Source organism: Impatiens glandulifera, chromosome 7, assembly GCF_907164915.1.
Source record: "Impatiens glandulifera chromosome 7, dImpGla2.1, whole genome shotgun sequence".
NCBI lineage: Eukaryota > Viridiplantae > Streptophyta > Magnoliopsida > Ericales > Balsaminaceae > Impatiens > Impatiens glandulifera.
In genome coordinates, this window is record NC_061868.1 from 49,634,808 (window position 1) to 49,703,655 (window position 68,848).

A 68,848-nucleotide genomic window follows, 5' to 3' on the forward strand; every position below is an offset into this window, starting at 1 on the left:
TATTTTTTTATTTAAATAGTTTGAACAGATAAATAACAGAAATAAAAAGTCAGTTAAAAAACATATTTTTTCAAAATTCAAATAGTAAAAACTAAAATATATATGAATTATATTAAAAATAAATATATCATAACACAAAAGTTATATTTAATTAAAATATCATACATATTTTATAAATATAAACATAAATAAATACTAATTATTTTTAAAAATAAATCAAAACAAGCAATTTTTTATTCCGAATAAAAAATTGAAGACATGTTTCATATATAGTCTTATAAATTAGCAGTAAGCATTGACTCAGTACCCATCTTAACAAACAAAGATGTTGTCATTCCGTTTATTACAAGATTTTTTTTTCAAAAATATTTTATTATAAAAAAAAGTTAAATAAAATATTTAAAATTTTTAATATAAATAAAATAAAAGTATTTTTTTTTATTAATAAATTAAATAATTTGATAATTATAATGAAATGATATGACAAAAAGTTTATTTTAAAAATACTCAAAATCAAAACTTCTATAAATCAAAATAATCTCTCAAAATTTTAGGAGAGATCAATTGATAAGTTCATCCCTACATCCGGTGATAAACTGTCGGTAAAGAAATGATCAGAATAATCTTCTAATTATGACAACAAAATAATAATAATATATATTTTTTTATTTTGCTTTAGTTTTTTTTTCATTTGAATAACTATAGAAGGTTATTGTATTTTTTATTTAATAAAAATTTATATTTTTAAAAATAAAAAATTTAAGAATTTTATAATAGAAGATTAGGAAAATTACTGGATTTTGTTTATAAATGTAAAGGTTTAGACAAATAAATATATTCAAATGTCTTATATTAATGTATAGCATGTCCCAAAGTAAACCCTGAATACAAAGTAAATAAATGCGTTGAAATTGGAAATTAGTGGACCATTTTATTTATATATTGACCTAAAATATATCATATTAAAAAACAAATAATATATACAGCTGACAGGATACTTAATTAATTAAAACTAACATCACTAAATATTAATTAAGCATTTATCATCTTTCCGCACAAGTAGATGAGACAAATAGTCAAACTTCTGTTACATTAAAAGAAACTATTCCATTACTATTAAAGTTGCTTTATTTCTTATATATCATCATTTGAACAAAAATATTAAATTTTATCTTCAATTTTTTTAAATGTAATTTAATTTAAAGTATTCATTTAATTCTTTTTCCTTTTTACCATAAATGTGGACTTATTTAATTAATTAAATTAATCTATACCATCAATAGGAAATTCTTACCATCAATAGGAAATTCTTCCAATTAAGGGGAGTGAGACAAAATGAACTTCTCTATAATCCTAGTTAAGAGCAACTTACATGCTTATAGCTCATAATAGAAAACTGTCATTTTTTTTTAAATAAAGATTTTTACTTGTGAAAGTTAGAGGTATTGTCTTACTTACTTATACTAGAGTTACTTAGTTACTTTTTTGTCACCGAAGAATCAAGCCGAGCTTTAAAATCTTATATTGAAAGCACTCATTTTTTTTTTTACTCAAACCTCATAATAAAATAAGAGACTCGTTCCAGCTTTCATTAAAGTAAGTCAAGGATCTCCGCTCGACCAAAAAAGTAGAAAATAAGACTTTTTCCAGTTAAACCCGGTTAATAGACTGAAACAGATAAAATCGATAATAAAATAAAGTACAAAACCAGATTTAACTAGAACCGTTTAACTAGTTAACCGACAAATTAAACACTATTAAATTAAGGGGTTGAAGTGAAATTAAAATTAAACATCTAATTTTTAAAATTATTTATTATGATAATTAATATAAGGATTTAGAATTGTAATTTCAATCAAATTAAAATGTATATAATTTTGAAAGTTTCATTGTGCATGCACATAAAATAAATTAGAGTGAAGTTAGATTTAAAATTGGTTAATATATATAATTAAAATATATTTTAAAGTATTATTTAATTTAAATTAATATTTTAATAAAATATTTTAAATTCTCCTAAATCCAATTATGACTTGTTCTCTTCGTAATTTAAAAAAAAAATTAAACCAAAATCAATTTTCCAATCAATCATTTCTCAACAATCATATTATTTTTTTTCATTAACTAAAATACTCTCTATTTTAAATTTTTATTTTTTATTTTATTTATATATATTAATACCTTTAGTCTTTTTTAAAAAAAAAAATAATCATTAACTTCTCAAAATCTCACCAATCATTATTTTTTCTCTTTTTAGGTTTTAAAAAAAATTCCAATCCAAACAAGGCTTATGAACATTTTCAAATTGAACCAATACATATTAAGTTGAGGTCTATAATTGATTTTTTTTAATCATTCAATTGAAATATTTTGAAAAGACATCTCACTTGGACATGGGGTTTTGTTTGTTTCCAACCTCTTATTTACTCACAAAATTTTATAATTCAATAATAGAATTTAATTTGAAGTTCTCAAATATACTAGAAAACTCATCAGCTTAAAGGGGATGAGTGGAGAAATGGAGATTTCTTTCTCTCTCACACAGTGAAAACACACACATGCTACAGTTGCTTGCACTTTTAGAAAACAGTAATGACGATTTGGCGGCAATGGAATTAGAAAACCCTAACATTTAGGTCCCATTAATGGCGATTTCTAACATTCAAAGTAATCTCATTAATGTCCCCATTACTGACACTGAAAGACGAATTTTATCTTTTTCCAGATGCTCTCATTTCTTTATGTATATACATACTCTACGACTTCAGTTTTTTTTTGTTGACTGTGATCTGTGAATGCTACATTTCGCATGGCTAAAGCTTGGACTTCTTCCACCAATGGCGTCTTAAGGATTTCTGCTCACTGTAATAATAAGCACCATTTGTGGTACTCTAAGAAACGGCCAATCTCATGGCAGTTCATATGCGGTCTTATGCTCTTTAGTTTGGGTCTGATTTCTCTCTTCACTGGACACGTTACATCTGATCTTGAATGGTACTCTCAGAAGCTCGTGAATCGGAGTTTTCATTACAAGCTGGTAATTTAAGCCTCCTCTCTGTTTCTCTGTCTCATTTGGACTGAATTGATGGTCCTGATCCTGCCATTGTATTGTAGGGTGGGGTTAATCGTGCCCAAATTGATATCTGGAAATCGAAAGATTCAAACTTGTACTACGGGTGTAGTGATAGAGGGCCAGGATATGCTTGTAAGTTATTCATTGTATAAACAAAACAAACTCATGTTCTTATGAATCTTCAATCTGAAATGTAATCATACAGGTGCTGTTTCTGAGAAATCTTCAAATGGGTATCTACTCATAGCCACCAGTGGAGGACTAAATCAACAAAGAACAGGAGTAAGTAGAGAATAATAAACGATAAATATTTCGAAGATTTGATGAAAATTGTTTGAAATAACTCATCTGGGTTAATAATTTTAGATCATTGATGCTGTTGTTGTTGCAAGGATTCTCAATGCAACTCTAGTTGTACCAGAATTGGATCATAATTCATTCTGGAAGGATGACAGGTAATTAAGTCTTATTGTTTTGGTTGTTTAGTTTAGACTCGTTTGATTTAATTTTGTCATATTACATACATGATTTTACAGTGACTTTGACAATATATTTGACGTCGGTTGGTTCATTTCTAACCTGGCGAAGGATGTAACCGTGGTGAAAAGAGTACCAGATAAGGTTATGAGATCGATGGAGAAACCTCCATACAGTATGAGAGTACCAAGGAAATCAGAACCTGAATATTATGTTGAACAAGTGCTGCCAATATTGCTGAAGAGACGTGTAAGTTATTATTACAATAAAGGAATGATAATTTTATCTGGAGTTAGTGTTGCTTATATAAAACAGTTTTTCAGGTTGTGCAGTTGACAAAGTTTGATTATAGGCTTGCTAGTTATAATAACCTTAATGAAGATCTACAGAAATTGCGTTGTCGGGTCAACTACCATGCTTTGAGATTTACACAACCATTACTAGACCTTGGTCATAAACTAGTCTCGCAAATGAGGAGCATGACTAAACTATTTATAGCTGTCCACTTGAGGTTTGTCCCTTTTTATGTTTTTTGTTGTGTCTTATAAGTCAGTCAAGGACATCAAAATGCAATCATTTTGTATGGTTTAAGATCTGATCAATGTTTTACAAGGCATTGATCTAACAAACTGCAAACAAGAAAATTACCTTTTCATCATCTTTGTCTCATCTTAATTTTCCTAGAAAATTGTTAATAGGTTTGAACCAGACATGCTAGCTTTCTCTGGTTGTTATTATGGTGGAGGTGACAAAGAAAGAAAGGAGCTCGGTGAAATAAGGAAAAGATGGGCAACACTGCCTGTGAGTGTTTTTTTATATGAACAAAGTTTAATTTGACATGTTTCTTCTTCAATTTTGCTTTATTCTGTTACTGTTACACACAGGATTTAAGTCCGGATGGAGAAAGGAAACGAGGAAAATGTCCACTAACTCCACACGAAGTTGGTCTGATGCTTCGTGCTCTCGGTTTTGAAAACAACACGTATCTGTACGTTGCATCTGGTGAAATATATGGAGGGGAAGAGACTCTACAGCCTCTTAGAGAGCTCTTTCCAAACTTTTACACAAAGGAGATGCTTGCAACAGAAGAGCTGAATCCTCTACTACCATTTTCTTCTCGTTTGGCTGCTATTGATTATGTTGTATGTGACGAGAGCGATGTTTTCATCGCTAACAACAACGGGAACATGGCGAAAATTCTTGCTGGCCGAAGGTAAACAGTCTGTTTATTTAATTTCTTTTATAGAAGTCCAACATTTGAAGTTTTTTTTTTTTGTTTTGTTGTAAAGGAGGTATATGGGTCACAAGAGGACAATCCGTCCTAATGCAAAGAAGCTTAGTTCTTTGTTCATGTCACGCAATAAGATGGATTGGAGTACATTTGCTAGAAAGGTGAAATCATGCCAAAGAGGATTTATGGGAGAGCCGGAGGAGATTAGGCCTGGACGTAGTGAGTTTCATGAGTTTCCATCTTCTTGCATTTGTAGAAAACCATTCAAAAAAGGCGTATTGGATTCATTTGACAAACAAGTTTCAAGTGGTTTGGAAGGGCCAAATAGTTCAAGCACATGGGAATTGCCGGTTTCTTTAGCACGAGAGATTATTTGAAGGCCGACTAACTAGGTCAGTCACACGGTTCACCATAAAGATGTATGTTTTACAGGATTCTCGGCCAGTTATAAATTACAAGTATAATTTATAAACATTTGGTGATGTCTGGTGTCAAGATTTGTATGTACCACAGTAACATTGTATATAACTCTTTTAAGTTATGTATTCAAAGAAACTGCCATGTATTCAAATGTTCCATTCCATGGATATAAGACAAAATATAGTCTTAATAAGGCACTGTAATTGATAGATAGATAGATAGAATCTAAAGAGGGTATAACCTAAAATATTGTATTCAATCTCTCTTTTACATATAAAAAAATTAGCTCACTACCAATTGCTGAAGAAGAACGTCTTCAGATCGGAATCACAACATTTTCTGATAACGATGGAAACCTCCCAGATCTCGGTTCGGAGTCGATCGAGCTGCTAAAATGGCAAGGTTTGAAGAGAAAATAAGGATTCAAATATTGAGACAAGTATATGATCAAGTTCTATATTTTAAATATTACTAATCATACTTATCTATTTTTTATTTTTTTAGAATAAGTTATTTTAAATTATATAAGATAGTTTAAAGATTAAATTGATATTTGTATATCAAACTTTGCTTATTATTGAGTATATCATCCATTTGTAATTTCTTTTGTTTGGCTTAGACCAATAATTATAAAACAGTTTAAGTTTTTTCTTATTTGTTCTTATCGAAATAAAACAGTTGGTTTTTTTGGTATTGGTTCTTAAAGAATTTGTTCAATTTCTAAGAGATGTTCATATGAGAATACCATATCAAATCTGCAATTTTGCGGAGTTGTCGTCGGGAGTAGTCTGCAATGAATCGTTGTTGAACTGGGTGACGTTCCACAGCGCTTTATCGAGCACCTCCACGGTGGGCTAGAGTGTTGCTAACTTGACACTAGAGTATTATTGACCCACATTGTTTATAGCATAATTTTTATGCATAATAATATTTGTTTTTAAATTGTCAACTTATGTATTCAAACGTTATAAAAGTGAAATAAAAAAATAAAACAAAAATAAAAAAAAGTAAGAATTCAGATCGAAAAATTAGCATCCAAGAACTACCAATTATACATTTTAATAATAAAGTTGATTTTGTATTTTAAGAGGTACAGACCTACAGTGTAAAGTATAAGTTATATATGGAAGGTATAATAAATATTATATTGTTTGGTTTCACTATAAGGATTTGTTTGTGTTTCTATTTGTATGTTTTTAATATTATATTTGTGTATGCTAAAACAATTCTCTTATGATTTTTTATTATAAAAAATAAATAAATTTGTTTTATAATTTTGTGTTGTGTGATGGTAATTTTGTTTATGTCATTTGAGTTGTTTAGGACTAACTTATGACAAAACTTCATCATTTGAAATTTGAACTAATTTATTTTTAGAAATCAGACACATCATGGTTGAATTAGAAACAGATAATTATGTCTTCAACCACCAATCCAGAATGAGAATATGGAAAAGACAAACATATCAACATGCTGATAAATAAAAATGTAGCCTTTTAACAATATTCCGACAAATTATTAATCCAATCACAGCATCTGTCCAACAACAGCTAGCAAATCTGTAGCAAGAACCCTAAAAAAAATGTCAGCATTATCATCATTTCTCGTCTATTTAACTTAAATTATGATCCACCCCACCCCACCCCACACTACAACTACAACTATTCATACAGTCATGGATTTTCATTTCTAACATTCTTTTTCTGTATTATATAAATACACAAGGGTGCAATTATAAGTTGTAGAACCAATCATCTAAGAAGTGACAGAATCAACCATGGCTGTTCCCTGTCAATATATATATGGAAGCAATTAGTAAGTCACTCAGATCCTGTCAAACAAATATTACCGCTACTAAAGTGCACGAAAAAAGAAAGAAAACTAGATGCGACTTAAATGTAGAATTAAACCTTTAGAGGTATGGCTCCTGTGACTTTTGTCATGAGAAACAGAAGGAAACTTGGAGATGACAAGTGAGCTCTGCAAGCCTTCCAACAGCTGGAAGAATATTAATAGAAGACAGATGAATCAGCATCAGTAATACTAATTGAAGATAAAAAAAAATTATTGTCTTTCTTTCTGTGAAGTGAAAATCATGTTATCGGTACTTTGGACAACCTTAGTATCTTTTGGATCAGTAGATGCTCAAGTAAAGGTTAATATATGATTTTAGATGGTTAATATGCCCCAAATGCCATTGAATTTCTCATGCATGAATAAATAAATAATCCACAACATAAAGAATGCATCAGATATTAGAGCTTCATTGATGTAGGATTTTTTTGAGAAAAAAAGAAAAGAAAACCTTGTTTAATGAAAAAGTGGATTATTTGAGTCAAAGGACTAAAATATCATTTGTATTTCATATATAGGTAATTTGGTATTTTGATTGATAAAGGGGTTAAATTCAAATAAAACCCTTAACCAAACAAGGCCGTAAAAATAACTGTCACTTACTCTTGATGTTGGTTGAATCTTACGGCTGGACCTACGCGGCTCTAAAACTTCAAGATCTGATTTCCCATACTCAACATTTTCGTCATCTTTTTGGTTAACCTCAACAATCCTGCCGATCCTTTCCCCACGAGATCCAATTTCCAAACGGTTCTGTTGGCCTGATCCATTTTCATCTGTGGCATTAGAATCACCGCCTACTGTGCGATCTATGTTATCTTCTTGCCTTGCCAAAACCTTATCCTTCTTGGGTAAGGGTCGGCTAGGAATATTAAGGGGCTTTCCAGGCTTTGAACCTTTTGCCTTGGATTCGGCTCCATGATTTTCCTTTCTATCAACTTTTATGTTACTTTTCCATCCACCAGTTCCTATACCCTGAGGACTTGTATAGTTTGCATATTTAGCTGAATCACTACTAGATTCATTGACAATCCTATGCTTTCTCTCAGCAACATAATGTTTGCTTACATCCATAAATTTTCTTTTCTTTCCAGGTTTAGGAACACCGAAAATAACCCTAGAACCTTCTGTTTGCAAACCTGTCCTGAGTTTATTTATTTTATTCTCTTCCTCTGTGTTCTTACCAACGTTAAGAACCTGTTCACTTGATGACAATGGCAAAAATTGTGTCTCCTCCACAAAATCAATATGCTTTAATCTCTTATCCTTCTCCTTTTTAGTATCGGTCACTGAATCTCCTCTTTTCAATCCCTTCTGCTGAGGTGTATCACCCTGAAAAGAAGGTTCGGTTCAAGACAGAATAACTCCTATAAACATAAATGTCAATACATAACTTGTTGAAAGAACGCTCTAATTTAAATGGGGGTCTGGGCAGTGTGTGTGTGGTGTCGCGCTAGCCTCCCAAGAGAATAAGCCCGGTCACAAAGAGAAAATAAAATATATATATATATATATATATTTGTTGAAAGAATTTGTGCATCTATCTATATATCAATACCTGGGATAACCGATTCCTTCCCCTGGTACTGGACCAATTGATCCACTCGCCATCGCACCAAACAAGAGTTGGACGAATGTTCCATGCAGTCACAACCATTGTTTTTACTTCACCTGCCAGGGAAATGAGAAAAAAATATACCCCATTTCAAAAGACTTCATTCAATATTTTGATGCTTTTATTATTGTCTTGATAAATGGAAAATACCTGGAAAACCGACTGTAAATGTACTTTCATCTTTTTTGTTCTTCTCAATTACATTTCCCTCCCGCCAACTAAATTCAAGAAAATAATACAGAACCCTTGTCAAAATGCATTTCATGAGCACAAGTACATAATATGATGCACATAGAGAAAATAAAAGATCATGGAAATACACTTCGAGAAGAGATCACATGTGCAATAATCCACAATAGACTAGCTCTTTTGGATTATTTAACGGTAAATCCCAGAACTAAAGGAATGAGTTTGGATGGAGGGATTTTAAGTTCAACTCTATCTTCAATGGAAATCATACGATCCCCCATTGCTCAAATTCAAGAATTAAAGGATTTTAAATTTTGAGTTCAACCTTGCTAAAGAAAATTGCTCAATTGCATTGCTAAACTACCTTGAATTATTTAGTATAGCCATGTTATCTAAAACATGAGGTTGAAGTGACATGCAAAGAATAGAAACCTTACCAATATTCTACCCATACATCAACTCTATCTCCGCTTGAATACGTATAATCCCCCATTGCTGCTCTACGTATCTTTCTAGCTCCTTCAAGTTGTGTAACGGTCATTGGGTGGGGAGTGCGTATTTTGGGTGCCATGCAACCTTCAGCTTCAATTGTTATCCATTCCCTCCCTAAACATGGACATATCCAATTAAAATTTAAATTACACAAATTGCTGACTCCAAAATAAATGATAGGTCAAACCATCTTCACATCATAACAAACAAATATATATTGAACTTGAAATCCATAAATTTAGAGAGTGAGGAGATTTGAGTAAGATACGAAGAAATTCATAGGACGTTGTAAATTCTTATGTATAGTATAATCCATGTGTACGTCCTTTGAATAAAAAGAGTACTCTATATTATGCTCTAAATGTTAAATATTCTAGGATATAGTGGGCAAATCTGAATTGACCATTATTAAGTATATAAACACGATATCTAAGGACTAATGCGTAAGCTGGTCATTAATTTGAAAATGTGATGTTCCTCGCTACAAATGTAACATGTATGCCTTCTTAGAGTAATAACACTAACATAATAGGCCACATCAAGTGCTTATACCCTTTGAAATTTATTTTTCACTTAGTTTATAGTACCTTTTTGGCACTTATATTTACAAAGTTTTTTTTTGGGGGAGGGGGGGACTAAAGGAGAACTAACATGACACCCCACAGTCATGGCCCCCCGCTTAAACTCAAAGCGCTTCCAGATGGTATATTTACAAAGTTATCTTGAGCTTAAATGAGATAAATAAGCAAGACAAGACTATTATGACCTAATATAAACAAGCGATTCTTATCCACCCATACCTGAATATAGATCACACCCATGTTATCCATCAAACAAATGGAAATAATGTGCCAAAGTAACTTCTATAGAGCAGAAATATTAGAACCACAAAAGCTGAACAGAGAAACTAAGTATTGGCTAGAAAAAGGAATGTCCAACTTAAAAATATTGATAAAGAAGGGACTGTAAGACATTAGTATATATTCTGAAACCAACACATGCATCATGTGGCAAGCAACCAAGAGCTTACCTTCCTCTGATTTGCGTTCCATGAAATGAACAAAAGCTTTTCCATCCTTCAAATTTAACACTCTGGCAGGGAACCAGGCTACTTGGCCATTAACACCTTTACAAACCTACAGTATCAAATAAAGAGGTCAAGATAGAAAAGCAATGCCAATAAAGAAGCAAAGAACCCTAAACATGTCAATGATCACTTATAAGCTGTTGCAACGAAAAGAATAATCACTTATTATTTTAAAATCACAGACCTCTACAAGGCAGCCCTCCTTGATCCTATTCTCAAGCTGATTAGAAGCTTCTTCTACAACAAAATCTTCAGAAGTGCAAGAAGCCAAGATTGGTCCATTCCCAGATTCAGGAGGAAGAGCCTCAGTCATATTAGAAGCTCTACAAGACTTGTTCGACGTTGCTTCCTTGACACTTATATCTATTGCTAAACTTCCATATGCAGTTACCATCTTGTTTTCCGTTGATTCCAAAGGAACTTCTCCAGAAATAAGCGGCAACTCACCATGATTAGATTCTTTCTCCTTAACACTTTGTCTGTTCACATAATGGGTACCAGAAGCACTGGGATAATCTTTGGGAGGAACTTCTCCTGATGGTTGGGGAACTCTCCAATGACCACCTGGACCAGCTTCCAACAATTGACTCAAAGGCAAAGGATCTTTAATAGCAATGATTTTTCCAGCTTGTGTTATTGCATCTGCTGCCAGCTCTGCAGCTTTTAATATGGTGTTCAAGTTTTCAGCATGTCTTGAGGCAGTTGAAGCCGATTCAATTCTTCTCTGAGCAGCTTCCTTTGCAGCAGCTATGATTGATAAACTGGAAGGGTTGGCGCCATTACCTCCCTTCAAAATGGAAGCAGCGTCCAACTTCACAAGGTTGTTAACAGCATCAGAAAGAGAAGCTGTAGTCATCTGGCCAGAGTTCCAAGTTCCTATAGAGGACAGTGCTTCATCAACCATTAGTTTTGCTTGCAATGCAGCGTTTGATGCAACCTGAGCAGCTGCAGCTGCTGCCCTTGCAACAGAAGCAGCTGCATTGATAGCAACTGCAGCAGAAACTAATTTGGCTTCAGCTTCTGAAACAATATTAGAATTCTTCTGCTTTGCCAACTGATTCCAAATACTTTGTCTTTGATTAACAGCAGCGGCGGCAAAAACAGAAGCATTTTCAGCTTGTTGTCTAGAGTCCTCCACTTTAGCGGAAGAGTCTTCTGATATTAAGGCTGACTGTTGTGGTCTCTTCCCCACACTTTTAGGGTTAGTGGAGGGTGCAGGAAATAAGGATGCAATGTTTGGAGTAGAAATAGCTAGAGATGTTGATAGTTGAGTAGGAGAAACAATAGAAGAAACAGTTCCTGTGTGAGTTTGAGTCTGTAAGGTTGTCTGACCAACATCCTCCCAAGCAAGAGCTTTCTTTCTCTTTCTAGACTTCACTTCTTCGGTCATCTGCTTGGATGCTACTATATCTTTCTTTAACTCAGGCACAGAAATGTTTGTTGAGATGCTGGAACTTCCTAAATGCGCTGTAGTAAGAGATCCATGTTTCAGACCAGAAATAACAGGTGCTGAATACTCCTTGGTAGGAGTTAACTTCGCAGCCTCGGTCATGGACCGACCAGACAAGCGAGCTTTTCCATCAGGGGCAGAAGACGGAGGAGTTGCAACCAAAGGGCCAGGAAATGGTCCCTGAGATAGCCAAGAAGTGCTAGGTCCAAAACCCCTTGAAGGGGGAGTTTGATAAGGATTCAAAGGTAGAGATGCTTGATGATAATCAGGACATACACTTCGTGGAACGCCACTTAAATGCAAACCTTCGAAAGAAGGAGTGGATACATTCCACAGGGGGGGTGACAGAGGGGGAATATAATTGCCAACTGGAGGGGTGTCCATGCTACTTTGTCTACCAACAGTTGAAGAAAGAACTATCTGAGGCACACTCTGTTTTATTTGTTGTTCAAAAGATCTAGCACCTGCTATTTTCAATTCAGAATTACAATTAAGTATTAGAACTACACAAAGAATTTTTTTTAGTGAAGATCAAACATTAGAAAAATGTGATTGCAAAGAGGTTCAAGATTTGCTGATAAAGATTTTTTTACCTTGGAGTCGTTCTAGATTAGCACGCCACACAGGATCCAATACCCTCCCACCACCATCTAAAAATAATGAGAAAACTAAGCCATAACAACAGGACTAAATTGATAATAGCAGTGTCAGAATAACTAACCAGGTACTCCAAATGCTGAGGCCATACATGCTTCATCAGGCACAGCCCCTTGTCTGCAACAAAAAATTACAAGCCACCAATATATAAAAGAAGTGAACTTTATTTCATTGATAAGACTGGGAAAACCAAGACAAGTCATGACATCAATTGGCATAAGTTACTCAAGAAAACATAAAAAATAAATCATGTAACATCACTAAAAGAAAACTCAAAGCTCCGAAGGTCCTAACTCAAACGAGTTGAAATCAACTTGAAGCTACACTCTATTTGCAGATGCTACACAGGCGTGATTTGGCTTGGTGTACAAGAAACATCGCTTGTCATAGATATATTTGCCTAAAGTTACTGCAAGTAACCACAAGTTACAATCCTAGGATGTAACCCATGGCACAAGAAAAGGGTGGTTGCATTTGTATTACGTGTAATGTTTGCCTAACTTTCCCTATGAAACAGTTCATATAATAGGTTGCCTAACTATACCTATAAATAAGAAAACTCTAGCAGTAAGTGATATACATCATAAGCTGCCTAACTGAAATGTTAACCGCTAACATACATTGTCAGCTAAACAAATGTGTGGGGTCTCCAACTTTCTGATTGATTAGACTGTGTAAACTATTCCACTTCCTTAGGTTGCTGCAGTTGGTATTAACCAACATGATACAAAAAAAAAGCACCAGATACCAGATCTGAATCTAACACATAGTAATCCTCCCAAGGACCAAGGAAGTTTTGGTGAAGCACACAGATTCTAATGCTAAAATATAAATGGCTCTCAAAAGACGTGCATTAAGGAAACAACACACTGTTACAGGTTTAACTCTCTGCAGTTCTTTAAGATTCAAACATAATCAATAGCATATAATGCTTCTGTAAGATGAAGATTACAGACAATGCTAACTAAAATTACAAGAGAAACTCACCTTAAGGATCCAAAAACAAAAATCTGTGCTCTCAGTTGCACTTGCTGCAAATCTGTAAAAGGTTGCTTAAACAAAGAAGATGGAGGCATTGATGTGTTCAAATCAGGCAACTTGGAAGAAGAAACAGGAGTAAGGCTTGCACCGCCATGTTCCACTTTCCCAAAAGATTTCAATCCTTCAAATTGCACCGGCGGACTACTACCAGAGATGATCAATGGAGAAATGCGTGACTTGCTCCCTTTCTCAGATTGTTTGGCAGATGGAATTTCATTATCAATACTTCCCTTCTTGGCACCATCTTTTCCTCTAGCCTTTCCAGACCCACGTCTTGTTTTAAGTTCTGTTGGGTCTTTGGGTGCACATAAAGTCTCTACAGCTCCCATAGAAGTGCCACAAGACACATCTGACACCAGTTTAGAAACCATTTGATTAACAACAGGTGTTGATGGCGATGCAGCAGACCCCTTTATCAAGAATATCAACAATCACTAATGATGAACCGCAGTACAAAGAGGAGAAATTTTGTCAAGATATAAGGATAAAAAATTAAAGAATAATAGGTTACCATGGATTTTTTGGAAGCCCTTCTAACTGTAGATGATGGTGTATTCTTGTTACTTTTTTCCTTTAAAAAACATTCTGATGGGCTTGTCATTCCAATAATGCTTGGATCAACTTTAGGAGCACCATTACCACTTGGTTTCTGGAAGACTGAAGCGACTTTGACTACCTCAGGAAGTAGAGTAATGTTAATTCTTGAGTCCCGAACTCCGCCTTCCTTACCTTGTTCATTTTGGTTAAGATCGGAACTACTTTTTTTGGGAAAAAGATCGGAACTACTTGTAACAGACAGCATTTCAGAATCATGTTTGCAAGAACTGTCTCCACCTAAAACCACACAGGAATTCATCAATATGAAGAAAATTACAAGAATGTTTTCTCATACCAGGAAAATCCAGCTTTCTTCTCCTGGATGGAATGCATGCAGCATTTATTAATCATTGGTGGAAAACCAGCTTTACACAGTGTTGACTAACATAGGCCTTGTTCGGTTGTTGTTTTTTTTTAAAATCAAGAGAGAAAAATTAAATGATGGGTGATGATTTTGAGAAGGTAATGATTATTTTTGATAAAAAAGACTTAAAGGGTATTGATATATATAAATAAAATAAAAAATAATAATTTAATATAGAGAGTATTTTAGTATTTTGGTTAATGAAATGAGTGATGTGATTGGTGAGAAGTGATTGATTGGAAAATTGATTTTGTAAAGATTAAAATTAAAACCTTTAGAGAACAAGGCCATATTTTGTAGTAGGCATTTGGCAAGCATGACTAATTCTGTTAAGGAAAAGTGGTGGGAGATCAACTTGTATTATTTACCAGAGGTTTAGTCAGTATCCACTCAATAATATTTGCACTTCAATGTGAAAACTTTTCTTCTTTTTCAAAGTTCTTTTACAATATAAATCCCTAGTACAAATGTAAGAAAAGAATGGACAAAAAGAGTTTACAATATAATATAAGAAAAAGGAGAGATAAGATTAATCATTTCCCATCTTAATTGGTAAAACACAATACTATCTGAATAGCACGGTAATAACTAAATTAAATAAGATAACATGTTCATAAAAGTCAGTTAAAATATAATATTTGAAACGAACAAGAGACATGATATGAAGTATCTAGGGAAGGGTCATGGATTGACCTCTTCAAAAGAAGAGGATGCTAAGCTTTCAACACAGTGAGCAAGTTCAGGAAAGAAACAATAACATTCAAACCATCCAAAACACAACACAAGATAAGATATATTATCAGATGAGGGGATGCAAAGTTGGAAAGTGAAAATAATATTGGACTCGAAAAAGAGATGAACCTGACTAACCTGTACAGACTGCTGATGCAACTTGATTATCTCCAGGGGAAACTGGTACTACAGCACCAGTCCCCTCTTTGACTTCTGGATCACATAAGATGAAGCCCACCTCGAACTTGTCAGAAGAATTTTGACTGCCTTCTTTGGCATCTATCAGCTGTTCATTTACATTAGCAGCATCGGAAGTGTATGCAACTGGAAATGATTCATCAACCATGTCCTGTTCCTTCAATTGTTTGCTATCAAAAACTGAATCACAGGCCTTCTCCATCGGCAAATGCTGGACAGTCATATCTTGTTTCAACTCCCCAGAAGAACCATAAGATGCTGTTTTTTCAAGTTCTGGAACAGTATATAACTTTCCCACACTTACAGGGGATTCCCTTGGCAATCCATTTGGTTCCTTCAACGTTTCAGCATCAATATTCTCCATTTCACCTATACTCACGGGTTCCACATGTAGCAAAGATGCTCGTTCTTCCAAGTCTACATGCACCGGATTGCTGGCTTGAAAAGCGATATTTGATACTGCAAAAGCAGAAAAGGGGTTACAGAAATAATTAAGCATACCTAATCATTATAATATTGATAAAACAAATCTCTCATTTCTAGCACCTGCTTTATTCATGGCATTGATCTCATGTTCTGAGTCAGTAAATGTACCATTGCCCAACTCCAAGGTTTTTTCATCAGGTGCAGACACAACCCTGTCCTCATCTCCATAAGATTCTATTTGATCAGCTTCCACATTAATAGGTTCACAAGGAGACCTTGCATTCTCCTTGTCATTACGGGAAGTATCATCATTATCCTCTCTAGATACAATACTTCCTTTGGTTAATTGCAAATTGTCAGCTAATGTGGAAGGGGATACAGATTCATTACCAGTCAGATATTCCTTATGGATTCCACAAACATTAATCAAGCCTTCTACACTCCCATGTATCTGCTTTTCAGCAAGCAATTCCGTAGATTTTCCTATGGAAATCGAATTCTCTACAGTTGACATCAAGGATGGCTTACTATCTAACTGCTCACCATTTCCCTGCAAATTTCGGTTCACATCCAATGATGGGCAGGATAGTTCCTCACTAACAAAATTAGTTCGATGCACTTTCTCAGAATCGGCCTCGGAAGGAGGATGAGGAAGATTAGCTAAAGCACAATTCACCGAGGCAAATGCGCTTTCTCTAATTGCATTGTCATTGTCACCCTCCTTATGCGGCAAAAGGACTTGATTTAATGCATCACCAGTGTCTTTTGATGGGTCACTCTTAAGATCGTGACTTTCTCCGTGGCTCAACGCCACAGCATTCTGAGAAGAACTTGTGCTATTTATTGGTGCACCATCAATTTCCATGCCAGCACTGGGGCGTTCTTCTGCTTCACTGTAAAGTAAGTCTTTAGCAGAAATTTGGAGTTCAGTGATGGTTGCAGTATCACATTTTGTTTTACCTGCAACATTCTTCTCAACTACATCCATATCGTGTCTTGCACTGACTGAGTTTTGATCAAGGCCACATGAATTCTTAAGCAAAGAAATTTCAGTTACTTGAACATGTGAAATACCTTCATTGCCATTTGTTCCAGATAAATTTCCAAGAACATTGTCTGATTCTAATGGAGCTTTTGAATTTGCATTACCCACCTCCCCACCAACTTGACTTGGATAACAGCCCACCATTTGCTCGTTTAGGCTATCAAGCACATCACAGGGCTCAGATTCCTCAATGATAGTCTCTACTGGGATCATTTCTTCCTGACCAACTGATTTTAATAACATCTCAACAGATTCAAATGATGCTGCCTCCGACCATGCATTGTTATGCCTCACAATGGAACAAGATTCAGCACCACTGGAGCCGAACTCTATTGCACCACTTCCCCTGGAAAAATCCTCAATCCAATTGTTTTCTTCCTGACTTGGTATGCCAAGAAAAACCTCGTTCTCCACCAAACTGTCAAACCTTAAAGGATCATGAAGGCTGTCACTGAAATCAAACTTAGGGAGAGCATATGGCCTTAAAACAGGAGAAAACTTGGAGTTCACTTCACCAGTTAAGTGACGATTCTGGTCTTCAATATCATTGTCATCATATTCCATTGGCATATACCTAACAAAGAGCAAAAATTGTCAAGGAACAAGGAAAAAAAGTAATTGATTACACACAATACTGAAGAGATCATACACTGCCTTTACACTTACTATTTCTACCATTCAAAATCCACTTCCAGACTGAAATGTTGAAAATTCAAAGTGTTTGAGATGTTTACAAATTGACACACACTTATAGCCTACAAAAATAAACATAACAATTCTCATTGGAGTGAGTTCCCTATTAATAAAAAAAATACATTTGTCCCATTATATTGGATCTTCAATTTTGAAAGTCCAAAATTATTTTATCTGGTCAATACATTCCCTGTTTAACATAAACCACACTATACATTCACTAATCAATAGAGCGCAGTAGTCTGGGTATTTATTTCCCCAATCTTCTGAATTCAGCATCCTGATAAAAATCGGATCCACAAAACAGTGCCTCCATGACATAAGTCACCAGAACCTATATATATTATATTCTATCTCTAGAACACATTATCAGCAAGGTATAAATAAGAAAATTAAATCCCAAAGGCCCAAATATCAACTAAGACAAATACTAGGACTTGAATATTGCAAGGAGAAAATGAAAATAGGCTGGAATTGCTTTACACACCTAATTATTTTGTATATTAATATGAACAAATTGGACCAAATGGAAGAAAAACAAATATCTCATACTCAAGCTACAGCCTTTTAACTTGAAGCATAGAGTGCTGAGTCTAGAACAATATTAGCTACACAATAATCACGAATCAGTGCTAAGAAGGTAAAAGCAAAACAAGTTGAACATTTATCAATCCATGACAGTTTAATCTCTCACGTAGAATTAAGAACTCAGTCGATGGAGAGAGATGAATAGTACCAGAAGAAGAAGTCTAGAGACGCTACCTCCCTCCATCCGGAGACGAATCCCTAACCGTTGATCAACCCTAGCTATCCAACTCAAGTGCACAGCTAACCCTAGTAGCCGTCCGCCTAGTGTTTGACGATAGTCTATGAAAATCCAAGCACTGGAATCCAAAATCTTTGACGAGTCACTTCGAGAAATAGATTCCAACTCAATCGAACGGGGGAAAGCGGTAGAAACAGAGCGGGACAATTTGCAGAGAGAAGAAGAAGAAGAGACCGCCTTCAGTCTTTTCTAGTTATTTTATCTTGTACTGTACTTTTCATTTTTGGACCATAGAATTTAATAGAAAAAAGTCAAAGAAAATTGACCATTTTGAATAAAAATCTTTTTACTTTAGAATCTCAAACATAATATTGTGAAAATTTTATATTTATTATATATTATATTTAATGAAGTCAAAAATCAACTATTTTATTAAAATTATTTTTACACTAAATAAAGTTTAAAATAAATTATAATTTAAATCATAATCTATATAAGTAATAATGATTAAAAAAGAATATGTTCTATCATAAAGAAATACAAACACACTTTCAAATTCTAATTTTCACTATTTTTAACAAGAGAAATGATTTTAATTTACAAATATAGAGTTAATTTGATTTGTTAAATTAATTGTTTTTTAAGAAATTAAAAATATATATATATTTAAATTATTTTTTTAGCAAAATTAATAAACATTTTATTCATAAAAAAAATTAAAAATATATTATATCCAAATAAATAAAAACTATAACTAGTTATTCACATTTTATTTGTATAAAAAAAAAATCCATGCATATAAAAAATTAGAGTCATAGAGCATAAAATAAAATTAAAAAAAAAAAACCTAAAACAATTCAAAATAAAACTGCAGATTTGAAAAAAAAAATCTTGTTTAAAAACTATTTTAGAATAAATAATATTTTAAAATATAAAAATTTAATAATATTTATCTGTTAAAACTCAATTTCATTCAAACACTTTCCAATCATAAAATTATATATTAGAATCATCTTTTATTATATTAAAATATTGTAATTAATATTGTATTGAATAAAAATAAGTTTTATAACATAGTTCTTTTTATTGTCTATTTTTAAGGTCAATATATTATAGATTTAATTATAGATTGTGATGTCACAATACAAATTATTAGTGAGTCTGGAAGTTAGAAATTTACTTCAAGTACATTATTACATATAATACATCTAACACTGATTCCCCTCCAAGAGACAGATTTCATGCACTACTGCAGGTCGAAAACTACGAAACCGATAGCTCGAAATTCCATGTCTTCTCAGTCAAACTTTTCGAGAAAATGTACCTGAACCTCCAACTGTAAGGCAGCCATTCAATCATATGTGAAGTTTTCTTGTTGTGTTTCTGATCAATGCACCTCATGATAGCATCCTGGAGCTTCTTGTCTACGTTTTCAGCTACCCAGTTGAGAAGATCATCTGAGCTGATAGATGACTCCTTCGCGAATCTGTCAATCAGCTTCGGTAAAAAGACTTTCTTCGACTTCTTCAGGAATATGTTGGCTTGAAGAAACTCCCTTTTTGCTGCTTCCAATTCGTCTTGGAGATTTGATGCCGTGTAGACTTTTAACTGCGAAAGGGATCAACATATTCTAACTGATTACTAAATAAACATGTCTAATTCAAGACTGAAGGCAATAAAGCTGAGATGTTTTTCAACAGCAAGATAACGAAAGAAATTCACCACTGGATCAGAAATAGTTCCAGTGCAAAGGGCGAAACAAACAATAGGAACAGGATTTGGAAGTCTGAACTTTGAGCTGAGGAGTTGCCTTTCTTCTCCATTCCTTTTCTTGAGGGCAGTTGACAGAATGACATCATACCACTGTTACCCGACCAAAGAAAACTAGAGATAATAAGAAAATAAATCACCATAGTTTTAAGTGGCATTGTATGTTCATATTCATTCAATAACCAAACAAGTGAAAATTGTAAGAAATGACACTAATAGCAGTAATAGAGGTGATACCCGTCCAATTCGAGGCGTGCGAAACCCAAAAATCGATTGCTCTATGGAATTTATACTAATAACATGCCCATTGATATTGTATGCAGCCTGCACTACACAAGAAAGTGATCAATTTACACGCAGAGAAAGCAGACTATATCATGGCAGCAATTGGTTAGAAGGAAATATTAAAGAGATTCAGTAATATAAGCTAAAACACTAGATGCAAATTGCACTTCTAGAATCACAACAATTCATCACCTAATAAAGCCTAAAAACTGACTGTAACTTCAAATAAATTCTTTTTTAGATCATCTTCAATTCACAACTAGTTAACTAGCTTTCTTTTTTATGACCAGAGTGTTCGGGCCTCTACTAATCCTCGAGGGGTCTAGCGCAGAAGCCCGCGTCAATCCAGGTGTTTTTAATTGGAATCAAACATAAGACCTAATGGTGGTAAGCCACTTAATTCAAGTCTGTTGTCAGTTGAGCTACCTCGGGTGGGGGTTACAAAGAAGAGTTGACTATCGTTATAAACTGCTCAAAACTCAATTAAATTGAAAGAAAATGACTATCCAAGTACATGGTAAACAACAAATAGTGCTGTACCTTGTGAAACAAGGCTAGTCTTCTCAAGGAATGGTGAGGTATCCCATATGCTAAATAAGCCTGCAAAACCAACAGTAGAATAATAAATATAGAATATATTCTGAAAGAAATATTTTTGAAAACACAAGTTACAAATTGTGTAAGATGTTTACATGCATGACTAGGGAATTATGTAAGTTGATCCAAAACGCAATCTTCGCATCTTCTTCCATTTCACTTGGGTTTAATCTTTCCAGTTGTTCCACAAGAAGCCTGATTCATGAAAACAAAAAATCTACTTCAGAGAATCTGTCTGGCATTAGAGAAAATTACCATAGATGTGTAGGTTTTGAGAAGGACATGCCTGTAATTGTTTATGGCATAAGATACACGATAAAAATGGCCTTTATCGGCTGATATCGAGGATATCTCAATGATAGACTTACAAGACCAATCCCTCTCTTCCCCAACTCCTCTTCGAGGAAGAACATTGGTTGATGATCTAGAGAGTAAAGGAGACCGATTTTGTTCCATCTCCATAGAAGCTTTACTACGAATCCAGCAGTATATGGCAGCCATGCATTTGACCATTTCCTCTGATAACTTACTTGGACATTGATTGAGATGATCCTTCAGTGTGCGCAGCCCAGAAACTTTTCCTATTGATGGTTTCGGATATTGTACCTGTTTTACATTGCTTATGGTATTAGACAAAAATAACTGAAGTTTCTGATAGTGAAAAAGAAGTTTAGAAAAAAACAAAAGAAACTATCCTACCTTACCATGGTCAGTGGGGCAGCCTTTCTCAAACTGTATGCTTGCTTTCCCACTTAATAAAGAAACATTTCGCTTCTTCGAATGAAGTGGTGTAGATTTACCACCCAGGTCATTTATTGATGATAGTGTTTGCAAAGGCTGAAGTGGGAGCTTTTTGGAAGAGCAAAAGGAACTTGAAATTACACTTTGGTGTTTCCTTGTTTCCACTTTTGGGTGTGCTGGTGAAATCATTCCTGAACTTTGTTCAGACTGAGGCTGACTAGAGCAGTGCTCGAAAATGCTTCTATATAGAGAAAGAACATGTTGTTCTCTGTTTGCAACTTCTTCTTCCAGTGATTCAATCTCAGTGATCAACTCTTTTGCCTGATAATTGGACACATAATAAGTTCATTGAAATCAACTTGCATGAGACAAATGATTAACAATAGAACCGGAAAGTCGTAGAATCATAAACAATTACAAGACACGCGACTGTACATGTAGTCATATACAGAATAGAAGCTGGAACAAATACTGACTAAAAGTATCTTCAAATTTTGCATCCTCAAACTTACCTGTGTAGCAAAATGCCTATGACCAGGAGATAAAGTGCTAGATGCACGACCCATTGCCCTCTCAAGCATCATCCGCATAGATTTTTCCTTCTGCAAACGCAGTTGTAGGCTGTCTATCTGCAAATTAGTCTCTTTCGTTAGACTTTCGAGTAAATTCAACTAAGGCTGTTCACAGGTCAAGTCAGTAAAAAATCCATAGTCAAGCTCGAATTCAGACATCTGATCATCTTGATAGGAAATTCACAAATATGTTCGTTTATATATTATTAATAGTAGATAAATGTTAATCAAGTGGCATTGAATTCAAGTTGGAACACAACAAAGGTGAATGATTCAAATCTGGCTTGAATTTGATACTGATGGATTCTACCTAAACAAAAGTAGTAATTAATTGAAACTTAAAGAATAAATCATTACATCTTTCTCCAAACTGGCACGATGACTTGAGTTCGTGTTGGTAGGAGAACTTTTGACAGATTGACCAATTTTATCATTTGCTTCACAATATTGTTTCGGTGGTGGTAGCACCTGCTAACCATAATTGTAGCAAGAACAATGCAAATTAGTAAACATCTACATCTTGTAACAATTATTTTTCAGAAATAAATAAAACCGAGACTATGCTAAAACTGGTATTCTGTACCTGTGTTTCATTGATGAGGTTCTGTAATGAATTTGAAACTGCAGCTCTTTGAATATCCAACTTCTTATCAGAAGCACTGGAAATATAGTACCACTTAAGATATGTACTCCATTTTGATGGAAAATAACCAAATTAATGAATAATCTCCAATGAACAAATCAAATTGCAAGAGATTTTGAGTAGAACAAAATAATTTTATGAGATGATGAAGTAATACTTTCTGTAATCTCAATAAATCAGCGTTGACTGTCAATGACCATAAGCATTTCAACTAAAATGAAATCTTCAGCTGAAGCAAACATGAAGAGGAAGGAAGTGACCAACTTCCATTCATATTCTTAACCAAAATGAACCAACCAAGAAGAAGAAAAAAAGACCATGAAACCAGCATTAGGAACAGTGCATAGGAGCTAAAAATGTTTGCAATTTGCACCTTTTGGAGCGGTAGTGTTTACTTTGGCCCAGAAAATCAGCCAAGGATTCACCATTTCTCTTCCTGTGAGCTTTATCTCCATCTTCATCTACAATGAAGGCATCCATTTTAAGAAGAATAATGTATTGAATGTTTGCTGTTGGTAGACTTATATATTATAAACACAAACCTTTGCATGGATATTTATACGTATATATATAACCAGAGAGGAAAAAAATGTGATAGTTCAACACTGAAGTTACGGTTATTTGACTAAGAAAGTGATTTTTAATACAGAAATTACAGTGATTTGGCAGAGAGGGTGGATTTAATCTTTAATGGTGGAAAGTGTATGACAATGGGATCGTACTCGATTGACATAAATGCTGAGATTAACAAGATAATATTTTGAATTTAAAATGAGTAAAGGTAGATAAAAGATAGAGGGTTTTTTACCTCAAAGAACAACTGGAGGTGGGGGACATGGATTGAATGCAGTCACTTTCGCGTCGTTGAGAGCATTCAATGAGATTATTAAATTCGCCTGTCAATCTCTCTCTCTCTCTCCCGAAGAAGTGTAAACGCAAATTACCAGTTTCAGAGGCTTCACAGTTGAATGGAGGGACCCTACAAACACAGCTCATAATTCAAAGTTTGCTTCTTTGATGGAGATAGATAGAGAGAGAGAAGGATACATTGGATTCGATACCAGAGGCAGAACGTAACCCTAAATTAAGAATTGGGCGAAAGATGAAATAGAGCTAGAACATGGCTACCCTGCGCTATGGGAGCTGTATTTTACATCTTTAGCTAAAGAACAATAGTATTAATTGTGTACTCATTTTTTACCAATAGAAATAAAATAAAATAAAATAATTGTGTACCCATCATTGATATAATATATATTGGTTGTTTTCACCATATTTTGTGTACATAAGTTTCACTATTGGAAGTTGCTTAAATATCTTACATCTTTTCTTTTTTCTTTTCTTTTTTTTTTTTTATTTATTTATTAATGTTTGTCAAATTTGACACAATACTATAAAGATAATTTATTTTTTAAAAACGTTTGGTTACATTTCCACTTCAAAGTATGATTAATCTTCACGGGTTAAGCACACATAGTCAGCGAACACACTTAACTCGAACCTAGAACTTCATTGAAGCTTTACCGGTAGGATTAAAAAAATAATAATAAAAAAAAAGGATTTTTTTTTTTATACTGACTAATTTTTTCTCTTATCAATTGATTTGGTCAAGAGTCTTGGGTTACTTCTACATTCAATACCTAGAGACTTTGCAATCAATGTAATGTTGTTTGTTGTACAAATTATAACAATTTATGTTTTTTTAAATAATTATAATAATTTAGGTTTGACTGAAATAGTTACATCATTATATCATTTTTTTTATCTTATAAATGTTTAGTAAATAGTATATTTGTAGCAATTAAATATGGTTTGAACATCATGAACATTTCACTTATATTATTAGTATTAATGGAAGTTCTGTTTACAATTATTTATTTATACAAAATTTGACTTGTAAAAATCAAATATGTTATAGTTAGATGTTTTGTAATTTGTTTAATGTGTATAGACATGATTTATTTTTAATTAGTAACTTTAAATATATTAGATGAATATCGCAATACATGTATAATTTTTTTTTTTGCATGAATTCACACAACAAATTAGAAACAAATATACATGTGTAATCATGAATTCAAAGAGGAGAACCAATTTCTTAACTAAAATAAAAATTTAGTAATTTATATTAAATAGCACCGATTATTCCCTAATAGTCATTTTTATTCATCATAGTTGATCCCAACATGTGTGTATGTTATGCTCTTAAAGTGGATTCATGATTTTGAGTTTATTAAATATCAAATAATTTTGTTTAAACATACCATTCATACATATATAAATATTTATTGCAATAACATAATTGGATATCAATCTTAATAATTAATAACATAATGATTATATAATTGAAAAAATTGTTTCAAGCTTGCAACAGACAAACTGCATGCGAAAGATTTATATTTCAGATAATAAAATAGTCTATTTATATATATATATATATATATATATATATATATATATATTTGTTAATTATAATAACAAATTATTACATTGTTTTAATATAACAAATTAAATAAAAAATAAAATCAAATTTTCTTTTCACCCAGTACACTGTAGACCTCAATATCCGGGATGCATGGTCCAAGTTTGATGATCTTACATGAATTGAACTTACAAAAAAAAACTTAAATATCCCATTTTCATATGTATAGTTTTTTTATGTTGCTTAAAAATTAGTATATCGAATTTACATGAATTTAACTTAGAAAAAAGCTTCCAGTAATTCCATTTCATATAATTTTTGTGGTGTTGCTAAAATTCATATTTAGTATACTTAGTTAGTAACATTGTGATGTTCAAAAAGTATAATTGAATTAAACACATATTAAATTTGTTAATATATATAATTAAGCTATGTTCTAAAATATTCAAATTTCATATCTGAAAAATAAATTCAAATAAATTTATGATCTTCCCTATATGTGTTTCGATTGGGGATTGGACACTTTTTTAAGTTTAATGAATTATTTGAATAAATTTAAAATTTTCAGAAAAAAATAATGTATAAATATTTAATACTAGTCCCAACCATAATAATAATAATTGAGAGAAGGCAAGTAGTTCACTTCTCAACCTCTTAAACTTGTAAAATACTCCAAAGACTTGAGAAACAAAATTATTGGATGATTTGTTTTTTTTCCTTAACTTGGATTCATAAGAATTACTTTTGCATATATATATATATATATATATATATATATATATATATATACATATATTTATTAATATTTTAAAAGTATTAATGACTCTTATAAATGTATATATAAATAAATTCATAAGATAATTTATTTATTTAATATTATATTTTACCATATTTGAAATAATACTTAAATATTTATTATTTATTTAATAATATTGTTATATAACAAAATAGGTTTATATTATTTAAAATTGTATATGAAATTGAATATGATTTTTTTTATTAAAAAATAATTAAAAAATTGGAAAATAAAATATTAAAAATAATGATATTAACTTTTAAAATTATGAGAATATACTATAAACTTATTTAATATTATAGAGATTAAAGTTTAAAAAAGTATTTATTTTAAACAATAGTTTAAGAAATAAGACAAAGTTTAAAGAAAAAATATTAATTATACCAATTTAATAAGTTCAAATCAGTTTTTTTTCATTATTTGATTAATTTGTACTTATTTAAATTGTATACTAACAGCGGAATCCGAGTCCATATACAAAAAAATAATATTATTGCAACTAATATTTACATTTTTCATTTTTTTTTACAAGTGGAATGATTTCAAAAACTTAACATTTACACGCAAACAAAAATAATATCTCATGAACCTGATATTTACATTATTGTAACTAATATTTTTTAAGTATGCATTAAAGTTATGTTATAGATTTATAATTACGATAATTGAACAGTGAACTCTAGAAATTAAATATTTTAAGTAAAATTTTAGTAAGAATACTTTAATTTAAAATTTAAAAGGAGTCTGTTATCTATTTTAGGAAAAAAACTCAGGATTAAAAAACACTTAAAATAAGAAGTTAATGTGACAGTCACTTTTAACACCATTAATTACTTAAAATTGATGTTTTCATGATTAACATAAAGTTGAAAATTACATTTAACATATTGAAAACAACAATTAATTGTTTTATTTATAGAACAGAAAACATATTAAATTTGTTGAAATTGAGTTCTAAAAAATAAATGATTGGACCATACACAAAACCTACCAATTAGGTGGGTGCAAGAAATTAATATTTTCAAAGTTCTATTCTTAATAAAAGAAATACTCTCTCATTTATGATGACATCTAGACAATCTTAGTCAGTTCAATTCAATTTTTTTTATATAAAAAAAAATTGATATAACCCTCTAATTTCTTAAATATTTTCAATTTATTTCACTATCTATTTTTTTTTTATTTAAAAAAAGAATAAAATTCACGTTATTTCACTCATTTTGTCCATAATTTTCCTTTTAGAAATAGTTGTCCATCTCACCAACTGAACTTCCCTCTAAGGGAGGATTGCTCCAGACACATTCAAATCATTTATGATACACGATTATAAGAACGAAGAACTTTTTTAAGCCCATCTTACACCAATTTCAAATTCACCAAAACTATAATGACTGAATCAGTCACATATGATGTTGTAGTTCATGTTAGCCACATTGAGATTTAACCCGACTAAAAAAATGAAAGAAAAATAATTTGTGGATTAAATTGTGAAACCAACCTCACAAGTCACAAACTTGAAATGGAACTTTGTGTAGAATTGTGTAGAAGGAAGAGAATGACACCACCATATAGCAAAGGTCACATGGGCAGTATATAATTATATACAAACAAAAGGGACAATTGGTTGTTTGGGAATAATACCAAAATCCCATTAAGTTTATCATGCCCTTGTGTCAGTGAATATGCTTTATTTATTTTTATTTAGAAAATTATTACCGTTTTCGTCTATATTTTAACTTATGTTTTTTTAGTACATTGAAAAAATTAAGAATATTCTTAAACTTGAACCCATTCAGATTGTTTTGGAAACATGATCTATATGGTGTTCAATTCATGAATAAATATCAGTCACATCAGAAAAAATATTTGTCATTCAAGTTGAGATCATTATCATTACAAAAAATAAATAAAAATCACAAGCATTACAAAAAAAATATTTGATATGTTTTTAGTGACATTATAACATATAACCAAATATATTATAACTTGTTTTCAAATCTACTTATAATTGTATCTGGATAAATATGGGATTCTAAAAGAAAATAAGGAAAAATTAGTTATAATTTTGTAATTATTTTACTTTTAGGGTCCATTTGGTACATAGTACTAATTATACGGGTATAAGTGTAAGGAGCTATAAGTTATATGAGGGTATTAAGACCTATATAATATATAGGTTATATGTGTTTGGTTGGATATATAAAAAAAATTATAAATTGTATATATTTTATAATTTTGTGTTTGGTTTGTTATATATAAAAAAAGTAATAATAAGATAAAAGTCTATTTTATTCTTATATTTATAAAAATTATTTTAATATTTATCTTATTTATTTTTTATTATTAATTATATTTAAATTAATAAAATAATATTTAACTTAGTAAAAATAATATATATTTATCATATAAATATTTAAAAAAATAATAATGGAATATGATTTTATATATATATATATATATAATTTTAATGAATCCATACAAATCAAATTTAATTATTATAAATATAAAATATGATCATAATTTAATTTATAATCAACCGTCGAGGATAAGCTCCTCCATTTTCACTTTAGGCATTTTTATTTTAGGTTAACGAATAAGAAATATGAATAAAGTTTGAAGAGGTAAAATAAAAAAATAAAAAATGAAATAGTTTAGTGAGAATTTTTTTTTATATATAAGGTTAAATAAGGAAAGAAATAATTAGTAAGGTTTATACCTATCAAAAACTAGTTACAATTTTATACTGGGTTTAAGGTATAGTACATATAATACTGTAGATACAAAATTATGTAACCAAACAACCATTTAAATTTACTATAAATATTATTATTCTATATCTACATTACTATACATATATCCGAAGGCTTAGTATGAATTTGAATTAATATTAATATTGGTAAGTGATAATTGTGTTTCTTTTATATTAATTAGTGAGTTATAATATTATTAAAAAGTTGAGATGACTGAGATCATCTAACACATCTTATTAATGGTTTCGAAATGAAATGAAATAAAGTGGATTTCAAATTTATTTTTTATACCTATTGAACATATTTATACAATAAAAAAAAATTGGCCTAATCCTATTATAACTATTTTCATTTCAAACAAATGAAAGAAGACCATTAATTTGTAAATCCCATTAATCATTAGGTCCATAGGATGCTCTCCACATAAATATGAGACTAATTAGTTAATGGGATGCTTAATTAGATGAGTGATGTTTATCTAAATCATTAGTTTCATAAAGTTGTTGTCTCCATGTATATTAATATTATCTAATTAATTGTCATTATGCTCATTATTAATTATTAATGATATCATCTCAATTCAAGGGCGGTGGGTCGGTACTATTTTAAACTTGTTTTTAACTTTAAAATTCATTATTGCCCATAACCTAAAATGAAAAAGAATTCATAATTACCCATAACTAATACAAATATGGTAAGTTTCCCCACAAACTTCATAAATTTTGACTAAATTAGCCATGAACTTCCTTGCACATTTGTCATGCCTCCTATATGTTAAAAAAAAATTGAAACTTCAAAATCGATTTAGCTCATTTTATTGAGAATCTCGACTTGGAATGAATTGTGGGTGGTTTTATTTGGTGTTTTTTAAAAATCATATAACTTGTATTAATATTGATGTAGTTTGATTGATTTAAATATTTTATTATGAATTTATGTGATATTTACAAAGAAAAACTAAAAGTAAAGACAATTTCATGCTTGATATTATAATATTTTTACTCCTAACACTTTAATTTAAGTTTAATACACACAATATTATTGTCTTATTTGTAGGTTGATTATTATTTTATTGTATATGACGAAAGGACGGTGCCCTGCCCCTTATGACCTGTTTGCCAAACCTATCATTTGCTTGGCTATATAAATTCAATTGCTGTCTAATCACAAGTCATAAGTCTTCCCATTTCACTTATCTTTCCCTCTCTAATTAACAACCAAACAGGCCCTAAAATGGTGAAGTTAGCTTTTGGTACTATTAGCGACTCTTTCAGTCAAACGTCGCTAAAATCCTACGTGTCCGAGTTTATAGCGACGCTTCTCTTTGTTTTTGCCGGCGTTGGCTCTGCCATTGCCTTTAGTAAGTGTAACATAAATGTACATAATGCTAAATTAATTAATACATTATTACAAGTTTATTTATTATATGTATTTATGTATGTTTTTGTAGATAAGCTGGAATCTAATGGAGCATTGAACCCGGCTGGATTAGTCGCAATAGCTATTGCCCATGCATTTGCCCTGTTTGTCGGGGTTTCCATAGCGGCTAATATCTCGGGTGGCCATTTGAATCCAGCTGTCACTCTCGGATTGGCTGTAGGTGGCAACATCACCATTCTAACCGGCTTGTTCTATTGGGTTGCCCAATGCCTTGGTTCTATAGTTGCTTGTCTCCTCCTCAAATTCGTCACTAATGGTTTGGTAAGTTGTATTTACACAAACTTTTTTTAATATATTGTATGACTAAAATGAATTTAACAGAGTATTCCGGCTCATGGGGTTGCGTCGGGGATGAGCGCGTTGGAAGGGGTAGTAATGGAGATCGTGATAACATTTGCGCTTGTTTACACTGTGTATGCGACGGCTGTCGATCCCAAGAAGGGTTCGATCGGAGTAGTTGCTCCAATTGCTATAGGGTTCATAGTTGGTGCTAACATATTGGCTGCTGGTCCATTTAGCGGCGGTTCGATGAACCCTGCGCGATCATTTGGGCCGGCTGTGGTTAGCGGGGATTTGTCACAGATTTGGATATATTGGGCCGGCCCACTTGTTGGTGGAGCACTTGCTGGTTTCATTTATGGTGATATCTTTATTGGATCACACAGTGCAATTCCAAAATCTGATGACTATGCATAAAAAGGGAATGGAACCCAATTGGCCTGTTCTTATTATTATTCTATGTTTGGGTTGTGAATTTGAAAGTTTGCTCTTAATTTGTGAATGTCAATAAAAAATATGGATCCTTGTCTTTCCTTTTCTTTCTTTTTTTAATTGATGTTTTCATCAAGAAATGTAAAGTTAAGTTGTATGTAAAAAAAAAAAAAAATACAGTTTTTCTGTTAAATGGTCCATCTATTATCGAAAATGATTTAAACACAATAAAAAAATCTAAAAAATTTATAATTTATTGTTCAAAAGAGCTATGAAGCTTAGTGTTTACAAACAAAGCAGAATAGGAAACATTTATATTTTCAGAAAAAAATGCAAGACATATATGTCCGACATTATGTACAGGTGCAGTACTTTGAAAATATAAGGTTGTAATGTGAAAGGAAAACACAATCCATTAGTTAAGTAATTAAGACATGGCCATTATTGTTAATAAACTAAAATTTGCCTCTCCTTTTGTCACATTTATTCCTTTTGCTCTTTCCAAGTTGGGATTTTAATACTAGTTGAAATCCCTAGTATAGGAAGTGGATGAATAATAATGTCTATCTGTCTGCTTGGAGAGAGACTCGTGGGATGTAGTACGTGAGTGAATTATGACATTAGTTAACCAAAATAAAATGTCTAGTTTAGTTATTACCGCATCTTTAATGTCTAAAAAGTTAAATATTATGAGTTCGATTTTTTGTAACGTTTGTTTTAGTTGAAGTGAGTTAATGAATCCTAACTTCCTAAATTAAAAAAAAAAACTCTATTTGTAACATTTTTACAATTCAATTAAATTAAAAGATACGTTTCAATTTTTACAGTGTAATGAAATAGTGAATTATGATGAAACCGCAACATGTCTTGAATATGTTAGTCTGGAATAACTTCAATTTTTACAGTGTAATGAAATAGTGAATTATGATGAAACCGCAACATGTCTTGAATATGTTAGTCTGGAACAACTTCGTCATTTCATTTGAGAATAAGCTGAAAAATTAAGATTTTTCCGTAATAGGACTTAAAAATGTGTGCCCATTTGTAACCGATTTTAAAAGAATTTAATTCGTTTAAGAGACAAAGGAGTATGGTCTCCGTCTTTCTAATAAGCTTCCGATTATTTGGTATAATATGGGCTTAGTTGTATTTCCAGCAATATCATCCTAATAAAGTGGGATGATATATTCAACGTGATTGGGCGGTCGATTAATTAATTAATTTAGAATAATAAGCGCGTAATAAGAGCATGTTTGCACGTATGTTGCGAAACCCATAGTCCGTGCAGCCAGGATTCTTGTTTCCTAATTAATTAATTAATTAACAAATTATTGGTTGGCCAACAGCAAGGTTTGACGCATCATCATCATCTTTGTCACCTCCTCCCCTCCTCCTCCTCCAGCATTCTCTCTAAAGAGAGGGTATTGCAGAAGAAGAAGAATATGAAAACACAAAAAAGGTACAAATAAAAAGAAGAACACATCCATAGGCTCCCTAGATTCATGCCGGCCCCAAGCACGAGAGATACTATCATGTCCGACATCCCCTCCTTCTCTAATCCCATCATGTCCCCCCTTCCTCCTTTTCTTCAACCCAAATATTTCTTCTTCTTTTCTCTCCATTTTCATCTCCTCTCTACCTAGTGTATAAAGATCACCAATTCATCATCATCATCATCATAAGGATCTTTGATTGGGTTTAAATTCATTTCATTCATTCTCTTCATAGATAGAAGAAAGAAAGAAAGAAAGAAAGACCAGTTTCATGGAGGGTGGTGGTTGGAAGATGAAGAATAATCCGTTAAACCGGCTAACCATGAATAATGTGAGAGAAGATTATGAAGAAGAAGAAGAGGTTGAATTAGATGATCATCATCGGATGATGATGACGATGGATGCAACAACCAAACATTTTCCCAACATCATCCCTCACCCACAGACACCAAAGGAACCAATGGAATTCCTCTCAAGATCTTGGAGTCTCTCAGCTTCTCAAATTTCCAAAGCCTTATCCCACCATAACCATAATAAGAAACAACAACAAGTTCTTGTCCCTGCTGCTGAAACCATTGTTACCCCTATTTTTGTAAGTTCCATCCTCTCCATCTCCTACTCTTTTTTTTTAATACTTAATTCTTCTAATCTATATACTATTGGCAGTATTCTAGCAGAGAAATGAATGTTAACACTGTTAAGAGAACGAGCTCACTAGGAAGATGGTTTCATCACAAGGCTCCTGGAAATGCAACCATGAAGAAGAAGGACAAGGCCCGTGTCGAGAATGCTCGTCTCCACACCGCCATCTCCATCGTCGGACTCGCCACCGCATTGGCAGCCGTGGCTGCCGAAGAGAACAAGGCGGAGGGATCCTCCACTAAAATGAGTGCGGCCATTGCATCGGCCACGGAGCTCTTGGCATCCCATTGTATCGAGATGGCAGAATCGGGAGGTGCCCATCACGATCGTGTGGCTTCCGCCGTCCGATCTGCTGTTGACGTTCGATTGCCTAGCGATCTAATGACTCACACAGCTGCTGCTGCAACAGGTAATATATTATTATTATCATTATCATTGGAGAAGAAGAATCACTCCACGTTCATACTTGGGGCAATGAATAATGAATTATCATATAATTTTTAGCTTTGAGAGGAGAGGCTGCTTTGAAGGCACGATTACCAAAGGAAGCAAAGAAGAACGCCACCATAAATCCTTATGACAAGACCATGGCTGATTCCGACAAGATTAACGGTAGTGAAATGGTAGAACAAAAAGATCCTTTCTTTAAAGGCGACTTACTCCATCACAACCAGAAAGGTAAGCTTTCTACTTGCCTCGTCATTTAACTATTTTCTAAGACAGCAGCTTAATCTGCTTGTCTCGGAATTCTCAGGATCGTTAAGGAGGAAACAAGTGTCCATGTACATCAATAAGAAATCTCAGGTACATCCAGCAATCCAAGTAATAACTAATAAGCAATACTAGAAAATACGCATTTAAGTGATAAGTTATGTTTCATTGGTTGGCAGGTCATGATTAAGATGAAAAACAAATATGCAGGAGGAACTTTTACTAAGAAGAACAAAAGTAAGCATATAATGAAAGACCGTTGAATTCATTCTTAACTAGAGCTAGCTAGCTAGAATTTAATCTCACTTGCATTGTTTTGGTTAACACAGGTGTTGTTTATGGAGTATGTGATGAGACCAATGCATGGCCTTTCAAACAAGAAATGGAAAACATGGAGACTTTCTTTGGAGTTAAGACATCACAAGGTCTTCTCGAGTTCAAATGCAAGAATAAGAATCAGAAGCAAAAATGGGTTGATGGGATTCAAACTCTTCTTCGTCGTGTTAGCATAGAGGGTGTTGATTGCTCTCTAAAGTTGTTGAATATTTGATAACTCAACTAATGAATGATAGCTTTAGATTACTAGTTATTTCCTCTACTGTAATTTTTTCAGGTGAAAAATTCTACTTCTACAAGAGAGAAGAACATGACCAACCTGTTTACCATACTGTAATGTGAAATATGTCTGTTGTTGAAGTATTGAAAGACAAATAATTTTATCTGCTAGATACAATCTGTCTTTCAAATGACCAAGAAATTTATTTATGAAAGGAATAAAACCCTCAAACAGAATCTGCATTTCTTTACTGTAATGAAACATCTTGTGTTATAATAGTTATTTCTCCTATCCCAAGTTTCAATGTAGTAAATTCTATGATTTAAGCATCATAGGAAGTTTTTAAACAATTAGAAATGTCTGCATATTGAAAATGTTCAAATAAATTGACCTCAGAATACAACAGTTCTGTTTTCTTCATAAGGCAGTACACGTAACTCACAGTATGATTTTATTGCTTTGGCAAGACACTGTTTCTCTAGGTTTTCCGATTTCAATATAAAGCTCTGTAGGTTGTCTCTGTGTGAAACTCTCTCAACCTGGAGGAAGAGAAGAAAAAAAACTATCCATTGTCATGCATTGAACCAATAGAAATGTCAAATGAGTATAAGAAAATGATAAAAAAAAACACCATTTGTTCAATAATAGGTCCTCCATCAAGCTCTTCAGTTACAAAATGACTTGTTGCTCCTATTAGCTTCACACCAGCTTCAAATGCCTGAATGAAAATATACTATTGTATTAAGAATATATGAAGCATGGAGGATAAAGCATTGAAAATAGTAATATTCATAATAAGAGGATAGCAAAAGGCGAACCTGTTTGGATGGATTCCCACCCTTGAAAGATGGCAAAAGGCCATGATGAATATTAATTACATCCTTTCCATAGCTTTTTAAAAAATCTGCTGATAAAACCTATAGAGAAAATTGGTGATGGTGTTAACCTTTTGCACAATGGAACTTCACACATTGACAGTGAATTTGTTCATGATGAGATTGTTTTGACTTGATCGGATTCTAACTTCTTTTTTGTATCTTGTCTTTCCTTTTTTTACATTTTTTTTCTGTAAAATGATCACACCTAGCATTCACAGACGTTTTTAATACAAAGTTGACCCCTTTAAATAAAAATAGGAACAAGGAGTCTCTAATGCTTGATAGTGTGATAAACATCATAACAAGGAGTATGAAACATTTTATGTGTACCTGCATGTATCTAGCAAGTACTAGAAAATCTGTATCTTTAACCAAATCCAGGATCTCTGCCTCTCTCTTATCAGCTTTAATTGTTTCCAAAGAATGATATGGGATAGCATGGCGTTCTAAAAATCGTGCCACGTGGGTATTTGGGCCTCTTTCATGGTTACTGCCGAGAAGACAAAACTCATCAACATGGTATGCAGACTAGTTTGAAGAGAGACAGATCTTTCAGTTGTTACCTTATCACACAAATTATTTCTACTGGTAGCTTCCCATCCTGCCATCCATGCAACAAATCCACCAGACAATGGTCCTAAGAAACATTTGTTATGGCTTCAATGAGGGCTCTTTCCTGTATTGGTTCGTATGGGGTTTGTCTTTCCCAAATTTTCAGCCAAACAATGGAAGAAATGTTGATTGACAGATTGGAACAGAAACCTGTTTGGAAGCAAGAACTGCAATCCTATATTTGGGATCAAGAGAAGGCACTCGAACAACTGATCTCATTGCATTAAACATCCTTGCCAGCTTTTGGAATTCCTCTTCCATTCTCACTCGAGGCCATTTGGCAGGATTGAAGACAAACTCACTGCATCCTTGAAATATAAAATAGTGTTATCGGTTGCACCTCATATCAACAGGAAAATAGAACTCCATTTTGTAAATGCAGGAAAATAGTTAAAAAGAAGGCAGATTGGTTGCGAATGTGTCAGTCAGAATTAAAACTAGTTTCACATTTGAACTTCCCTCGTCAACTCTTCTCTCCTTAAGAGGTTGCAGAGACTATCATCCACAATCCATGGACCATTCATAGGGCAGGTTCTAATTTTGTTTTGGACTTCCATAACATCGAATATTTACACTCTATCGTAAAATTCATGTTAAGATCATTTTCCAGCCTTTTGAAGACCTATTTTACTTTTGCCTCTCTTAAAATATATTTAGGCCTTTCATCCTAGTAATTAATCTCAGAATGGATGCTAATTTCTTTAGAATAACAACATACATAAGAAGTGAAACAACAGTTATACTGCAAAAGAAATCTGTTAAGAATCATAAAAAAGGAAAATGAAAAGGTGGACCTTCTGGAATAGAAGACTTGCTTCTTCTCGGGAACAAAGATATCAGCCCCGAGTATATTTCCTCCATTTGAGGCTATGCTTTCCGATAACTTAGAGACGATACCTAGCGCATCCTGTTAGAAACAGCATAAAAAGAGTAATTTGGAATCTGTAAACTCCATTGATGATCCAGTGACAATAGTTCTCAAATAGTAAGCAACTCGCTTGGAATATATGACGAAAACGAATAAATGGAGAGCGAGAGCGTGCTTACGGGACACTGGAAGACGTGAATTCCATGGATGAGAGATGGAGATGCAGAGGAGTCTAGGGATTCTCCGGCGAGATGCAATTCGAGGGACCTTCTATCGAATCCGCGTACTTTGGAAAGGCTCGTCTTCACTCTGCGGAAGAGGCTGATCATATTCTCTCTCGCCTTCACTCACAGATGCAAGGTTCTCATCCAATACCCAACCTCCCCCCAACCTTTCTTTTCTGTTGGAGCTTTGCGATGGCTCCACACTGACAGTCTGACAGAAGAAAATACAATAATATATTAATATTCAAATATTATATTGTTTTTGTAATATTTTTAAATTTACGCAATTGTAATTTTTATGAATCTTATATATGTCTATCAGTTTAAATTAAAAAAAAAAATAGTGAACGTGTAGTAATGGTGTAGTAATGCTGTAATGGTTCATTTTTGTTTTCTTCAACTCTGTAAGATTCGCTGAAAAATGGCCTAATCTAGTAGTATTGTTAAATTTTATATTAATACAGTCAATTATATAAGATTTGCTGAAAAATGGCCTAATATTTGGATTGTGAATCTTGAATCACTAGTTATATTATGTTTGGATGAGGTATAATTGAAAGACATAATTTCAATGATCATATTTGACTGATGTATATTATGCCTAACCTTGTTATTAAGACGTTTTTTAATAAAAAAAAATTATTTATTTAAAGTTAGTGTCTTTTTTTTAAATATTTGTACTCAATAATTTATTTATTTTTATAAATTTTTATTTTTTATTTTTTATAATATATGAATACTTTTTAAAATTAATATATATATTATTTTAAAAAAAATACAATAAACTCAAAATGACAATAAAACATATTTTATTAATTCATTAAAGCATAAATATTATTATTATTTTAATGAATGAAAAATAATATCAGCAAAATACAAATTTGACAAACAAAAATTATAAAAACAGACTATTTTTGTTATTATTATTTAATTATATATATTTTAAAAATAAAAACTGTCGAAAATTAGAGAAGACGAAACAATGCTTGCTTGCTGCTTGGCTCAAGTCACTCTTCTCCAATAATTTTTGTAGCCGCAACCAAAGACGTTTTCTCTCTCTATCTAGATCTAGATCTTTCGCAAGAAGAAACTAAAAGAGTCTTTGGAATATGGTGCAGTTCCATGAAATCATCGAGGTCCAGCCGCCGAGCCCGCTAAGATACCTAATCGGAGCGGCGATCATGATGATCGGAGTCGTATTACCCGTCGGTTACATGATGTTCCGAAATAAGCGCTCTCCTTCTTCTTCTTACCCCAAACAGACGTAGGTGTGCTTTTCTTTTTGCATTTTCCATCAATTATGTGGATACTGTTTGCCATTATAGTCTTCATGTTGTTGATGATATGGTCAATTGTTGATGCAGGACTAAAACTCTGATATAGAGAAAATTTTGAAGGCTTGAATGATAAGGATACAGAGCATTTAATACACTGCAAGGCGAAGGAGTTTCGATTGTAAATGCGTCTTTCAAGCCCTGTCATATATCTTGTTTGAAACTTTAGCTATGATGGAAATTCTTCTACTATTCTTCTTCAGTAGTTGTTTTTTATCTAGATGTTCTTGGTTGCATTTGCATAAGTGTTGTAATGACTGCCATGATCAATATACTGATATTTTGTTTGCAATTGAAGTTGTGTTCAAGACTTTCTTTATTTACATCTAGCTTTAATAGACAAATACCCAAATAAGATAATAGTCATGAATAATCATTGACATTGGCAGTTTGATATATAGAACACCATACATTTTTCTCAATAAAGTTTTGCATAATCAAGTAATGCCAAATGAGGGGAAAAAAACATTCAGTAGTTCAATTTTGCCACCTTCCCAGTGCTTCTCCTGCCCGTATTCTATTCCCCTTATTAACTGTGAATTTGAATGCAGATAAAGAATCTTTCTCATCCATGTCCAGTGATTTTGATATGGGAGCCTGGAACACGAGTACTACAGTTGAACCCATGTTGAATGCAGCTACCTGAAAGGATTATGGTTTACGCATAAACATCTGAAAACCGATAGACTTTAGACTAAATAAATCTGTTTGTCTAACCTCTTCTCCTTTTCTGAGCCTGATGCCAGCAGGCTCGTAAACTCGTTCCTCGGGAGGCTCCCTGTGCAATAACTTCTTTCGTGGCTGATTTGTTTGAAGGGTTGGTTCTATATAAAGCTGCCATTTGCAAATCCACAATTCAGTTATCACAGCTGGTTGACAGAAAGTGCAGTAAAAATCCACTTACTTCTCTTTTTCAAATGATATGTATCCACATAAAAACATTAAAAGTTAAACAGTAATAAAACCGAGCAGAAGGGTCTGACTTATATATAAGCAACATTCTACCTCAATAGAACCAATATTTGTTGCTCCAACTGCTGCCATTGCCATAAACCCCTCTTGCCACTTCCCTTCGAGCACAACCTGGACAATTGGGTAAATTTGTTTTAGAATAATGGCTAATACATTTGCTGCGTAGAGTGAATGAAATGATAACTGGGTCTAATATTGTTGTGACAATTCATTTTTGTAACTTGATTCTAAGCAATAAAATCATATTAAGAACAAAAGAGAATCAAACTTCATATTTTCAACTTTTAATCAAGACGAGCCAGAAAATTATTTTACCCTCTCATTCTCAGTGTAAAGGTTTCTGATAGTTCTTGTAGCACGTTCGTTCACTGGAAAAAGGTTACCTGCAGAAATGATAAGAAATGGATTTCACATAGGTTAGGATTACAAACTATCAACCACTGCAAAGAAGACAAACCGCTCTATCATAAACAGGAAAACAATAAGAGAAATTGCAGAAAACAGTAGGGTGCAAGATTTGAGAGCAAATAATGCCTCCAAAAGTTACTTCTTTAAATTTCTAGCTTATAGGCTTCTGAGGGTCATATAAATCTAAAGAAGAGTATTGCCTAGCCTTTGGAGGGCAACAAATACCTCTTCTCAATGAACTTGCACCAACCCTGTGTTTATTATAAAGCATATGAAGTTCAATAAGAAAATAACATAAAAACAATAAACTTTTTTTATTTCTATATTTTTTAAATGGTGGACTCGTATAAATGAAGTTAGAAAATTGCAAAGGCTTCCACTTTCAAAGGATACAAGTGCAAAGAGAGACAAACAGAACAAACAGAAACTTATTCACTATTTGGAGAACCACAGCTCCCTAAACATTACAAAGGTTTTGAAGGTACCTGGAAAATGTCTTCGGAGATGAATATTCCAGTCAACAGGAGAGTGTATCCGATGATAATCTCCAGGTCTCAAATAGATTACGCAGTAGAAAACACCTCTCGGTGGACTGCAGTTTAATTCATATAAATGTGTTAATAAGCACTTATTCATCTACAGAAGCATTGCCAAAATTTTGTAAATACAAGAACTTTCTAACTTATTCAGCTATATACATCCCAGAAATGCACCTTATATTAGACTAGCATGTAAATAGAATTTGAAGTTACCATTCTAATCTGGGGTCTTTGATTTTTGGAGAAGCAAAACCAATTCTCCACCATGACTTCCTATTCTCTTCTTTTTGAATGCTTCCCTGACTGGTAGTCTCTTCAGACATATCCTCAGCTATCATATTGAATGATGGGTTTGAACCAAGGAGTGAATGTACAGAATACGAAAATCCTTTGACTTGCTCAATCATGGAGCCAGCTTCTTTAAGCTCTCCGAATCGCAGAATAGTACCATCCACAGGGCTAACCTATTTCACAAGAAACATAGTACAGTATTTATAACACAATTCCCAACAAGTTCCAAGAGACATAAAGACATAAGAAAGAAGACAGCCACAATGCTGGTTACCAGTTACCAGACAACATGGATCACCATCCATAGGCCTGGAACCTTCTTTTAAAGATCGAACAAAGAAATCCCGCAAAGACTTATATTCATCCAAAGGTAGTGCTGCTTCATCTAAGTCTGAGGTGCAAAAGAGGTAGTTTCGTTTTACCATAAAAACTTGCCCTATTATCTTTGATCAACTGAAATAGTTCAATAAAAAGGAGAAATGATTCCTTACTCGAATGAAATGCCCTAGCCCAAGCTTTATATACATATGGACGGGACCAAATGGGAAGTTCCTGAAAATGATTTCTCATAAGTCATAAATTAGTACTACACTGTAATCAGAATATCGTGGCAGACAAAATTAGTCCAAGAGTGTAAGGAATGGACAGATTTAACTTTTCTAGGACAGAATGGAATACTTACTATTCCAGACAGGAAACCCCAGGCTCTGGAAATGGACCGGAGAGGTAGAAATCTGAAGAAAGTAGCCTAGCATTCATTCAACAAACCATTGAGTGGTGATTTACTATCATAGTATATAAAATACAACATCAATCTACTTGGATAATTACTTTCACATCAGGTCGAAACTCGATTTGAATCCCTTTCTCTCTTGCTTCTTCGAGCTGTTACCAATATAAATTTCATTTAATTATGTCACATAACAAATAGTCAAGACTGAAATTCAAGAAGTAATAAAAGAGAACCATTAGTTATACAAAGATTTTCTATGTCTTATAGCTGTAAAGTAGCAGTATGATCTTCCTTGAATTGGAAGACCTGTATAAGTGAAGATATATATATACCTTCTTGTCATCATAGAGTCGACGTGCATGAAGAGCACCAAGCATAATAATGGTGGCTACTGTAGCTCCCGGAACCAGAAAATAATTATCTGCAGCAAACCCATCTGAGCTTTAATATAATGCAGAAAAACAACAAACAAACAAACAAAATTAGCTACAAATGGCAGTGTCGAAGGATGACCTTTTGAACTGCTGCTGCCTCTACTTCCGCCATTACTGGAAGCTCGAGGTTGGAATACTTTGGCCTTATTGAGCAATGAACTGAAACAGAGTCGTTGCAGTTGGTGATGGTGATGGGTGAAATTAGTGCGCTTGAAGGCTAGGAGAGGAACAAGCCCCTGAGAAGCCCTAAACTTCATTTTTTTTTCACCTTCGAATCAACCAGGATGAAGAAATTAATGACAGTCCAGACCGGGTCTTTATTATTGTCACTTTAAGCATTATATATAAAATGTTTTATTTTTCATTTCTTTTAGGTTAAGGATTTAATTGATCAAATTTAAATTGAAAACTTGTTTGGCCACATTTATGTAACCAAGACTAAAATTAACATGAAAATTTTACGAAAGGACCTAAAACGGTAAATGAGCTGGCATAATTAAATGCACTAATAACCACTGCATATTTTTTTTATAAAATTTTCTCTATCACGAGACGTAATCACCGGTTGCGGGACGTAACCGAATGCCATGTGAAAAGTCCACAATCGCGAGACGCAACCCCGGTTGCGAGAAGCAATCGGCAATCGCGAGACGCAAAATTTTATTTTTTTTTGAAAAAAACTGCGTCTCGCGATTGCCGGTTGCTTCTCGCAACCGGGGTTGCGTCTCGCGATTGTGGACTTTTCACAATGGCATCCGGTTGCGTCTCGCAACCGGCGGTTACGTTTAGCGACAGATACAATTTCGTCAAAAAAATATAAAGCGGTCACCAACGCATTTAAAATTATGCGTTAGTCACCAACTCATTTACCCATATTATTACAAGGGTCATTTTGTCAAATTTCCTCACCACAATAACAACCAAATTGAAATTGAAAGGATTTTTAATTATTAAGGTTAAATTATTTTTATTAATTTTTAATATTAAATATTAAATTATGGTTATAAATCATTCAAATTTGTTTGATATGAAATATGTGAAAGTTTTTATTTGAAAATTTCTCCCCAATGTAGGGTTTTAGGGTTAGTTTATTAAAATCAGACCGGCGGTTCATTTAGTTATACGCGCGCTTTCACCAATAACCCTGGTAACTTACCCGTCACTATAAGAGTAGAAGCTCGCGCGCATTTCAAAATTCTCTCAATTTGCGATCCAGAGAAGTTCCATGGAAGACGACGCAGGAGAAAGATCAAGTTTCGTACTCGGTTTGATCGAGAATAGGGCTAAAGAGGTATATCTCTCCCCTATTGCCTCTCTCCTTTGCTTATGTTTCACCAGAGATATACACGCAGTTCGTGTGCACAGTGCATGTAGATGATGTTCTTGTCCGTTCAAGGCCTCGAGACGTAGTTTATTAAGCCATCATCCCTCAATTCTGATCGTTAGGAATAGGATTACTTAAGCGATTTCTATGACAAATGATCTGAATATGAACCACTTTGTTCTAAGACATTTGAACTCTACCAGCTACACTTTATTCTTCATCTCTACGTCTCTCCCTGTCCGAATATCTCTTATGAATTGTATCACATTGAAACCTGCTTGCTGATTGACTATTACATGATTCACATTTATAGGTTGGAGTGGCTGCTTTTGACCTAAGGTCAGCTTCACTTCATCTCTCTCAGTACATTGAAACCAGCAGTTCCTATCAGAACACGAAGACACTGCTTCATTTCTATGAACCAATGGTTATTATCGTTCCTCCTAACAAGTTGGCGGCTGATGGTATGGTTGGAGTATCAGAGCTTGTAGATAAATTTCGCCCTACTGTTAAGAAGGTATATGAATGGTGTTTCTTGTATGATTTAGACAGAGATTATTTTCTAGGTTAGAAGGAGAGGAGAATATAGAGGGGAATATGAATGAGAAACAAAGAGAAGGAGATGAGACCAAGAGAGAATGGGATGGGAGAATAGACTAATTAAATTGATCATTTGATAATCCTGATATTGTGCTCGTAACATGATAATTCATGTATAATCACTTTTATTTAGTCCTAATAAAACTATAATCCCAATCTAGTTTACATTGTTTGGGTAAAGACTATTTTACTTTAGTTCATACCTAAAGTCTTAATCATGATCATATATACTATATTCAACTAATTATACATACCTACTTTATATAAACATAATTATCATTTTCATCACATTTATATGGATTATTGAAATGGTTGCACCCTTTAAAAAAAGCATATTATCCAAATCTAATTTGTTATTATCTTCTGGCCACACGTCATAGTCCGTCTTACCTCTTTTATCCCCTTATATTTATCTTGTTTTTCTTAGAACGCCTTAAATAGAAGTGTAAATTATGGTTGTGGGGTGCCATGCTAACTTTCTACATTCAAAAAATATATATTTATCTTGTTTCAGATCTTTCCATGGTAAAGTTCATAATTGGATTTCTGCTAAAATTTGTAGGTCATAATGGCCCGTGGTTGCTTTGACGACACTAAGGTAGTTATGAGATTCTTATGCATTACCATTGTCGTTTTACCTCTACACTATTTTACAAAACTAATGACTTACTACTTGCATTGTCAACTATTATGGGGATCTTCTTTGTCAAAGGGAGCATTGCTGGTGAAAAATTTAGCAGCTAAGGAGCCTTCTGCACTTAATTTGGATACTTACTGCAAGCAATACTATCTTTGCTTGGCTGCAGCTTCTGCAACTATCAAGTGGTACTTTAGAAATCCACTTCTATTTAACAAAAACTAACACGACTCTTTCCTGTTTTTCTTCACCTCAAGAGGAAGTATAGCTGTGACTGCATGGAGTGTTATTTGTCTCACTATTAGATTCGTCTTCTTTTATCTAGTTGGTTATATCTTCATTCTAGCTTTATGATGCATGTTGAACTCTTGTGGTACATGGTATGAGAGATGTTGTATCCATAAATGGATCATACGTTTATTTTATTGTCTCCTTGCTGGCCCTCATTAGATTATTGCTTAACTGATAGGGCTGGTCAGTAGGACACTTAAGTCTGCAGATTTGTCATCATAGGAGGCAGTTAAATCATTCTGGTTTAATATGGTTGACATGCCACTTGCAGTAGAAACATCGTTAGTGCAAAATTCAACTAAATAATCTTTCCAAACTTTTCGAGTATTATGAAACTATTGAGTTCATTGGTACTCAAGTGCTAATTCTATAATAAGCTATCACATCTCTCTCTAACTTTCCTACAATTGTATCACTTGATATGTATAGCATCCTTATAGGAGCTACTGTTGGTGTCCTTTATTCTTATGCAGTATTAAGTTTTCCATCTTGTCCTAGGATTGACATTTTATGAAAATAATTATTGTTCTCAATCCTGTCTCCTTTTTGCCACTTGTCCACTTTATTCATTTAGACATTCTTCCAAAGAAAATCTTTTGAAGTCCCTCACTTTTATTGTGTTTGGTCTTTATGTCTCGGAAAGTCCTCCAACTTCATGGAGCTTTATCTCCTGGATTTGTAATTGTACTGTTTTTGATATGATATTAAATTATTTTATCAGGTTTACATCTTCTATGATATTAGAGCTTTTAACGATGGTGCTAAGGCAAAATCGTTTCTTAAATCTAGGGAAATAATCACTGAATCAGGAATTCCTCAATGAATATCTCAAAGAAAATATAATAATTAAAACAATTTCTTACCTGCTATCCTATCATTGTTTTCCGGCATTTTCATCACATTTATTTCGATGAATTCTGCTTCAAAATTTTATATAGTTTTATAACACCAAAGGAGCCTTTTTTTTAATGTTGAAAGCTAACCCCTCACAGCCATGACCTTCACTTCAACTTTAACACCAAAGGAGCCCTTGATTTAATCCTACATGGAATTTCAGTAAATACTGTGCAAGTTTCTTCTTTCCTCAAATGTAGCTCTCCTCACTTACATATTGAATTTAACTTTTCACAGGATAGAAGCTGAGAAAGGGGTGATCATTACGAGTCACTCACTTTTGGTATGCAGTGATGGATATGTAACCCTTTATAAGAATATAAGAATAAATTTCTTGAGCAATAAATGAAACACTTATAACTTTAGGGTGCTCATCTATCATATTTTTAAATTTGATAAGGGACAATCTGCCAAGAACCTCAACATATACTGTGGATAAGCCAATTCATGTGAACACTGCCATTGTTTGACAATAAATTAAACCTCCAAAAGATCTGCATTTTCTTCTGCTATATTGGCAATCTGTTTTCTTATGAAAAACCCAAGACGTTTCCACACAAGAATGTCATTTGCTTCGAGCTTAACTGTATGTGTGCAAATCTGTCCATGGCAGGTGTCATTCAATGGCTCATTTGACCACATGAACATTGATGCTACAAGGTCCAATTTCTAATCTAGCTTGCACAAGTTTTCCTTTCAAGACAATGGAAAAGTATTCCACAATTTTGTTTTTATATAAATAACAGTAAATATTTACACTTACCAGTGTGCATAACTTAGAAATCATCGATCCACTGCATGTTAGTCTGTGGGGAACAACTGAAAAAAAGAGAAGTCTCTTCCACATGTTGAAGACAACAAGAACTATTGGCGGGTACGTACAGTATCAGTTTCTTACACTATGAATATGCAGGCTGATCGCTCAAAAATGGAAGTGGAATTATCAATAACTGAAGAAAACATTTGGTATTTTCTATCAAATTAACAACTATAGCTCATCGTCCTTGGAAACCAAAACCATTCTTATTTATTTTCTCACTTTTCCAGCTTGATCTCACTTTTCTATTAGAATAAATAGCTTTCCGTTTGTGTACACTCAATGTCCTTTAAATATCTTAATTTCTCGTGTAAACTTTATCTAACTATCTAAATACTATTTTCTCTCTCTCAAATTTCTACAAGAGGAGTTGTGTAAATCTCAATCTGGTGACCAGATAAGAAGAAGCGAAAGCAAGCTCAACAGGGAGAAAATTAATAAGTGTGACTTATCCCCCGGAGATGATAAGCATATATTATGCCCATTTTAAGTCTAACTTGGCACCTTTGTAGCTTAGGATTATTGAAGCAGGAAATCAGATTTTGGAACTCATGTAGCTAAGAAAAAGTTGTAATACATCCAGCAGAAATGTCACAAATATGACAAGATAGCCATTTCTAAATCATGGATCTCATTTGTTCTTATATTTCCTGGAGGAAATGATAAGAGGGCATGTTTCATTTTAGTTTGTTTAGAACATGTTTCACAATGTTATATTGGGCTGCAGATCATGATATGATGCTGTAAACCGAAGTTCTAACTTTGTGCAGGACTAGACTTCTTAGAGCCAATCTTCTGCAGCCGCTAAAAGATATTGAAACTATAAATGCTCGTTTTGATAGCTTGGTCAGTTTTGAAATACTTGTATTTATTGTATGCAACATCAAAATAAGCCTAAATATATATTTCTTTTAATTGTTCTTTGATCTGGGATACTGTTCTTACAATAAGTTATTTTTGCACATTCTTATCAAACTCCAATACTCATCAAGTTAGAAAAGACATTTTTTGGTGTAGACTGTAGAGTCATGGTGCAACTCATGTGGTATTCTAAATCATTTTGATTATTGCACAGGATGAAATAATGAGCAATGAACAATTATTTTTTGGTCTCACCGAAGTTCTCCGAAAGTTTCCCAAAGAAACTGGTGTGTGAATGGAAAACACTGTTAGCAGTGTAATTTTTCAGTCTTGAGAGAATAAATTCTTGAAGTTATTAACTTTTTAATCCTTGTATCTTTGTCCAGATAGGGTACTTTGCCATTTCTGCTTCAAGCCTAAAAGAGTTACCAATGAAGCTTTTGTCAGTGATAACACTAGAAAGAGTCAGATCTTAATTTCAAGTATCATTCTTCTAAAAACTGCCTTGGATGCATTGCCACTTCTTTCAAAGGTATATCATATAAAATGGTGATTTTTCATTGTTTATGAAATCACGTAGTTCCCTATGTGATTCAAATGCTTTCATCTGTCTCAGGTGCTCAAGGAAGCAAAGAGTTATCTCCTTGGAAATGTTTACAAATCTGTATGTGAGAATGAGAAGTATGCTACCATAAGGAAAAAGTATGACTTCATTATGTATTTTACTATTTTTTGTAGGCTTGCTTCTGCTTTTAACATGGTTTCAAAGCGAATGCTATTTTACAGTGCAGTATAAAATGCCTCATCAATCTGTTTTTGTTTAGCTATGAGCTTTGTCAAAACTAAGTAGAAAGTCAGTCACATACAATAAACTGATTATATTATCAAGATTATATTTGCTAACTGATAAATCTTATTTAAGAATTGGAGAGGTGATTGATGAAGATGTGCTTCATGCACGGGTACCATTTGTTGCCCGGACGCAACAATGCTTTGCAGTCAAAGCTGGAATAGATGGACTTCTGGATATTGCACGTAGATCTTTTTGTGACACAAGTGAAGGTATTGTCAATATATTTTTTTGCAGGCTTGTGATTCAACTAGCATACCAACCAGTGTTTGATTGACAGCCATACACAAGCTTGCAAACAAGTATCGCGAGGACTTCATGTTGCCAAATTTGAAAATCCCTTTTAACAATAGGCAAGGGTTCTATTTTAGCATTCCTCGAAAGGATATACAAGGAAAGCTTCCAAGCAAGTTCATCCAGGTTGTCAAGCAACTTCATTCGTTTTGAAGTTTCAAAGATGTAAAGAAACCTGAATAGAATGGTAAACATGTATGGTTCAGGTTGTGAAACATGGAAATAACATGCATTGCACTACTCTGGAGCTTTCTTCTGTGAGTACTGATATCTTTACTTCTCCATCCCAAATGTCATGTCATATAAATTCTTCCCATGGTAACTTACTCCGTATCCAGTTAAATGTCAGGAACAAGTCTTCTGCAGCTGAATGCTACGTCCGTACAGAACTTTGCTTAGAAGGTTTGGCTAAATCCTGCACAGTATTTTTATTAGCCTGTTTTTCTCTTGTCCCTGGTATCATTTTCCTCCAACCCTTTATGCACGTACAACAACTTAGATGGCATAATCTAAATAATTTCTCTGCTGGAACTTCTAAAACAGAGATAGTCTATTTATGTCGGCTTGCTTGTTTTGTGACTTCCACTAAAATTGTTTTGGAGTTAATGGGAATCTTCATAAACTGGGCTCCGAGTTTAAATTCTTGATAAGTCTTTTTCTTAAATAAAATGAGAAAACTGAATGTTCATACAGAGCATATCAGTGACCAACACTTGGGGCTTCGTAATCAATATACAAAAGTTGACAATCGTCTATGGCTAATTTCTTCAAGAGTGAAATTGAGAGACAAGCCCCAACAACATCTTTCCTGACAAAACCTTTTAGAGTAAAACTTAGTTTGTCTCACCACTCATATTCCACCCCTGTCTCAGTTAACCTAACTTTTGAATATGATAAACGTTAGTAGTTATTTGCAAGAGTTCTGGTAGTTGTACAGTATTTTTTTGGTTAAGCAGCTTTCACAAACATGCAAACTTCTGAGCTACATAAACAGAAGCTAAAAACATAATGGAGATACTTTTGCTACTTGTTTGAAGAACCTCTGTATCTACCCATCTATTTATACAAGTTAAGACTATTTGGAATTTTATTTCCTAACTGAAGAAAAAACCACATATTCTTCTGTGCTTGTAAATTTTGTGTGTTCACTTGTTATGACAAATGTATTTGAATCAAGACATCCCACCGAATTTGTATTTGATGCCTAGTTTCTGCATTATTATGCTTTCTATGTGAATCTTGTTAAACTCCTTATCTTGCTTGGTTCTCTCGTATATTTCAGAACTCGTTGATGCCGTAAGAGAGGATGTCTCAGCGCTTACTCTTCTTGCAGAGGTCTTATGCCTTCTAGATATGCTAGTTAACTCATTTGCACAAACAATATCCACTAAGCCAGTTGATCAATATGTTAGACCTCAATTCACAGGTAGCTGGATGTAACTATAATTTGAATTGAATTCTATCAAAAAGTTGGTTATTCTATGCTGACTTGTGCCATATTGGCAGATGATGGTCCACTAGCAATTGATGCTGGGAGACATCCTATCCTAGAGAGCATACATAATGACTTTGTTGTATGTGATCATTTTCTTTTCTTATGGCTGGTTTTGCATTCATGTTGTTGAATTAAAGAATAGAAATGACTTAGATGTTGACAATTTGTTGTAGACTATGTGTTCATGGAATGAATATTATATTCTTCTTGCAGCCCAACAGTATATTTCTTTCTGAAGCATCAAACATGGTAATTGTCATGGGCCCAAACATGTAAGAATTTTTTTCCCTTGATTTGTGCTGCCTTTTTCTTTTCCAAATAAGTTAATTTAGCAGCATGTTTAGTTTAGAGAAAACTAACTTTGTTCTATGAGGAGAATTCATTAATTAGTTGACTTCTGCATTGTTGCCTGTTCCCATTCACAGAATTGCCCATATCAATTCTTTTACAAATCCACTTGAGCCTACTTGAAGTTTTAGTTGCTATTTATGGGCATTGTGTCTGCAATTTTAGGCACATTTGTGGATGAGTGGTTATATTACTTGTTTTGATCCTACTCATTAGAATCTATGACGATGCCTAGGTGGAAATGACAAATAAAATTGTCACTTGGTTCATGTAAAACATATTTGTTTGGGTTAGGATAAACTCATATTCCCACCAAGCTCAGGTTCCTGGCATCCTGTACTGCATGCCTGGGTAATGTCTCCCCTTTAACTTATGATGTCACTGGTTGAAGTGAACGATACACAACACTTACTTCAAAAATGTGTATTTAGAATGTTGAATTTCTAGTCATCCTACATGTTTGCTAGAATGTTTTTTTCCTTATTATTTATTCATTTCCTACACCAAGAAAATGTAATTCGAAAGATACATTTCTGGAAAGAACATTTATATATTTTTCAAAACAATTATTTTGCCTTCTAATGTTCCTTAATGATTCCTAATACCTAGTTCGACAACTAGTTTTTCAGTTCTCTCTTCTTATTAAGTAAGATTTTGAATCATTTCTTACAGGAGCGGAAAGAGTACTTATCTTCAGCAAGTTTGTCTAATAGTTATCCTTGCTCAGATAGGCTGCTATGTTCCTGCCCGTTTTGCAACTATTAGAGTAACTGACCGAATATTCACGAGGATGGGAGCAGCTGACAATATTGAGTCGAACTCTAGTACGGTATGCCTTCTCAAACATTTGTAATACTCCAACAGAGTGAGATGGTGATAAAACATTTTTTTCCCTTCTAACAAGAACTTAACGTAATTCTCCTGATGCTTCTGTTTTTATGGTAATGTTTTCTACTTTACTCCTTCATAATCTCAGATCTTCTGCAGTTCTCTCTCATTTGCTTGGATGAATTTTGAACAACTTCCTTGTACCTAAATCAGAATCCCTTTTATCACCTCTTGTATCTTTTGTTTCTCCTGAGAAATGCTGAGAACTCTGACATGGGCTTATATGTATTACTCTGTTATCAGATGCAGCATTTATTTGTTGGTATTTTCTCTTTGGTAATTATTAAAACTGAAAAAAATTATCCTTCTCTCCAGTTTATGATGGAGATGAAGGAGATGGCTTTCATAATGCAGAATGTCTCCCCAAGGTAATAATAATTTACTTGTTACAGAATAGTGAGTTTAGCAAACAAATCCCGTTTGATTCTCTATTTATCTTAGGAGTCTGATAGTTATAGACGAGTTGGGAAGAGCTACATCATCCTCTGATGGATTTTCAATAGCATGGAGCTGCTGTGAGCATCTTCTACAACTTAAAGCGTAAGTAATTGATCTGTTTTCTTTTGCTGGGAAATTTTGAAGGCTACTTGTTTTCTTCATCGAATGGAGGCATACTTCTTTGGTAGATTGAGTAGAGTTAATTATTTGGTTTACTATCAGTTTTGGTTATACTGTGTGTGCTTTTTAATCTGTGAGCATGCTGATTTTTTTTTTTGGGAAAACAGTTTAGCGTCATTTCATTAAGAGCATGCTAATATACAAACTGTTTTCAGTCTCTTGCTGATTACAACCAGAAACCAGGATTCGTCTTATGGATGTTCTTTTTCCTTTTCTTATACGTTGCAAAAGACCATTCTCATGTTCATGTTGGTGGAAACCTTGACTGATAGAGAACTTTCTACCCAGACCATTAAAATCAACCTTATGTAGTCTTGATATTTTGTTAACAAATGAATAGTTAAAGCTTGCAGATAAATGGTTCTAGTGTTGCCCTCTTATTCTGTTTTATATGGATCTTCTTATAATTAAAGATTGTTCTATCAAATACAAGGGTTAAATTCCTATAAAATCAAAGAAGTTCCATCCTGCGCTTCTGTGCTATGCCCCCCCTACAGAATCTGTACTTATTCTGTAACATTAGGAATTATTCTTTCAATTGTAAATAAGACAATTTGGATTAGATATTTTTTAGGAATTCCTATAATTGTGGAATTAATAGGCTGAAATCTCTGTACACATTCTTTATCTATTTTTATAGGTACACCCTTTTTGCAACCCATGTGGAAAACCTATCAGAACTGGCCACCATCTATCCTAATGTTAAGATCCTTCATTTTCATGTTGACATAAAAAGTAGTCGCTTGGATTTCAAGGTTATTTTTATTTCAAACCCCTTTTCTAGTATAGTATTTCCTTATTTTTATTTCAATTAGACACTCTTTTTCCTCTAAACCAGTTTGAACTCAAGGATGGACCACGACACATACCACATTATGGCCTCCTACTAGCAGGGGTGGCTGGGTTACCTGGGTCGGTGATTGAAACAGCCAAAACAATCACATCACGCGTTACGGAAAAGGTAAAATTTTCAGTAAACTAAGCTTATTCTTTTCCAGAATTGCAAATTAGTTTCTGGAAGATCCCTAAGGAGACATTTCTGTGATTCTGTTGGTCATTTTCTGCTTCTCAAATAGATAATCAAACGTCAATCAGCTAGATAAAAAAAATTCAAAAATATAATAGAGACCATCAATCATCCTAAATAAGGAAAAAAATCGATGTCTTTTAATCAGAAATTTGTATGAGCGAAAAGTCAATGGAGTTACATGATGTATGCTTGCAACTAGGCATATATCCCATTTCTTGCATCAATTTAAAGGTGCATTTATGAAAATCCATGCATCATTTTAGCATTATTTACTTTATCTTCCAAGTAACTGTGCATATATATATATATATGAATGTTATTTAATATGTTTTGCTTGGGTGATTTGGTCTCCCCTCTTTTTCGGATTCTTGTTTTATCTCCTTTGATTCAAAGGAAACAAAGAGAATTGAGGTGAACAGTTATCAATATCAAGATATCCAGATGGCTTACAAGGTTGCTCAACGGTTGATGTGCTTGAAATACTCCAGCCAGGATGAGGCCTCGATCCGAGAAGCCTTGCAAAATCTTAAAGAGTCTTACATAAACGGAAACCTTTAGCTAGGATATATTCCCATTAACGGTATATTCTTATCTGTTCCTCAGTATCTTTTACTGTGTTGAATTTGGACGATGACAGGCAAAGGAATTATGTGGATAATTAAATGCATGGTGTTAGATCATCCGCATTTAGGAAATCCTATCACATGCCAAGTCCTGCGTAAATATACATACATCGACATTTTAAGAAACGTAGGACCATATTTCTTGTCACTAAAATCATTTAAGAAATAATTATTAGCTTAATTGCATGAGACAACACGTAAGTGTTTTGCGTTACACTGGACCCAATGAACAAACAGGTTTATTTCTATAGATCTCTTGCTTATTACTATAAAGAATTGTTTACTTCATAAATGTACTTCATATTTTCTTCTTCTAGTTAAATTTGACAGTTCTATATCATTATATCTCTAGTTAAATTCTTCCTAGATTGCTAGAATAGGCTTCCAGAACAAATATATCATATGAGGATTAGGAAATGTCAAAATCATGCATATCTGGTCCACCCATATAGTGCATGCTAATAGGTGCAATCAAACTGTTCTTGTGGATGGTCCTGTGATATTCTGGTAGGCTTGATAAGTCTTCTGTTTCTCTTTCCCCCTTTTCTTTTGAGGATGGGGGGTCCTCTAGTTGCTAGTTATAACATGTTCATTCATAATTAAAGTTGTTGTGAACATGCACTATAAATAATACACTAATGAAAATGAATTATTCATTCATATAATTACTGTAGATTATTGATCCTAATCGAGGTTTTACTGTACTTTTTATATTGTTGAGATTTATCTTCAATGGAGTCGTTTTAATTCAATATATATTGTGGTTATCATTTCGTTGTGTTTTTATTGGCAACACAACAGAAATGAGGGTTTCTACTTTCTATATTTTCTTTACCTTTTCTTGTCTTATTGTATCATTTGAGATCATGTGCTTTCTTTGTTTCATGTGAACGCTTGTTTGCGTATTCAATAGGTTTAATGAATTCTCTTTTCATAAAAGAGTTGGTGTATATTCATATAGCATATTTTGAAGCTTGAATTTTCTTTAAATCCTCACTTGAATACTGATCCAAATTAAAGTGTTGGGGTTATATATATACTTTATTTTTTTGAAAAGTGATATATTAGCATGCATATTTATTCTTATTCTATATTTTTTAGGGACAAGCTGTTCTTCCTTTTGTTTCTTGTGGCTTAGATAAGATTCTAGCTTGTCATCCAAGTTTTTGGCTTGTGGTGCATTTAGGGCACCACCATCTCCTCCTTTTGTACTTTTGCACTTTACAACCTTTAAATTATACTTTTTTTTAATGGTTTTACAACCCTATAATGAAAACAAAAACTATACAGTATGGTTTCAGAAAAATCCTATATTCAATCATTCATTTGCCTATCTTGATCCAACCACTCCTTTCATTTCTCCTAGTCTGTGGATTATGAGAGGCAACACAAGTGCCTTCTAGCCTCATAATCATAGTGGTTAAGTTCCCTTTTTATTTTTGGTTTTATCCATCTTTTCTTGATTGCATTTGCATTATAAATCAACCAAACTGTGTTTTGTTATTTTGCAATAGGGGTGATGAAATCCAGCTAAAAAAAACGTATTTTTTGATCAATTATTATTTGCTTTTCTTTTTCTTTTTTACATTTTATAGGTAATTAAGCTGCAAATAATTAAATCCTTGCTATTTGAAAATAAGGGGATAATTTTATTTATTTTTATATTACTAATTTGAAGAAAGGAAGAATAAAATGACATGACAACAACAATATTTAAGCCTCGGGATTTTTATTCGAATCCCATCTTATATATATATGCTTTTAGGACTTGACCCACATGATTCAACCTTTGCTTTTAAAAGGTCAAATTAGTGGGATTGTAAATATTATGCAAATCAATCATAGTAAATATAAATTAGTCATAGTGGATTGTACGTAAATGCAACATAGTTTCACTTAAAATTCCATAACTTATTTTCATTTAAATGTTTTGATTGCATAACAATTTAGTTCTAATTCAAATAAATATATATGAGAAACCAACTAAAACCCAAAATAGGACCACTACACTTCATTTTCGCGACATAGTGGTAGGTGATTTTGATTATTCACTAATAGTCAATTTCTTGTTCTTGATATGCAATTTTCGTCATGATGATGTTTGAATAAAAACAAACTTTTTTTTTTACCAAAGTAGAAAATAACAATTTTAGAAATAAACCTTCCCCCCGATAAAGTATAAATTATTATTAAATTTACTGTAAATATGTATAATATTTCCTAGCTGCGGTGGTCATCTACATTAATATTTCTACATGCATGATACAAAAATTAAAAATTATGCATCAAAAGCATACAAATTTTGTTCTTAATGATAAGGATGAAAAGCAGATATAATATATTTATTTATGTCTGACGTCCAACTGGAATGAAAGACAAAGAAAGATGACTTCACTTATTGCAATTAAATTCCCTCTCCTTATTACACTATTTATTCTCTTCTTTTCTCTTTTCAGCTTTCCTTTCTTTATTAGACATGACAGATTTTCACAACCTATTCATGGTATTCAAATAAATAACTATAATAGAAATAACGTGTAATTGATGGCATAAATAATATTAGTAATAATTTAATAATAAGGTGGGATGTAGTAGTCAAAAAATAATGTGACGTTGACTGTCTAGTATTAGTATGTTTTCTTATTATATTACACTGACCTTGTTTTTCTTATTATATTATACTTAATAGGCCTTGTTGGTGTAGTTTATTATTTCAAAAATGTTATTTTGAAGAATTTTTATTTGGACATGTCCTATTGATTGCTTTTTTATTATATTCTTTTTATTTTCACTTCACAAATTATATATATTAATAATTTATAATACACTTCTAAATAAAATTATTAATTTTTTTTAAATGATCTATATATAAAAATGATAAGAATCGTCTAAATACAACGACAAAATATGACATAAAAATAAAAAAAATACAAATATGTTACTCAACATATTATCGAACTTATAATTTTTTAAGAAAAACTATAACTCCTCGACTTACTATACTGGCTATTCAGAACGAATAAAAAGTGCCGTAATAACGTAGTTTTGGAACATGAAAGCTTCCCGTCTTTGTATATTTTGACTTGATTTAATTTTTGTTTAAGATTTAGGGCTTGGTTTCCTTACTTATACATCCTCTCAAACTGTAGACTAGTCAGTTAACAACTGAGTCAACCGGTCGTTATACCCCTTTATGTGAGAGAAAAGGGGTTGTTGAGCTTCGGCCAACATTCTTTTTAATTTCTAATAGCATTATGAATAATACGTATCAGATAATTAAAATTTTAAAATTCGACGATTTCATTAAAATTATTAATCTATTAGGTTAAGGACAAATACAAAAAAAAATCTTGTTTTAAGATAATGTCTTATATTTTTGCTTATTAATATTAAACTTTTAAGTTAACTCATCAATGTATCACATTGGTAAGAGTCGGCTTAGGAGACAAAAAAAAGTTACGAGATGAATTTCAAAAAAAGCTTTGAGTTGAATCGGGAACATGACTGTGTGGTGTCTCAAATAAACTAAATTAAACTTTAAGTTGATGTATGATTCATAATTTTTACCCACTTAAAAGTTGAGTTATCTTCTAACCTTAAAAATAAATTGGACACTCTTTCATCATTAGTATTAACTAAATCATGAATGATTTCATTCATTATTTGTTTATAACTAAATGTATCGAGGGATTAATTATTTTTGAGGTTAATTATATTATATATATAGGTAATAATGGGTTGGAGTCTTGATTAATTACCATTTTATAAAATTATAAATATTTAGTTAAATTTTTGTTATTTAACGTTTTGATTTGATTTTAATAATAGAAGAAAAATAGAAAACAATGAGCACATTTGAAAATTCACAATACCATTAATTAATTAATAATACCACAACAAAGGATCTTCCATACACGTTTCATCTTCTCCGGCTAGCCGTGGCAATACATAAAACAATTTATGATAATCACTCCGATCAACATAGAGATCCGGCAACCCCAAAAAGGGATCATCAACAACCGTATCCGCCGCCGGCGAACTCGACGACGACGACGCCGGCGTTCTTCCCTCTTCTTCCTGATCATCCTCCGGCCAAACAGAAATCGGCTCATCATTTCCATGGGCGGAGGCGGTCATCGCCGCTGCTTTTGCCGCCGCAGCTTGAATATCTTTCGGCGATTTGGAAGCCGGGCAGGGAAGCTGGTGAGCCAAATCAGGGAAATTGAGATGAGCCGATGGTCCCTTGATGGCTATTGCGGCTGCATCATGAGCTCGAGCCGCCATCTCTGCTGTCGGAAAAGTCCCCAGCCATATTCTTGATTTCTTCTTTGGTTCCCTGATCTCCGATACCCATTTTCCCCAACTACGCCGGCGCACTCCCCTGTAAACTAAGTTCTCTCCCGTTGCTGACGTCATCATTCCGGTGGATACGCGATCATCGCTGCGTTCTTCTAATAAGGATGATTGGCGTTTCATTTCATTTGGCGATCTTATAGTAATAATAATAATAGATAGATAGATAGATATCGCGTATTTGTAAGCTCTTTATATAATAAGGGAATAAAGTGAATGGTAACTAAAGAAAGGAATTAAAGAATATTTTAAAAATATTGCTTTTTTAATTGGAATTATATAAATTATTAATTTATAAATATTGTTTAAAGTAATTAAAAGACAAAAGGAACTCTATATATGGACTAATGTTTTTTGAAAAGGCCCAACATATTTGAAGGAACCCAATGTTGGGCTTTTTGTGTGGAGAAAAATAGAAATGAAAACAAATTTTAAATATATATTTTTTAAACCCGATAAAGAGGAATCAATTTATTTAAATGCTAATCCAAATAATTTATATAGCACAACAAATTAATAAAATAAAATGAGAAACTATTTTATTTTTAACAAAACAAAATAGGAAAGACGCACAAAAAAAAGGAGCGGAAATGACCCAATACATAAAATTGTGGCGGGAAAATGTCCATAAAGTCCATCTCTCTCACTTATATATACAAAAACCAAAACCAAACCCTAACCCTCTTTCTCTCCACTCTCCCAATTCTTTCTCAATATCGGAGCGCTTTCTCCAATGGGGAAATCAATTTCACCAGTTACTTCTTATTGCCTATCATTCAGCTCTTTTTGAAGATCTAGGGTTTCTTCTCTTTTTTCGCGTATTGGACTTTGTTTCTAGTTAGAACTACGTGTTCTTAGCTCGATTCGTCAATCGTGTTGAGAATGGATGATGCGACAGGGGAGACAACGATTTCTATACAGGAGTACCTCGAGGAAGTTGAGGAACAAGAACTGGTAACCTCTTTATCCTATTACATTTATCGACTATTTGATTGAAATCTGAACCTAGCGTTATAATTCTCTTGGTTATTGACTTGTTATCAGAGTATAGATCTATATGTGGCTTGCCTCTAATCAAATGATATTCCAGTGCTATTTGAAACCTCGATAATATATCTGGTTTTGTAAATAATCATACTGCGTCAGTATTTGCCCAGGGATCTTATTAGAGGATGGAACCTTACTGATTTGCATTGTTTGATTCCTGAACTTAATTTTTATTTTTTAGTCATTGTGCAGTATTATTTTTGTAAAATTATTAATGTCAGAAATTTGAAAAGAAATGTTAGTTTGTTGATGCTTTATGTAATACATCTTACTGGTGTCAATGGATCTAATACTAGATGCCTGAGCTCTTTTGCACTGGTCATGCACTAAGAAGAGTTAATTGTGCTTTATTTTGTTTTATTCTACGGTGTAATCTCGTAGGAGTCTTGTAGATCCTACTGCAATGAAATTTCATTGATTACCATAACCTTAAATCATGAATGGTAAAGAGAAAATATCAATAATGATAGATCATCTCAGGTACTGCAAGCTATTATATGCCTTCAAGTTCAAAGTGGTGGTTTTGGACTAATGATTGTCATAATATTTTTTTATCATTTCCTTCCACTTTTATTCCCCTCATGATCTTTCAATATTTCAAACACACAGGAAGCAGATTTGGTATTGGGTGGTGATGAGGGCAAGGAGTGTACTTACACTAAAGGCTATATGAAAAGGCAAGCAATATTTTCTTGCTTGACTTGCATCCCTGATGGAAATGGTGGGGTTTGTACAGCTTGCAGTTTGTCTTGCCATGATGGCCATGAGGTAGTCTTTTATATAACAGTAACTATTTCATGTGAAGTGATGCAAAATATACGTTACTTGATTTATCTGCTAGTATCTTATTTTAATTTCATGGTCCGAGCCTCCGGAGTGTCTTGACTTTGCAAGGTCTTCTTCATAGATGTACATTTAGTGTGTGCAATTTCACAAATGGAGTAAAATGAAACATTGGAGGATTGATATTAAAGATACATAGACTATAATCCCTAATTAATGTTTGAAGTATTTTTTTACCTCACCTATGTGACACTCTCTTACTTGCTAAGATTATTTAAATTACATTTGCTCTTCCTACTGACTTTTGGGGAATTTAGTTTGTGATATTCTATTTAAAGTATAGCTTGATACTGTTGGTAGATTCTACTGTTTTTATTTATTGTTATCCATGTCAAAATTCAATATTATAGCTTGTTGTGAAACTATATCCCAAAGACATCAATTCATTATTTTTTTAATAAAGTTACTAGTGTAAATTTCATACTTAAGAAGGGTATTTATGATTTGCCTTGACTGAAAAAATGTTAAAGCATGAAAAGGTAAAACATCTTTTAACAAAACCTAACATAGATACATTTAAGCCTGGACTTGTATTACATCATACATCCTGGGAACCTGGATGCCTCAACTAAACATCTAGAAACTTCGGATCAATAGTTTAATGCTCTTCTACTATGGCAAGTTTCTACATAGTGCTTCACACATTACATTGCTGATTGAGGAACTATGTTTTTTATTGGATATTCTTTCTAGCAGGAATGACAGTGTTTTGCATGTTTATCCTATGTTGTGAACTGTATTTGATAATCATTTTCCATATTGTTCTTTTCCCTGTAAATGTAATCTCCTTCTTTTCCAACAGATTGTTGAATTGTGGACCAAGAGAAACTTTAGGTGTGATTGTGGGAATTCAAAGTTTGGAGAGTTCTTCTGCAAGCTTCTCCCAAGCAAAGATATAGAAAATACGGAGAATAGATATAACCATAACTTCAAGGGATTATATTGTACATGCAGTCGCCCATATCCTGATCCTGATGTGGAGGAACAAGTGGACATGATCCAATGCTGTATATGTGAAGACTGGTTCCATGGAGAGCACATAGGCCTAGATTCTGCCAATGAGGTTATTACATTTCTGTACATTCCTTAGCTTTTCAAATCCAAGATTTATTTGGATCTCTTGTAAAATCATTAATTGATTTTATTATAATTAACGGAAAGAAGTCTTGGACTAATTAAGCTGCTGAGGTCTTAGATTTGATTCTCACTAAAAGAATCTTGATTGAATTGGGGTCATGTCGACATAAAAATCCTTTATAAAAAAAGGACTGAAAGAAGTCACCTACATTTTTCCAGTGCAGTCTAATAGGCTCATCTTAGAAGTAGAAATCAAATGTGATATAAAAGTAACTGCCTTGATTTTTTTTTCTTGCAGATTCCTACAGATGAGGAAGGGGAACCTCTATATGAAGATTTCATTTGCCAGGAATGCTCTGTAAATTGTTCTGTTGTAACTCGTTACCCTAAAATCATGTTAACAGCAGTAAGGCAAGATACCACATTAGACACGACGAAAACAACAGATGATATGGTTGAAGAAAAACCTTCTGGCTCTAATCTAGATTGTGCCATGACTAGTCCTGATCATGAGACTTTGTCTGTTATAGAGGATATAACTGGAGAAACTTCTCTAAAGATTCCAGAATCATCAAGTTCATGTGTTCTTATGAGTGTTGATGATGATCTGGTTACAGCACCTCCTCTGGAGAAGGCACAGCCTCTGTTCCTTGCAAAAGGATGGAGGTCTGTGCTTTGCAGATGCGAAAAATGCACTAATTCTTATAAGGAGAAGGGAATTGGTTTCTTGCTTGACAGGGAAGATTCAATCTTTGAGTACGAGAAATTAGCAAAGGAGAAGAGGGATGAAAAGTTACAACAGCAAGAAGGTGTTGAGTTGAACTTTCTTGATAGACTTGGTCATGTAGAGAAAATGGAGATTCTTAGTGGCATTGCTGATATGAAGAATGAACTGCATTCTTTTATGGTGGGTAATTAATTTGATTTTATATTTTGTTTACTTAGCTTATAATATCCCCAAATACTTAATTCTGTCTTTTATGTGCATTTGACAGGAGTCATTTGATCCATCAAAGACCATAACATCTGAAGATGTTCATCAAGTTTTTGAGAACCTTGCGAAGAAGCGCAGACGCATGTAATTTGGTAACATCTTTATTTGTATTGTGTTGACCATCATCGTCTTTTATTAATGAGCTACTCTTGGTTATATCTGTCCCTTGAGCATTCTATTAGTATTACTACTACCTTGGGATTCTATTAGTATTGCTATGTTTGTGGACTATTTAGACTTTTACAGTTTATATATTATTATTATTATCAAATTGACTTGGAGCTTCTTTGATTTGTATTTTATTTGGCAAAACAAATAGTTGGAAGTCAAGTTGCTCTTTAGTAGTTTGGTTTGAACTCGGTTTGACCGAATTTGAGTAGCTCAATTTTGTTTATTGAGCTCGAGTTTGAGTATATAAATTTTGATACTCGGAAAAAGTAGTTATTTTGGTTAATTTTTTTTTTATGGAAGATATACGTGTTAGTTTGTTTGGATTATATCCAATAAAAGCACTTACATAACTGTTGATATATTTATATATATATTTTTCAAAAGTATTGGTTATGGTTTGAAAACCTCTTTTGATGAATAAGCTTATTCAGAACATTTTAATTTCATCAAAATAAAGTATGGATGATTTGTTATTTTGATAAATCGTGAATAATTTGTTATATTAGTCAATTGAGTTTAAAGGAATAATGGAAAATTTGAGTTTATTAAAATTCATACCTCGCCAACAATTATTCCATTATTCTTATAAACTAGTTGACTCTATAATCTCAAGTCAATCTAATTGTTTTAGTTGGAAAGGTAGATGTCTTTTTTAATGTTAGGGTTTATGAGTTTTTTTATTTATTAAAATTCACTTATTAAGTTTATTCTTTTTAAAAAAAATATATATATATTGAATTTATTAATTAAGATGTTAAAATAATTTAATTTTATTGTTAATTTAACTAACTGGAAATTCAAATTAATTATTTTTTCATCAAATAATATATATATATATATATTTTTAATTTAATAAAAATCTCAATTAATATTCTTCTTATATATGTTTATAGCTAGTCTTTTGGACTTATATGTAGAATTCTTCTTCATTAATCTTTAGTCTAATAACTTGAATAATCAAACTCTTTGTCAAAGCTCTAAAAAAAAAGTGCAAGACACTAATTAACTTTTGATTTATAACACTATCATTTTAATTAATGTTTTATAATTTTTAATTTTGAGTCCATAAATTATTTTTAAAAATACTTATATATCTTTTTATTGTACATTATTAAATAATTAATTTATCTTGTTTTTTAATTATCTAGTCTCAATTTATTAATTAAAATATTAAAATATTTTTATTTTATTTTATTTTTACAAAATTTTAGTTTTAATAAAAAATTATTATATTAATTTAACTATTAAAAAATCAAATAAATTTATTTTCTTAAATTTAATAAAAATCTCAAATAACTCAAAATTGAGCTGTAGGTACTTTTATTAATGTATATTATAATTAGAGTATAAATAATGATATTAGGATAACTTTTTAAAATAAATAAATATATATATATATATATATTATAACTAGTCTATTGAATTTATTTGTTGAATAGTCACATTTTTACTATTAAAATAAATAAATAACTTGACCATTTCTTTGAGATAATTACCTACAATTATATTACTAGATGTTGTTTTATTTTATATAAAATATGAGAAATGATTGAGAGAAACAATTTAATTAGTCAAAAAAATAATAAAATTTATTTATTTTCTCTCTTCTCACATTCTATTTTTTTTTCAACCAGTGAGGTAATGAGACATCGTTCCCTCACCCTATCACTTTTCATAAAATACCCATATTCAAGAATATTTTTCATAACAAAATTGTTTGATTCGAGATTCAGAAATGAATTCCTAGTTTTTGTGACAGGTCCATGTTAGAGCTATAAAGAAAACTAGGACACGTCTATATGGAATTGAATGCCCTCTCTCTACCAATAATAAATGACTGACTCTCAACTGTAACGATTTCGACCTCTAGAAGCACCTTTCATGTTGGATTTTTATCGAAAATACATTTCCAAAAATTATTAAATATATTTATTTTTTATAGTAATTCAAAAAATATAATATTTAAATAAACTATTTTTTCATTAATTATTTTGTTTTCTATAAAGACTCAGTCAAGCTTATTTGTAGCTATCACCCTTTACTCCAATCTCTCTCAATGTCCCTTTCATATATTAAATTTTATTTTTTTTACTGATTTTTTTAATTTGTAGTAATAACTAATAATAGAAAATGGTAACAAATTAATTATATTCCTACATGATCAGCTATAATGTTTATTTGTTGGTTGAAAGGTTAAATTGGTTCTTTATTAGAGTTAATTGAGATTTTAAGACTTTTTTTAAATCCAATAAATATGTTGCTCTTTATTGTTAAAGTTATAAAAAATAAAATTTTGTCTTAATAGTTTCAAACGTCAATTTATTATTTACGTAGTATTTATAAATAAATAAATATATAAAAATATATACAACTAATTTTATTCAAATTGAATTTATTATTATAAAATTTAAGATAATAGGTATTAAAAAAAAATAATTAAAATTAATTAAAAAAATCACCTAATTGAACCAAATAAGATAAAATTTTATTATGTTCAATTTTAACTGTATTGAGCTTGTAATTGTGTTTAAAATAAGCAATAGAAAATCTCAATTGACCCTCAACAATTAGGCATAATTTGAAGGTTTGACCATTTTGTTTATATTTCAAACATTTTATTATTCTTATTAAATTATATTATTTGAAAATATTAATTTAAAAACATAAAAAATTAATAGCAAAAACCTAATATTCCCAATATCATATATATGTAATGTAATTTATATTACATACTAAACAATTATTACTAAACATAAACACACAACTAAGGTAAAAACACTCATAATTCAAATTTTCAAAAAAAAACAAACAAACAAACATAAGATTTTCATGAAGTTTTCAAATCTCTTCTTCAGCTATAGTCTTAAGCCGACAATCGCCAGAAATGGAATTAAACGCCGCGTTTACTCTGCTAGCCGGGATCAAGCTGAGTTCATCAGTCAGATCTTTCATCTCCAGCCGCCTTCCATCTTTGCATTTGGAAAGAAGCCGAGCCGCTTCTTCTTTTGTCATCAAAACTTTCAGTTTGAATCTCCGGCCGGTATCTTCATCTTCTCCGGCGAATCTGTTTGATCCTCCTCTCTTCTGAATCAATGGTTTTGATTCAGGCGTTGAAGACCCTCTTTTCTGATATTTCTTCTTGTCCAATTGATCTCTGTATATTATTACTTCACGTGATGAGTTTTCATTTCTCTGTTTTTTGTTTGTAATCATATGGGTGCTGATCATCCATAGTTCACTGAGATAGGATTGAACTGAGCTCATTCTTCCACTGTAATTTATGATTATAGGAAGAGAGAATTTTGAAGAAGAACCAGTCCAAGTGGTGAATGATGAATTGATGGGAGCTTAATTCCCTGTATTTATAGAGCCTTATTAAAGAAGTGAAATATGGGCACAACTTCTTGGAATTTGTTATGGAATTTTTATAAAATTTAGAATGATATATCTTATTTTTTATCTATTATATCTTTCTGAAAATTTTAGTATATATATTTTTTTTAAATTGATTTACGTTATATCTTAATTTTTGTACGGAATTAAAAAAATAATTTAATATGATTACTAAAATTTTATATAAAATTAAAAATATTTATATAAAATATTATTTTAAAATTAATATTATTATAAATTATCAAATATTAAAAATTAAAAATTAAATTTAGTTAAAAAATTTGAAGTTTATAAAAATAAATATAAGTATAATTTTTATGTTAGACTAAAGTGGAAGCAAATTATTTTGTATTTGAGATGAACTAAATAACATATTAGACTAAGTTAGGTATATTTAAAAAAAAAAAATATTTGTAGTGAAATAAAATCAGTTTTATATCTGGTAAAATATAATACCTATAGATGATATATATTAAATTATATTATAATATAATTATATTTGAATTTGAATTTGAAAAATAATATTTTTGTAATTATTTAATAATAAATTTATTTATTTCCTTATAAGTATTATATATATATATATATATATTTAATTTATAAATATAATTTCAGTGTTTTGGTATATCTCATCTATCAAAATTTTAAAAATTTAGTATCTTTATCTTATCAATAATTTCAGTATAGTATTATATCATACTTTTTTTTAGGTAAACCAAAAAACTCAATATTTTTGATATATTGTTGTTTTGTTGTAAGATATTTTCGATATACCTAAAATATTGGTAATTTTTCCATCTTATATATATAATAAATTAAAAGAAAAAGTTTTTTTTATAATCTTCTACCAAAAAAAATAAAACTAAAAAAATAAATAAAATAATAAATCAATAAAAATTTGGTTCCTCGGGTCCAGTTAAAAATATATTAAAAAAAATGAATTAAATTACATATTAAATAGCCATGAATACTTCAGTGAAATAAATGAGAAAACTATATATGGGACCATCCTATCATGTATTGTTGAGTGTGAGAGCTTGTTATTTTAAGAATATTTATTAAAATAAATTTGAATTTATTTTAAAATGTTAATGGAAGTGATTTTTATTTTGATAAAATGATTTAAATATAAATATTTTAATTAATAATAAAATATAAACTAAACAAAGTCCAAGAGAGTAGCTTGTTTAATACATGGTTTAAAACCAACATTTTATGTTTTTTTAGAAATCTCTTATCACATGCCACTATTATTATAAATGTATAATTATCAAATTATTAAATTTATCAATTAAATATAAAGTATAAAATGACATTTTAATAATTTATTTTAAACAATTTTATATTTTTTATAATACTTTTTTTTATATTGAGTAAATTAAAACATTTTTAGTGAAAATTGTTAACTTTTAAACCCACGTCATAGTGATACGGTTTTAATATGTCATAACTAAACAAATCCAAGATCAAATCGAATTCTTATGAAATCTTTCCAATATTATGCAATTCATATATATATATATGTAAAAAATAAAAATTTATGATAAAGTGATTTACTTTAGATAACAAGAATATCTAATTATGTTTTAAAGTGATAATATTTCTTTTTTATAAATTTACACGACTGAGACTATTTTTTTCTTATGAAATATTATAACTAAATGTGAAAGTTGCATCCTTTATAAAATATGTATAGAGGAAGAACACTCATAATTTAATGTTAAGAATATTTTATGGGTTTGAATTCTTACATTCAGAATTATTTTAAAAGAAAATAAAATATTTCAATTAAAAGTGGTCATTACGGTAAGATCACTACTTTAATCATATACCTTTTTCTAGAAATATATTTAATTATAAAAACAAATTGTAACATCATCTTGACTTGTGTTTTCAAAAGAAATTTATCATCTTGCTTTCTTTTTCTCTTCTAGGAAAATTATCAAGAGAATAGATTGCACGTTTAAATAATCAAATACTTGTTTGATTTAAGATTATTTTAAAATTATTTGAATTTTTTGAAACAATACCAAAAAATGTTTACTAGGATAAAATGACTAAAATTTCATAATAGTTTGTACTAGTAATTGAACTTATTTATAGATATATATTATTATATTTAAATATTTGTGATATAATATTTTACAAATTTAACCTTTGACTATCATATTTAGATTGACGCCATGGAAGAGACCAAGTCAATGAAAAATCCAAAATTCTACAACTTATTTCCTACTTTGTTAATTGCGTATGTATTGGTCTTTTCGTTTTTTTCTATGATGCTTCTAAAACTAATGTTTATCCTATTAAATAAACAATATCACTTTTAGATTAAAAATAAAAATAAGAGTTATGTAATTATGAATTCTAGATTGTTTGTGAGAGCTTGTAGACTTGTAGTTGAGTTTGATTGCCAAAATTGGTGGTATATCAATTTTTTTTTTTTTTTTATAAATGAAATTATATTCTGGTGAACATCCAAAAATAAATAGTGAAAATTATAAAATAGTAATAATAATTTGCTACAAAATTTTACATAAATTATCCAAAATAATAGTACCAACTCAAAATCGATGAAAAAAAAACCATCAAATAACGTCCATACAAAAAACATCACTTCAAATAACAAACATTATCCAATATTAATTTGGTTAGATCGAATCCTTTTTGTTTTGATCCTTCACGTCTTTTTAAACGCGTGCAACTTTTTAACAACTCTTGGGGAGTTCAATGTGTGACTTTATATTTGAAACGAATAAAAGGTTTAAAAGGGTACACAATTCGATCCGACTTAAAATGGTATATCACTCTCTTACTTGTGAGGGGTGTAGAAGATATGTTGTGGGACAATCTCTACCGACATAATGATTTACCTGCAAAAATCGTTCAAATGGAATGCAATTTGTGTGACCCAACGTGGCCGTAGAAAAAATGTTCACTTACCTTAACAAGTTTTATTTTAAGGATTTATTAGGGGTATCAAAGAAAAATGCTCATATAGGTTTGTTCTTTTCCCCTATTATGCAGGCTGCTTATAATAACAATGATATGATTGCCACATACACAAAATTACCAAAACTCATTTTTTTTATTTCCCAGTTAGAGGTCAAAGAATGTTCCAGTTTCAGATAGAAATAATTTTGTTAATGGGAGGAATCCGAATTTTTACACTATCTACCAATCACAGTTAATATTTAGAATGAAATTATTTTGTTTTTTTCCTAGTAGACAGGGTTAAGATTGAACTTTTTTTTTCTTTTTTACGATGAACAATCAAAACTTCTGATACATCTATTTTTTTTATATATTAACTTCAAATTGAAACTTTTCATCTTTATACAACTCAAGTTGTATTATTTATGTTAACATATATAAAAACACCAGAGAGTAAATTGTTTGATTTATGTTATTCGAAGTTAATATTGTATGATATTAAGCTTTCAATTAGAAAGGACACATTGTTTTTAAAAAAACTTTCATATTTTATTCGGTAAAACCAACTCAAGTTATTTTTTTTTATTATTGACAATAATATAAATGTGCAAATTAATTTTAATTTATTTTCTTATAT

General features: G+C 32.0%; 11 protein-coding genes across 16 annotated transcripts; 6 read left to right on the plus strand and 5 right to left on the minus strand.

Annotated features, from left to right (window-relative positions):
• The first annotated feature begins 2,515 nt into the window (after positions 1–2,515).
• LOC124945857 (O-fucosyltransferase 29) lies at positions 2,516–5,352 on the plus strand. Its single transcript, XM_047486371.1, has 9 exons — positions 2,516–3,037; positions 3,115–3,205; positions 3,279–3,355; positions 3,440–3,528; positions 3,610–3,799; positions 3,874–4,061; positions 4,249–4,351; positions 4,435–4,763; positions 4,840–5,352. Exons 1-9 carry the CDS (start codon positions 2,810–2,812, stop codon positions 5,156–5,158), a joined length of 1,614 nt encoding a protein of 537 aa, XP_047342327.1. The 5' UTR covers positions 2,516–2,809; the 3' UTR covers positions 5,159–5,352.
• A 1,327-nt stretch (positions 5,353–6,679) lies between these two features.
• On the minus strand, positions 6,680–18,649 carry LOC124910436. 4 transcript variants are annotated; one of them, XM_047451078.1, is made up of 15 exons: positions 18,404–18,649; positions 16,024–17,522; positions 15,418–15,936; positions 14,098–14,420; positions 13,533–13,996; positions 12,610–12,662; positions 12,482–12,538; positions 10,623–12,355; positions 10,382–10,487; positions 9,297–9,465; positions 8,821–8,888; positions 8,614–8,726; positions 7,659–8,387; positions 7,112–7,199; positions 6,680–6,989 (listed from the first exon to the last, which is right to left on the minus strand). In XM_047451078.1, exons 2-15 carry the CDS (start codon positions 17,516–17,518, stop codon positions 6,973–6,975), a joined length of 5,934 nt encoding a protein of 1,977 aa, XP_047307034.1. In that variant the 5' UTR covers positions 17,519–17,522; positions 18,404–18,649; the 3' UTR covers positions 6,680–6,972. The 4 variants fall into 4 exon arrangements, with proteins under 4 accessions (XP_047307034.1, XP_047307036.1, XP_047307033.1 ...); XM_047451080.1 differs by having other exon boundaries at positions 10,623–12,352; positions 18,378–18,649; XM_047451077.1 differs by having other exon boundaries at positions 18,378–18,649.
• An 898-nt stretch (positions 18,650–19,547) lies between these two features.
• LOC124910437 lies at positions 19,548–23,565 on the minus strand. The gene is made up of 11 exons (XM_047451081.1): positions 23,389–23,565; positions 22,956–23,031; positions 22,730–22,843; positions 22,313–22,429; positions 21,759–22,121; positions 21,346–21,665; positions 21,155–21,254; positions 21,003–21,062; positions 20,415–20,501; positions 20,130–20,270; positions 19,548–20,015 (listed from the first exon to the last, which is right to left on the minus strand). Exons 1-11 carry the CDS (start codon positions 23,493–23,495, stop codon positions 19,671–19,673), a joined length of 1,830 nt encoding a protein of 609 aa, XP_047307037.1. The 5' UTR covers positions 23,496–23,565; the 3' UTR covers positions 19,548–19,670.
• A 6,620-nt stretch (positions 23,566–30,185) lies between these two features.
• Positions 30,186–31,341, plus strand: LOC124946079 (probable aquaporin TIP-type). Its single transcript, XM_047486642.1, has 3 exons — positions 30,186–30,343; positions 30,434–30,684; positions 30,745–31,341. Exons 1-3 carry the CDS (start codon positions 30,217–30,219, stop codon positions 31,117–31,119), a joined length of 753 nt encoding a protein of 250 aa, XP_047342598.1. The 5' UTR covers positions 30,186–30,216; the 3' UTR covers positions 31,120–31,341.
• A 1,608-nt stretch (positions 31,342–32,949) lies between these two features.
• Positions 32,950–34,645, plus strand: LOC124910149 (VAN3-binding protein). Its single transcript, XM_047450765.1, has 6 exons — positions 32,950–33,204; positions 33,294–33,678; positions 33,774–33,947; positions 34,024–34,073; positions 34,160–34,217; positions 34,310–34,645. Exons 1-6 carry the CDS (start codon positions 32,950–32,952, stop codon positions 34,528–34,530), a joined length of 1,143 nt encoding a protein of 380 aa, XP_047306721.1. The 3' UTR covers positions 34,531–34,645.
• Positions 34,646–34,715: 70 nt separating this feature from the next.
• Positions 34,716–37,313, minus strand: LOC124946175 (formyltetrahydrofolate deformylase 1, mitochondrial-like). 2 transcript variants are annotated; one of them, XM_047486744.1, is made up of 8 exons: positions 37,074–37,313; positions 36,821–36,933; positions 36,177–36,327; positions 35,978–36,051; positions 35,745–35,904; positions 35,355–35,453; positions 35,168–35,254; positions 34,716–35,075 (listed from the first exon to the last, which is right to left on the minus strand). In XM_047486744.1, the coding sequence occupies exons 1-8, from the start codon at positions 37,221–37,223 to the stop codon at positions 34,929–34,931; spliced, it is 981 nt and encodes a 326-aa protein (XP_047342700.1). In that variant the 5' UTR covers positions 37,224–37,313; the 3' UTR covers positions 34,716–34,928. The 2 variants fall into 2 exon arrangements, with proteins under 2 accessions (XP_047342700.1, XP_047342701.1); XM_047486745.1 differs by having other exon boundaries at positions 36,177–36,334; positions 37,074–37,216.
• Positions 37,314–38,110: 797 nt separating this feature from the next.
• On the plus strand, positions 38,111–38,746 carry LOC124910357. 2 transcript variants are annotated; one of them, XM_047450991.1, is made up of 2 exons: positions 38,111–38,386; positions 38,483–38,746. In XM_047450991.1, exon 1 carries the CDS (start codon positions 38,228–38,230, stop codon positions 38,384–38,386), a length of 159 nt encoding a protein of 52 aa, XP_047306947.1. In that variant the 5' UTR covers positions 38,111–38,227; the 3' UTR covers positions 38,483–38,746. The 2 variants fall into 2 exon arrangements, 1 of the variants encoding a protein (XP_047306947.1); XR_007096410.1 differs by having other exon boundaries at positions 38,241–38,382.
• Positions 38,747–38,788: 42 nt separating this feature from the next.
• Positions 38,789–42,126, minus strand: LOC124910356 (phosphatidylserine decarboxylase proenzyme 1, mitochondrial). Its single transcript, XM_047450990.1, has 12 exons — positions 41,909–42,126; positions 41,728–41,816; positions 41,494–41,547; positions 41,345–41,410; positions 41,154–41,214; positions 40,944–41,053; positions 40,585–40,835; positions 40,318–40,424; positions 39,740–39,807; positions 39,458–39,535; positions 39,170–39,286; positions 38,789–39,094 (listed from the first exon to the last, which is right to left on the minus strand). Exons 1-12 carry the CDS (start codon positions 42,084–42,086, stop codon positions 38,930–38,932), a joined length of 1,344 nt encoding a protein of 447 aa, XP_047306946.1. The 5' UTR covers positions 42,087–42,126; the 3' UTR covers positions 38,789–38,929.
• Positions 42,127–42,979: 853 nt separating this feature from the next.
• On the plus strand, positions 42,980–53,655 carry LOC124944491 (DNA mismatch repair protein MSH4). The gene is made up of 24 exons (XM_047484750.1): positions 42,980–43,120; positions 43,467–43,670; positions 44,316–44,351; positions 44,466–44,578; positions 45,813–45,858; positions 46,189–46,235; positions 46,342–46,449; positions 47,163–47,238; positions 47,468–47,540; positions 47,640–47,785; positions 47,870–47,955; positions 48,176–48,315; positions 48,384–48,523; positions 48,604–48,654; positions 48,736–48,799; positions 49,680–49,823; positions 49,904–49,971; positions 50,106–50,164; positions 50,913–51,069; positions 51,444–51,496; positions 51,570–51,668; positions 52,387–52,501; positions 52,585–52,707; positions 53,170–53,655. Exons 1-24 carry the CDS (start codon positions 43,055–43,057, stop codon positions 53,332–53,334), a joined length of 2,379 nt encoding a protein of 792 aa, XP_047340706.1. The 5' UTR covers positions 42,980–43,054; the 3' UTR covers positions 53,335–53,655.
• A 3,569-nt stretch (positions 53,656–57,224) lies between these two features.
• Positions 57,225–57,899, minus strand: LOC124946083 (ethylene-responsive transcription factor ERF039). Its single transcript, XM_047486647.1, has one exon. It carries the CDS (start codon positions 57,873–57,875, stop codon positions 57,282–57,284), a length of 594 nt encoding a protein of 197 aa, XP_047342603.1. The 5' UTR covers positions 57,876–57,899; the 3' UTR covers positions 57,225–57,281.
• A 526-nt stretch (positions 57,900–58,425) lies between these two features.
• LOC124946082 (putative E3 ubiquitin-protein ligase UBR7) lies at positions 58,426–61,994 on the plus strand. Its single transcript, XM_047486646.1, has 5 exons — positions 58,426–58,706; positions 59,409–59,567; positions 60,445–60,705; positions 61,018–61,626; positions 61,715–61,994. Exons 1-5 carry the CDS (start codon positions 58,635–58,637, stop codon positions 61,799–61,801), a joined length of 1,188 nt encoding a protein of 395 aa, XP_047342602.1. The 5' UTR covers positions 58,426–58,634; the 3' UTR covers positions 61,802–61,994.
• The last annotated feature ends 6,854 nt before the right edge of the window (positions 61,995–68,848 follow it).

Coding starts and splice junctions, on each gene's coding strand:
- LOC124944491 (XM_047484750.1), top strand. CDS start 43,055: ATGGAAGACGACGCAGGAGAAAGATCAAGTTTCGTACTCGGTTTGATC. Junction 48,524..48,603: donor TTCCAAGCAAGTTCATCCAG/GTTGTCAAGCAA, acceptor TGTATGGTTCAG/GTTGTGAAACATGGAAATAA. Junction 52,502..52,584: donor GTAGTCGCTTGGATTTCAAG/GTTATTTTTATT, acceptor CCTCTAAACCAG/TTTGAACTCAAGGATGGACC.
- LOC124910356 (XM_047450990.1), bottom strand. CDS start 42,086: ATGAAGTTTAGGGCTTCTCAGGGGCTTGTTCCTCTCCTAGCCTTCAAG. Junction 41,054..41,153: donor GGCTAGGGCATTTCATTCGA/GTAAGGAATCAT, acceptor TTTGCACCTCAG/ACTTAGATGAAGCAGCACTA. Junction 39,808..40,317: donor TCTCCGAAGACATTTTCCAG/GTACCTTCAAAA, acceptor TCATTTCTGCAG/GTAACCTTTTTCCAGTGAAC.
- LOC124946175 (XM_047486744.1), bottom strand. CDS start 37,223: ATGATCAGCCTCTTCCGCAGAGTGAAGACGAGCCTTTCCAAAGTACGC. Junction 36,052..36,176: donor CAGTTCTTGCTTCCAAACAG/GTTTCTGTTCCA, acceptor AATGTTTCTTAG/GACCATTGTCTGGTGGATTT. Junction 35,905..35,977: donor GAAATAATTTGTGTGATAAG/GTAACAACTGAA, acceptor TCTTCTCGGCAG/TAACCATGAAAGAGGCCCAA.
- LOC124910437 (XM_047451081.1), bottom strand. CDS start 23,495: ATGGATGCCTTCATTGTAGATGAAGATGGAGATAAAGCTCACAGGAAG. Junction 22,844..22,955: donor ACCTCATCAATGAAACACAG/GTACAGAATACC, acceptor AATTATGGTTAG/CAGGTGCTACCACCACCGAA. Junction 21,255..21,345: donor TATGCCATAAACAATTACAG/GCATGTCCTTCT, acceptor TTCATGAATCAG/GCTTCTTGTGGAACAACTGG.
- LOC124946079 (XM_047486642.1), top strand. CDS start 30,217: ATGGTGAAGTTAGCTTTTGGTACTATTAGCGACTCTTTCAGTCAAACG. Junction 30,344..30,433: donor TGGCTCTGCCATTGCCTTTA/GTAAGTGTAACA, acceptor ATGTTTTTGTAG/ATAAGCTGGAATCTAATGGA. Junction 30,685..30,744: donor AATTCGTCACTAATGGTTTG/GTAAGTTGTATT, acceptor TGAATTTAACAG/AGTATTCCGGCTCATGGGGT.
- LOC124910436 (XM_047451078.1), bottom strand. CDS start 17,518: ATGCCAATGGAATATGATGACAATGATATTGAAGACCAGAATCGTCAC. Junction 13,997..14,097: donor GGGCTTCCAAAAAATCCATG/GTAACCTATTAT, acceptor TTCTTGATAAAG/GGGTCTGCTGCATCGCCATC. Junction 8,727..8,820: donor ATTTACAGTCGGTTTTCCAG/GTATTTTCCATT, acceptor TTTCCCTGGCAG/GTGAAGTAAAAACAATGGTT.
- LOC124910149 (XM_047450765.1), top strand. CDS start 32,950: ATGAATAATGTGAGAGAAGATTATGAAGAAGAAGAAGAGGTTGAATTA. Junction 33,205..33,293: donor TCCCTGCTGCTGAAACCATT/GTTACCCCTATT, acceptor TACTATTGGCAG/TATTCTAGCAGAGAAATGAA. Junction 34,074..34,159: donor ACATCAATAAGAAATCTCAG/GTACATCCAGCA, acceptor ATTGGTTGGCAG/GTCATGATTAAGATGAAAAA.
- LOC124910357 (XM_047450991.1), top strand. CDS start 38,228: ATGGTGCAGTTCCATGAAATCATCGAGGTCCAGCCGCCGAGCCCGCTA.
- LOC124946082 (XM_047486646.1), top strand. CDS start 58,635: ATGGATGATGCGACAGGGGAGACAACGATTTCTATACAGGAGTACCTC. Junction 58,707..59,408: donor AAGTTGAGGAACAAGAACTG/GTAACCTCTTTA, acceptor TCAAACACACAG/GAAGCAGATTTGGTATTGGG. Junction 59,568..60,444: donor CTTGCCATGATGGCCATGAG/GTAGTCTTTTAT, acceptor CTTTTCCAACAG/ATTGTTGAATTGTGGACCAA.
- LOC124946083 (XM_047486647.1), bottom strand. CDS start 57,875: ATGAAACGCCAATCATCCTTATTAGAAGAACGCAGCGATGATCGCGTA.
- LOC124945857 (XM_047486371.1), top strand. CDS start 2,810: ATGGCTAAAGCTTGGACTTCTTCCACCAATGGCGTCTTAAGGATTTCT. Junction 3,800..3,873: donor CAATATTGCTGAAGAGACGT/GTAAGTTATTAT, acceptor ACAGTTTTTCAG/GTTGTGCAGTTGACAAAGTT. Junction 4,062..4,248: donor TTTATAGCTGTCCACTTGAG/GTTTGTCCCTTT, acceptor AATTGTTAATAG/GTTTGAACCAGACATGCTAG.